Source organism: Scardinius erythrophthalmus (genome assembly GCF_964197995.2).
Source record: "Scardinius erythrophthalmus genome assembly, chromosome: 10".
Classification (NCBI taxonomy): Eukaryota; Metazoa; Chordata; class Actinopteri; order Cypriniformes; family Leuciscidae; genus Scardinius; species Scardinius erythrophthalmus.
This window is the reverse complement of record NC_138230.1, coordinates 30,855,564-30,927,652: the sequence shown is the minus strand read 5'-3', so window position 1 is coordinate 30,927,652 and position 72,089 is coordinate 30,855,564. Positions and strand designations below refer to the sequence as shown.

The 72,089-nt window shown below is 38.3% G+C and overlaps 3 protein-coding genes across 4 annotated transcripts in view; 1 reads left to right on the top strand and 2 right to left on the bottom strand.

The window, feature by feature from the left end:
- Positions 1 to 3,698, bottom strand: part of LOC308697365 (uncharacterized protein) — a gene marked incomplete at its 5' end in the record, with an annotated part of 5,623 nt that extends 1,925 nt beyond the window's left edge. Inside the window, 9 exons of the mRNA XM_081376544.1 lie at positions 47 to 164; positions 639 to 737; positions 839 to 932; positions 1,059 to 1,237; positions 1,361 to 1,593; positions 1,810 to 1,911; positions 2,049 to 2,435; positions 2,699 to 2,779; positions 3,461 to 3,698. Coding sequence (XP_081232670.1) covers positions 47 to 164; positions 639 to 737; positions 839 to 932; positions 1,059 to 1,237; positions 1,361 to 1,593; positions 1,810 to 1,911; positions 2,049 to 2,435; positions 2,699 to 2,779; positions 3,461 to 3,698 — 1,531 coding nt within the window. The remainder of the gene's footprint in view (positions 1 to 46; positions 165 to 638; positions 738 to 838; positions 933 to 1,058; positions 1,238 to 1,360; positions 1,594 to 1,809; positions 1,912 to 2,048; positions 2,436 to 2,698; positions 2,780 to 3,460) is intronic.
- Positions 3,699 to 19,229: 15,531 nt separating this feature from the next.
- On the bottom strand, positions 19,230 to 57,008 carry sema4ab (sema domain, immunoglobulin domain (Ig), transmembrane domain (TM) and short cytoplasmic domain, (semaphorin) 4Ab). Of its 2 annotated transcripts, none has more exons than XM_081376344.1 (15): positions 56,698 to 57,008; positions 43,207 to 43,454; positions 30,701 to 30,861; positions 30,161 to 30,220; positions 29,950 to 30,048; positions 28,898 to 29,003; positions 26,591 to 26,713; positions 26,346 to 26,473; positions 26,004 to 26,185; positions 25,731 to 25,875; positions 24,888 to 25,077; positions 24,180 to 24,295; positions 23,155 to 23,315; positions 22,897 to 22,985; positions 19,230 to 21,883 (listed from the first exon to the last, which is right to left on the bottom strand). In XM_081376344.1, exons 2-15 carry the CDS (start codon positions 43,298 to 43,300, stop codon positions 21,018 to 21,020), a joined length of 2,520 nt encoding a protein of 839 aa, XP_081232470.1. In that variant the 5' UTR covers positions 43,301 to 43,454; positions 56,698 to 57,008; the 3' UTR covers positions 19,230 to 21,017. The 2 variants fall into 2 exon arrangements, with proteins under 2 accessions (XP_081232470.1, XP_081232471.1); XM_081376345.1 differs by having other exon boundaries at positions 19,230 to 21,868.
- A 5,386-nt stretch (positions 57,009 to 62,394) lies between these two features.
- Positions 62,395 to 70,255, top strand: LOC308697295 (uncharacterized protein). Its single transcript, XM_081376478.1, has 10 exons — positions 62,395 to 62,516; positions 66,296 to 66,456; positions 66,572 to 66,889; positions 66,977 to 67,282; positions 67,630 to 67,728; positions 68,268 to 68,295; positions 68,397 to 68,434; positions 68,599 to 68,639; positions 69,310 to 69,368; positions 69,470 to 70,255. The coding sequence occupies exons 2-9, from the start codon at positions 66,399 to 66,401 to the stop codon at positions 69,364 to 69,366; spliced, it is 945 nt and encodes a 314-aa protein (XP_081232604.1). The 5' UTR covers positions 62,395 to 62,516; positions 66,296 to 66,398; the 3' UTR covers positions 69,367 to 69,368; positions 69,470 to 70,255.
- Positions 70,256 to 72,089: the final 1,834 nt, after the last annotated feature.

Sequence of the window (72,089 nt, the reverse complement as noted above, 5' to 3'; positions counted from 1 at the left end):
ACTTATTATGCAAGGATGTAACTAGTGCAGTATGTGGTCATCTTACCTGCTTTTGACATATGCTTAGTGGTTACTGCAATCCTAGAGAGGAAGGCATTGCACTGTTCCACCTCCTCCCCTAGAGTTAAACCAGCACCGTCCTGATAAGCCCCACTCCATTTCACCTGGTTAAGAATAAAATGAAAATGTCCATGAGCAAGACACCTAACCCCAGCTGCTCCCGACAAGCTGGACGGCGCCTTGCATGGCTGACACCGCCGTCGGTGTATGAATGAGTGAGTGAATGGGTGAATGTGAGGCAATATGTAAAGCACTTTGGTGGCCATGGGTCTGTTAAAACGCTATATAAATGCAGTCCGTTTACCATTTATCACATAGCAACATTTCCTTACCTCGCATTTAAAATCATGGGCTTTGGCATGAAATACCGAAAGAAATGGCTTCATGTTAAGAAGATGCTGGAGCTCTGGACAGCTTTTTGCAACTCTTTGGAGGTAAGGCCAATATTTGCAGGTCACATCCATACAAAAAAAAGTGATTTGCCTACTGGCCAGCTTTTCTTGCAGGTACAGGGGATAGGCAAAAATTTCCCCCCTATACATATTTAAGGCAGAGAGCAGGACTCCGTGCCGACACACCGCAAGCTCCAATCCCTCCTCGTCTACCTTGCTGGCAGATCTTTGGGAGGTCTCTCTGGCTGCTGACCACTCCCCTCCACAAACACCTCTTCCACTGACCTACAATATGGAAAATGTTTGATGAAAAAAAGAGTCTCCTAAACAAACTTTTCAGAAAGAGGTTATTAGTGCTGTAGTCTAATTATCATCTAGAATTTTACATGTTTGGTTGTGTTGTGAATGTGGTCCACAAATCTTTTCACGTCTTCGTCCTTGGCTATGAAGACGCCTTCAAAGATGGCCTGTTCCTCAGATCTAAAAAACAACAAAAAACAACAATTGATGATTGACAACAATTTATGATAATTTATAATCTGAGATTACTTGGTTCACAGCTATGTTTTCTTATTAATACAAACACTGTGATACAGTTTGGTGTACCTAGCAGCATTCTTGAAACGGTAATGCTTGCGGTTTCCATCAACTGAAACTGCAAGCATATCTGGGGTGCATGCAGGACAGTTGAAGGGCTCTTCCTTGCATATATTGTCCACCTCAAATCGCACAGCCTCCCACTCAAAAAAACTTTTCTGAAAACTGTCTGCTGAGATCTTGCCAGTCTATTAAAAGTAAGGAAACCAACAGCTATTAATGTACAACAAATACATAAGCATCAAACAGCTTATCAGCCCACAACTCAAAGATATCAACAACACTGCAGGATAGATAAATTCAATACTCACACGACCAAAGCGGACAGTTCGCTGATTCATCATTCTTAGAAATGCTTGGCAGGACAGTCCTGGTGCCGCCATCTTCATTTCTTCAAATGAAAAAAAGACATCTGTGGCATAAACTGTGGCAAACTGAAGGGTTGCAGGCCAGTAGTCACTTCGGTTTAGGTCAGTGACTCCAGCAGTCCAAGTGGCTTGGCATGCCTCACAAATTAACTCGGGCATGCTTAGATCATGTCGTCCTGGAAATATCAAAAACACATCCACTGTAATGTAAACCTTAGCTGATTAATCAGGGTTTGGGTTCTTTGTACAATTTATACATTACTTTGTATACTTCATATATATATATTTAAGTTTTATATCTATGTGAAACGTGTAGGGAGTCGCGTATGGATAGATATTTATTTTTAAGATGCTTCTCACACAGGACAAAATAAAGTTCTTCACATTCTTACCATTCATTGTGACCACAGCAACAATCTTTCCTGGACTAACCCTCAATGACTCTGGAGAACAACCACAGATTTTGTCAGGCATCTCCACAGGTACAAGCCGGACTGAAAACACAGAGTATCCACATACATTCAAGATAAAGCAATAAGAGACAAAAAGGCATAATTTAAATAGTAAAGCTTATGAGCTTAACTTTTCTAAGAATGAGATATATGTTGTACACACACAAACCAGAACTTACCACAATGGGAAAGAGCCTTATCCACCACGAAAGTTGTTGGAGGCAATGGCTGGAAGAATCCAGCAGTCATGGCATCTCTGTTGTGGAGGACATGTCTGGTGTGCATGCTGACGTCACAATCAGCACAGAGGAAGGGACGTGGTCGACAGTCACAACACCGGACAGCCGCTGGATTTCTCCCACACTGTTGGCAGATGCGTGTTGCCACATTTTCTTGTGCCGCAGCAGTGTTCACCAGACGGGGTCTCTCTGCCCTCCACCTCTCTGAAAAGAGACTTTGCCGTGTGCTCCAGTTCGAGGAAGCCAGAAGTTTTGGGGTTTCAAGAGGTGATGCCTCATCACCTGAGGATTCGCTTAGTGAGTGCTGTAGATCTTGTAGAAAACACTCTGTAAATGGTAAGGAATATTAAAAAACAATAATTTCTTTCTATGTACATGTATATTTTTACAATATTAAAGTGTACTCCATTATTTGTCTGCAAAAGGATCAGTATTCTAGCTAATTTTAAAATAGAAACATTTTAAACATAAAATTTACATTCTAACCCACTGTCATATATATATATATATATATATATATATATATATATATACACACACACACACACACACAGATACAAGGGCTAATGGAAACACAATGAAGTACACACCAACAGTCTCTGGAGTAAAGGCCACTTCACAGTTAGTGTCAGGAGCAATGAAGGGAGGATCAGTCTTACGAATGTGATCAGCTGTAGAGGATAAAAACAACACAAATCAACATTTGTTACATTCAAATTTCTAACTTGTCCCAAGGCCTGGTTACCAGCCTAAATTGGTGCAAGGTCACTGTTTAACTTACTGTATAGCTAGAGAGAAATACTAGTACACTTTTTGTTTCCCAAACCCTAACAGAGACAGTCCAATTACTGTCGGTTATCTGCATACAAGGTGTCACTAGATGATGACAGCAAATAGGAATGCTTATATAGAAGGAAGCTGGCTGGCCATTGACAACACACTCTGAATAACAAACTGTTTCAAACACAGCCTTGCCAAGACCAATAACTTGCAAGAGATTTAGTGCAAGCTAGCTCATTTGACATCATAACCATATTGACAAGATTTTCTGACAATGTCAATAAAGCCCACAATAAAACTAATTTTTATGCGCTAACTTGCTAGTTTATACTGCTTTACACAAATATGTAATATTAGCCTTAATCTGTCTCTTGCAATTAATCAAAGACTTGTGACATATTTAATTAATCTACTTTTTATGTAAAAAAATCAAATGATTGGTTCTGGTTTGATTGTTTTCCTGACATATCAAGCTATACATAGGCCTATATTCCTTGATTTTATACACTCATACAGTAAGTGCCTAAACAATGTAAATCTTCAAAATATCTTGAATGAAAAACAATACTGACCCTTATTTGACTGATTCCTGCTTGATCTTGGCCTCGCATAGACAATATTTCCAGTAATGTCTCTTTTTCTCCATTCCACCCTCGGCTCAGGTCTCTTCACTGGTGCTGCTGCCTCCTCTTCTTGCAGCTCACCAAGAAGGTCATCAAGACTTTGGAGCTCATCCTTCAGTTCTTGGTCATCAACCAGGTTATCCAAGATCATGAGGTGTTCTTGGATTTCTGAATCACTCTTGGACATTGTGATGGACAGAAACACAAACAGACAGAAAGACTCACAACGAAGAGATGGACAGATAAAACAAATATAGATGTAAACAGAGAGAGAGAAAAGAAAAAGAGAGAGAGAGAGAGAGAGAGAGAGAGAGAGAGAGAGAGAGAGAGAGAGAGAGAGACTGATGAGTAGTACAGGTTAACAAGACAGACGTGGCTCTTAAAAGTGCCTTTGTTTGTGTGTGTGTGTGTGTGTGTATGTATACTGTATGTGGTGTGGGGTTAGAATAAAATGAAATTGAAGCTGCCAAATTTGAAGGACCTAAAGGAAAAAAACAACAACAGATTTTAACATTTTACACCAGTATTCTCTTCATCTGTGTTGCCAGAATGGGCTAGAGTGTATGTGATATTGATTTTATACAGTTCAATAAACAAGAAGTTAATATTGTTAATTACATTTTATACCAAAAAAATAAATAATGTAAGTTTTGCTCTATTTCGCCAAAAAAAAGCCAAAGCCACAGCTGAACTTATATATATATATATATATATATATATACATATACATATGAATCAGTCAATAAGTTATACTTATTACATTAATTATACACATTGTTTTATTTCATATTGAAAACTTGTGATGAGCCACAAGGTTGTAGTTATGAATTAATCTGTATTGTTTATTATAGATTTATTTGGGTGTTTATTAAATCATTTTGTGTGGATTTTAAACAACAACTGGGCTGTAAAACAAACCAATCTGGCAACACCGTTCTTCATCTGAACATTTATAATGTTGGATAATAGTTGTGGGCTAATGTAATACTGGAAATCTTACTTTCCCCTATAATTGTACCTTGCATGATTAAATGCGACAAAAATTAACTTTCAGTATTTGATTAGCTAACTTTGCTAGCCTGCACATGTGGTGTAGCAAGCTATATGCTTTAATAATGTCTTCATTATCATTGATATCTTCAATATCATTTTCCGTCATAAGAAAAAAAATGACACTTTACACGTCTAAAGGTTCTAAATTTGTTCTTATTGTCCTGATTCAAAAGTTATTGATGTGTACATTTAAGAATAGTATCCATCTCTATTAATTAACTCTTCTACTTACCGAGTGGAAAATCGCAATGGACCTTGGGATCGCCCCATACAGTGACGTCAGCGTTATTAATTAAGAGGATTTAATAAATATAAATAAATAAATAAATAAACTTTGATTAATTGAACACAATCGTAGCGTATTATATATATTTATTAACATCAACAAACCTCCGATAAAAATACGTTATCCAGCATGCTCTAGTTAAAGCAGTGTCACTAAACGTTACCTATGACTAGAAAACGCTTAAATGCTTACTTGAACGCGCCATGGAGTGTTGTTAAACTCACCTCTGAATGCCGTTTTACCTGCAGTTGGGCGTTGTTTTGGTTAAACTCACCTCTGAATGCCGTTATACCTGCGTTGTTAAACTCACCGCTGAATGCTGTTGCTCACCATCTGCGTTGTTAAACTCACCGCTGAATGTTGTTGCTCACCATGTGCGTTGTTAAACTCACCGCTGAATGCTGTTGCTCACCATGTGCGTTGTTAAACTCACCGCTGAATGCTGTTGCCTATGAACGCGCTAAACCTTTGCGCAGAGGGCACTTTGATATCAGATTGCGAGAGGTTTTAAACATCAAAAACTAGTTGAAGGGCCAGATAAAGATGATCTGGGGGCTGCCATTTGACCAGCCCTGGCATAGATCATTTATTGTAGACTATTCCTTTTAATTTTGTATTTATTGTAGTCTCGGCCCATTCACCGCGGACAACGGTTCCCCAAGACGTCAAATTTCAACGCCGCAGGCTCCAGTTCAGAGTTCTATAGAAGTCTATCGGACTACCCTGCACGTTGAAAATTGACGCTAAAGGTATACCCAGATCGTTGAAAAGTGACGCCAGGGGGTCCTGGCCAAGCGTCCATATGTGACGAGTTGGGAGTGAGAATGTGTTGTCCAGAAAACTCACTCGCATCTACACGCGACACAGAACAGGGGTTTGTTACATTGTTTTTTTCTACTGACCAATACAGTAGATTATTTATTTCTTTTTTTTTCTCTTTCTTTTTTTCAAATCAATGTTTCATTCATTTAATTTAGTTATTTAACCCATTTGTGCCCAAATTTTTCTGAATGGTTTCATGCATAAAGTCATGTAAATTGTATCATATGTGAACATGTTGTGCATTTATTTTCCCCAGGTTTTTTTTTTCTTTTCTTTTTTTTTTTTTTTGAAAATCGTATTTGAATGCGCGGTGGGCAAATATGTTGTAAGCACCCCCTCAATGTCAAATATAGGAGGAGAACATTTGACATCTATCTCAAAATAACTGCTTTCAATCTTTATTCATAAACAAATTTATTATGTCGGAGAACATTTGATGTGAACCCCAAAAAGCTGCATCCATGTAACGACACTGACAGTCTATCCGGCCAGATGTTCTGAATTAGCGAATCCTGATGGTTTCTCTCATGCTAAAACACATATGAGCATATACAAGCCCTAAATATAGCTTTCTGACACAATGACTACAAGTGTCTACAAGGAGGGCCTGGTTAATGTTTCACACGACTTAATGAAATCAACGAACAGGCCCCTGTTTGTTTCTCAAACTATCACGTGCTGCGACCACAATTCCCTTACTGTGTCTAACGTTTGTTCTTTGTGTACTGAAGGCACATTACAAGACTTACCCCATTCAGTTGTTTTGGACAACTAGGACTATCTTGCTTCTCTCAGCAAAATTATATGACGCCTCAGGCTAGTCTACCCACAGAACTACCTTTGTTTTGGCCGAGTAACATGTTCCAATCAAACCCCCAACCCCTCACATGGTACGCCACCACAAGATGCAAATGAGGAGACATTCTAACACACACACACACGCACATTGCCATATATGGACTTTCACGTAGTAAAATTTCATTTTACCATTCCTTACAAATTTATAAAGAGTGTTCCGGGTGATTTGCATGTTCCCCAGTGTGATATTAGAGTAGTTGTGTTTTTGAATTACAGTAATGTAATCTTTAAGTGCCTTTGTTCAACAAAAGAATGTATCCCTATGTGTCTATCTGTGTCACTACTCGTTCTTGGTATGGTTTTGATCCCCTTTGCACGACGAAGAAGATTTTTGATAAGAGACTGCGATAAACGTTATGGTTCCATGCGTTTTTAATTCCCTGAGCATAATATCATACTTTGCCCCCTCGTGGTTCCACACGAGGGTCGGGCTGCATTAACACACAAAGAAAATCTTCCGCTCGGAATGCTCTAAGAGGATTTTTTCCAGTAAAAAAATCCAGTAAATCCAGTAAATCCAGTAAATCGAGAGCTTCGCCTTGCAGCTCAGCTCCTTCTTCACCACGACAGTCCGGTACAGCGACCGCATTACTGCAGAAGCTGCACCGATCCGTCTGTCAATCTCCCGTTCCATCCTTCCCTCACTCGTGAACAAGACCCCAAGATACTTGAACTCCTCCACTTGAGGCAGGAGCTCTCCACCAACCTGAAGCGGGCAAACCACCCTGTTCCGACTGAGAATCATGGCCTCGGATTTGGAGGTGCTGATTCTCATCCCAGCCGCTTCACACTCGGCTGCAAACCGTCAGTGCATGCTAGAGGTCCTGGTTTGATAAGGCCAGCACGACAACATCATCCGCAAAGAGCAGAGATGAAATCGAGTGGTCCCCAAACCCGACCCCCTCTGGCCCCTGGCTGCGCCTAGAAATTATGTCCATAAAAATTATGAACAGAACCGGCGACAAAGGGCAGCCCTGCCGGAGTCCAACACGCACTGGGAACAAGTCTGACTTACTGCCGGCAATGCAAACCAAGCTTCTGCTCCGGTCGTACATGGACCAGATATAGCCCCTAGCAAAGGACCCCAAACCCCATACTCCCAGAGCACCCTCAACAAGATGCCGCGAGGGACATAGTCGAATGCATTCTCCAAATCCACAAAGCACATGTGGATTGGTTGGGCAAACTCCCATGAACCCTCCAGCACCCTGTAGAGGGTATAGAGCTGGTCCAGTTTTCCACGACCGGGATGAAAACCACACTGTTCCTCCTGAATCCGAGGTTCTACTATCAGCCAGATTCTCCTCTCCAGTACCCTGGCATTGACTCTACCGGGGAGGCTGAGAAGTGCGATGCCCCTATAGTTGGAGCACACCCTCCGGTCCCCCTTCTTTTTTTTTATAATTAGTATTTTATTAAGTTTTTAAACATCACTATTACAATAAAATCAACATTGTTAGTCAACTTCACAACTGACATCTTAACATGTATCCCATAGTGATGATACATTTTAAATATACACAAATAAATAAAAAGAATAAACAAAAGAAATAATAAAAATCATATAAAACTAAAAAAAAAAAAAAAAAAAAAGAACAAATCAAATATAATTTTTTCAATAAGCGCCACATTCTCATCTAGTAGCAATATATTGCACATATTTTCCCCATTTCGCCACATATTTTTCTGTCCTGTCATTAATATTGAAAGAATTTTTTTTGTATGATGCCACGTTTGCCAATTCCATACTCCACTCCTGGAAAGAGGGCTCCCCTGGGTTCTTCCAGTTTCTCATTTGTTTTCCTACCATTATACTAGTCTGAATAAAGTCTGCTGCTCCACAGTTCAATGTCATCTGTGGATCATTTAAAGGACAAGTTTTGTATTTTACACTTAAAGCCCTGTTTACAGATCGTTTCTGATGAAATAGAACGGTTAAGAGTTAAATTTGGACACATGCTGCTGTCCCGAGAATTTTAGGTTTCTTTCGCTTTCCCCAAAACCTCTAGAATGGGTGTATAGGTGCACTGGAACAATCCTTCATAAAACGCATTAAACTTTCGTTTACAAAGACGTGAAACTCACCGAGTGGTCAGGGGTGTTCACTGATATGCTCACACAAAAATCGCTGCAAAAGATGCTTTCCATCAGGTTTTATCGTAGTTTTTGTCCAAGCATCTTTTGCAGCGATTTTTGTGTGAGCATATCAGTGAACACCCCTGACCACTCGGTGAGTTTCACGTCTTTGTAAACGAAAGTTTAATGCGTTTTATGAAGGATTGTTCCAGTGCACCTTTACACCCTTTCTAGAGGTTTTTGGGAAAGCGAAAGAAACCTAAAATTCACGGGACAGCATAGCATGTGTCCAAATTTTAAAACCTCGGACAGAACTCCAGACTAGTCCGGGTAATATTTCCAATGTGGTCATGAATCTTTAGCCAAAAATTCTGAATCATGGGACATTCCCAGAGCAAATGAAAAAGAGACCCTTCTGAACTACAGCACTTCCAGCAGTCTGCATTATCTCTCAGCTTCAGCCTAAACAGCCGAGTCGGAGTCCAGTAAAATCGATTAAGAATCTTAAACTGGATTAGTCTAATCTTAATGTCTCTTGAAACCCTCTTAATAATTTCACAGATACGATCCCATTCTGTATGTGTAACATCAATGTTCAAATCTGCCGCCCAAGTTAACATTGTTGCATAAGATATGGTAACTGTCTGTTGAAATAACATTGCATAAAAGATAGCAGCTTCATGCCCCAAACCCATTATTCTCATAGTCTGAGAAAAAAGGTTTGACTGCTGAGGTTCTACTCCTTTCCCTATATGACAGCAATTAGCAGGTGACGCGTTTGAAGATACTTCCAGAAATTATTTCTGGGCAAATTGTATTCACCTGCTAACCTTTCAAATGATTTTATATTATCCCTCTCATACAGGTTTGCAAGTGTAATAATTCCTTTTTCTACCCAATCTTTCCATAGAAGAGAATGTTTATTAATACGTAAGGTTGGATTATTCCAAATACAGGATTCAGAATTAAGATAAACATTAATATTAAAAGCTTTAGAAAACTTCTTCCACACATTACAGAGGTTGGATATGATGGGGTGAGATTTTAATTTGGAGGGTATATATAGAAAGTGGTGAGAATAATCTCTGTTCAATCTCAAACCAGGGAGGAGCTCTCTCAGGTGGCAGTGTCCACTGAGCTATTTGTCTCAAGCAGAAGGCATAATGATACAGGGCTAGTTTGGGGAGGCCCATGCCATCCTTATTGATTGGCACCTGTAGCCTTTCTAATTTTATCCTTGCGCGTTTACCATTCCAGAAGAACTTTTTGCAAATTTGGTCGAATCTTTTAAAGTATTTTTGGGGTATTGTAATAGGCAGGCATTGCAGCAAATAATTCAACCTTGGGATACAATTCATCTTCAGGACGTTGACCTTTCCCCATAATGATAAAAATAGTGGTGACCATCTATCTGTATCTAATGAAATTTTATTAAAGAGTGGATTCAAATTCTTTTCGATTATTTTATCAATTTGGTGAGGGAAGAGAATACCAGGATATTTTATGCCTTCACTAGGCCACTGAAACAGCCCCGCCTGAAATAAAGTTCTTGGACAGTATAAAGTCAATGGAAGGGCCTCTGACTTGGACCAGTTGACTTTATACCCTGATATCTTGGAGAACAATTCAATAACGTCCAATAATGCTGGGACTGATTTGGCTGGGTCCGAAGCAAGCCACAAGATGTCGTCCGCGTAAAGCAGAAGCTTATGTGTAGACTCATTCATTTTAAAGATGAATTAAAATGCCACATCTGTGATCTTTCTCTTTCCTGATATGGGGTCATTTGTAGTCTGACCATGGCATGGTCTGTCAGCAGAATGCTAACAATTAAACAGGATAGTGTCGCAGGTAGCAAGGAGCTGGAAATTAGAAAAAAATCTATTCTTGAATAAACTTTATGGGCTCCTGAATAAAAAGTATAGTCTCTGTCCGTTGGGTGGTTCAACCTCCACACATCTATTAGGCCCATAGATGAACACATTCTCTTAACCAGTAAGGCAGAATCAGGCATTCTACTTAATGTTGGTTTACTTCTATCAAGGAATTGATCTAAGACAAAATTGAAGTCTCCTCCCAGAATTATGGGGTACTGTCCAATATCATGCAACTTACTTTCTAAGTCTATGAAAAAATTAGGGTGATCAACATTGTGTGCATATATATTGGCGAGTATCAGAGCATGTCCTTGTATCTCTGCTAGTATTATAATTATTCTGCCTTCCTCATCTTTAACCTCCCTCCTGAGCCTGAACTGTAGGCTTTTGTTAATCAATATAGCTACTCCTCGACTTTTAGATGATCCAGCGCTAAAGGAAATATGTCCTACCCAGTCCCTGCATAATTTAACTGATTCTTGTGGACAACAATGTGTTTCCTGCAAGAATACTACATCTTGTTTTTTAGTTTTCAGATGTCCCAATATGTTCTTCCTTTTAATTGGACACCCTAGGCCATTCACATTCCAAGTTGAATAATATAATGTCCTCCCACTTGTCATGAGCAATCTTAATATATTTTAGAATAGGATAGGTGGCCATTCTATTATAACATAAGATCCATGGTGCAACATAAATTATACACATTAACAAGAAAGAAAAAAGAAAAGAAAAAAACCCCTTAATATCAACCAGTAACGATATCACTAACCAGCAGACTGCAAACCAGTCTGACACAAAGAACAATAGAACAAGGAACATTGTTGAAATAAAACAAAAAGGTGAATCTCTTAGGTCCATGACTTAAGGCAGTGGTTCCCAAACCTGTCCTGCCGGCACCCCAACACTGCTCATTTTCTTTGTCTCCCTAATCAAACACACCTGATTCAACTCATCATCTCATTAACCCATGTGATAATGAGCTGATGAGTTGAATCAGGTGTGTTTAATTAGGGAGACAAAGAAAATGTGCAGTGTTGGGGTGCCGGCAGGACAGGCTTGGGAACCACTGACTTAAGGAACAGGGGCAGCCCGGAGACCCACCGTCCTGAGTATCATATACAAAATTGTGTTCAGGTATTAGATTAAGGAGAACATAAGGATTTCTATACAAAAATAAAAAGTTGTTGGCCTTACATGCCCCGGCTATAAAAAACAAAACAAAAAAACAAACAAAAAAAACCCCTCAAAAATCAGCCTCTAAATGATTTATGAAATGCATAGCCGGTAATTTGACCTGATCTGTCCATGTCCAAAAAACAAAACAGAGGTCTGCCAGTTCGCATATCACACCCACTACCTCACATACCGTTACTTTCCCGAGCGTACGGACATAGCAAGATCTTGTAGTTTTCAAGGCACATCCATAACGTGCCCGGATCGCATATGATGTACTAACAGAGTGTCAGACATGTACCTCAGCGTCTCTCGATGTATTCCATTGCTTTATCTGGGTCATCAAACACCCGTGGACTCTGTCCATTGATGAAAATCTTCAGAAGTGCAGGGTAGAGCATGCCAAACTTTATCTTGCGCTCATGGAGGGCTTTCTTGCAGCGGGAGAATGCTTCTCGCTTCCTTTACGTCTCCCTCAAATAATCCGAGAAAATCATAACTTGTTTGCCGTTCCACGTCAAGCGTTTCTTTTCCCGTGCTGCTTCCAGGATGGCTTGGCAGTCTTTGTATCATAGCAAGCGCGCCACAATCGTTCGACCATAGTTCGTATCTCCCGCTTCCAGCCGTTTCCCAATCCTATGAGCGCGGTCCATCTCGATTCCTCCCGGTGCTGGATCAATGCCAAGGGTCGCTGAGATAAACTCATTCAGGAACGCGGTAACATTGCTCTTTTCAGCCCCCTCCAGTATCCCCACGAATCTGAGGTTGTTGCGTCGAGATCTGTCTTCAGCTGTGGCCAACCTATCTGTCAATAGTTGTATGTCCTCTTTAGTGGCGCCCATCGGTCTAGCGTTTATGTTAGCTTGCTCGTCCTCTAGCTGACTCACTCGGTCTTCCACTTCTGTGATACGGGAAATGAGGGAGGAAAGCTTTGTATCCACAGAGCTCAGAGACCGACGAATTTCTTTCAAATCCGCCGTTTCCTCTAATATCTTGCTCAGCATCCCGTGAATCTGAGCCATGTCAGGCTGGTCAGGCTCCGTGTCAGTACTAGCTGAGGCTTCTTTGCTAGCTGTTACTCCCCTCGTGCACATGTTGAGCTGAGTCTGTGCGGCTGAGCGAAGTTTTCTTTGTTCAGTGTTACAGCCAGAAGACGAACATTTGTTTGGAGCATACGTTTCAAGCTGCCATCACTTATCCCTGCGTCACGTGACTTCCGGTCCCCCTTCCTAAAAAGAGGGACCACCACCCCGGTCTGCCAGTCCAAAGGCACTGTCCCCGACCGCCACGCGATGCTGCAGAGGCGTGTCAGCCAAGACAGCCTCACAACATCCAGAGACTTGAGGTACTCAGGGCGGATCTCATCCACCCCCGGTGCCTTTCCACCGATGAGTTTCTTGACTACCTCGGTGACTTCAGCTCGGGTGATGGACGAGTCCGCCTCCGAGCCCTCAGCCTCTGCTTCCTCAATGGAAGACGTGGCGGCGGGATTGAGGAGATTCTCGAAGTATTCCTTCCACCGTCCGGTGACATCACCAGTCGAGGTCAACAGCTGCCCACCTCCACTGTAAACTGTGTTGGTAGGGCACTGCTTCCCCTTCCTGAGGCGCCAGACGGTTTGCCAGAATCTCTTCGAGGCTGACCGATAGTCCTTCTCCATGGCCTCACCGAACTCCTCCCAGGCCCAAGTTTTTTCCTCCACAACCACCCGGGCTGCAGTCCGCTTGGCCCGTCGGTACCCGTCAGCTGCCTCAGGAGTCCCACAAGCCAACCAGGCCCGATAGGACTCCTTCTTCAGCTTGACGGCATCCCTTACTTCTGGTGTCCACCACCGGGTTCGGGGATTGCTGCCTCGACAGGCACTGGAGACCTTACAGCCACAGCTCAGAGTGGCCGCGTTGACAATGGAGGTGGAGAACATGGTCCACTTGGACTCAATATCTCCAGACTCCCTGGGGATCTGGTCGAAGCTCTTTCGGAGGTGGGAGTTGAAGATCTCTCTGACAGGGTATTCAGCCAAACGTTCCCAACAGACCCTCACAGAACGTTTGGGTCTGCCGAGTCTGTCCAGCTTCCTCTCCCGCCATCGGATCCAACTCACCACCAGGTGGTGATCAGTTGACAGCTCCGCCCCTCTCTTCACCCGAGTGTCCAATACATACGGCCGGAGGTCGGATGAAACGACCACAAAGTCGATCATCGACCTCCGGCCTAGGGTGTCCTGGTGCCATGTGCACTGATGGACACCCTTATGCTTGAACATGGTGTTTGTTATGGACAAGCTGTAACTAGCACAGAAGTCCAATAACAGAACACCACTCGGGTTCAGATCAGGGGGGCCGTTCCTCCCAATCACGCCCCTCCAGGTGTCACTGTCAATACTACGCATGTTCTAAAGAGAGAAACCCGTAAACCCGAAAGAACGTAAATGGAAAAAAACTAACTTAGAGGTCTTTAGAATCGCATGGAAAGACAGTATGTCACGTTATAAAAAGGCCCTAAAAGAGGCCAGGGCTGAGCACCTCCGCAAACTAATAGAAAACAACCAAAACAATCCTAGGTTCTTATTTAACACCGTGGCTAGACTAACAAATAAACAGATGTCTCCTGAACAAAATATTCCGTTACAGTTTAGTAGTAATGATTTCATGAAGTTCTTCACTGAGAAAATAGAAAACATCAGAACCACAATTGTAAACGTTCAATCCTCAATCGCGCCTTATAATTCAGCCTCAATTATCACCCCGCAAGAACAATTACAGTGCTTTACAACTATAGAACAAAAAGAGTTCAATAAACTTATCACTTCATCTAAAACAACAACATGTTTACTAGATCCTATACCAACTAAACTATTGAAAGAAGTGTTACCTATAGTGGAAGAGCCTCTCCTCAATATTATTAACTCGTCTTTATCTTTAGGTTATGTTCCAAGAACATTTAAACTGGCCGTTATAAAACCTCTCATTAAGAAACCACAATTAGATCCACATAATCTAGCAAATTATAGACCCATTTCAAATCTACCTTTTATGTCTAAAATACTAGAAAAAGTTGTGTCCGCTCAACTGGGCTCTTTCTTGCAAGAAAATGACACCTATGAAAAGTTTCAGTCTGGATTCAGGCCGCACCATAGCACTGAAACTGCGCTCGTTAAAATCACAAATGATTTACTTTTAGCTTCAGACCAAGGCTGTATCTCAATATTAGTTTTACTTGATCTTAGTGCTGCGTTCGATACTATAGATCATACAATACTCTTAGATCGACTACTAAATTATACTGGTGTTCAAGGACAAGCATTAAGCTGGTTTAAATCGTATTTATCTGACCGCTACCATTTTGTTTATTTAAATGGAGAAAAATCGATCATAACTCCAGTAAACTATGGAGTGCCGCAGGGATCTGTGTTAGGCCCTCTGTTATTTTCAATATATATGCTGCCACTTGGAAATATTATAAGGAAACATGGAATTAGTTTCCATTGTTATGCTGATGACACTCAAATCTATTTTTCATCACGACCAGATGAAAACGCTAAATTATCCAAATTGACAGAGTGTGTTAAAGATACAAAAGATTGGATGACGCGCAATTTTCTTTTATTAAATCCAGACAAGACAGAGGTACTAATCATCGGTTAAAAAAAAAAACCCACAAAACCTCTCACAATACAACTTTAACATAGTAACATAAAGTAACATACTTTAACATGTTCAACCTGTATATGCTCCCAATGAGCCAAATAATGAGAAAGAACCAAATTGCTTACCACAGCTATGCAGACGACACACAGCTCTACCTAGCCCTATTGCCTAACGATTACAGCCCCATTGACTCCCTGTGCCAATGCATTGACGAAGTCAACAGTTGGATGTGTCAAAACTTTCTTCAGTTAAACAAAGACAAAACTGAAGTCATTGCGTTTGGAAACAAAGATGAAGTTCTCAAGGTGAACGCATACCTTCACTCTAGGGGTCAAACAACTAAAAATCAAGTCAGGAATCTTGGTGTGACACTAGAGTCAGACCTTAGTTTCAGTAGTCATGTCAAAGCAATAACTAAATCAGCATACTATCATCTGAAAAATATTGAAAGAATTAGATGCTTTGTTTCCAGACAAGACTTAGAGAAACTTGTGCATGCTTTCATCACCAGCAGGGTGGATTATTGTAATGGACTCCTCACTGGCCTTCCCAAAAATACCATAAGACAGTTGCAGCTCATACAGAACGCTGCCGCCAGGATTCTGAGCAGAACCAGAAAATATGAACACATCACACCAGTCCTCAGGTCTTTACACTGGCTCCCAGTTAAATTTAGGATTGATTTTAAAGTATTATTACTGGTATATAAATCATTCAATGGCCTAGGACCTCAATACATTGCAGATATGCTCACTGAATATAAACCCAACAGATCACTCAGATCACTAGGATCATATCAGCTAGAAATACCAAGGGTTCACTCTAAGCATGGCGAGTCCGCTTTTAGCTACTATGCCAGCCGCAGCTGGAACCAGCTTCCAGAGGAGATCAGACGTGCTCCTACTGTAGTCACTTTCAAATCCAGACTCAAAACACATCTGTTTAGCTATGCATTTAATGAATGAGCACTGTGCCGATGCTCGTCCGACTATCTGTACTGTACTGTATTTTATTTTTTATTTTTCTAAACTGTTTTAATTATTCTTATTTCTTTTTATTATTTAAATTTATTCTATGTAAAGCACTTTGAATTGCCATTGTGTATGAAATGTGCTATATAAATAAACTTGCCTTGCCTAGTAGGATGTCCTGTTACTTCATCCTCTACAGTAAAAGACCTGGGTGTTATATTAGACTGCAACCTGTCTTTTGAAAATCATATTTCATATGTTACAAGAACAGCCTTTTTCCACTTTAGAAACATTGCTAAGCTACGTAATATGCTATCTGTTTCTGATGCAGAAAAGTTAGTTCATGCATTCATGACATTGAGACTAGATTACTGTAATGCTTTATTAGCCGGTTGTCCTGCAACCTCAATAAACAAGATACAGTTAGAGTTCAGAGTTCTAACTAGATCAAGAAAATAATGATCATATAACACCAATTTTATCATCACTACATTGGTTACCTATAAAGTTCCATATTAATTACAAGGTATTGCTACTGACTTATAAAGCCCTAAACGGCTTAGCTCCAGTCTTTTTAACCGATCTTCTATCGCCCTATAATCCATCGCGCTCTTTAAGATCACTAAATTCGAGGCTTTTGGTCATACCTAGGATATCCAGATCCACCAAAGGAGGGAGAGCATTTTCACATTTAGCTCCAAAACTCTTAAAATAGCCTTCCTGATACTGTTCGTTGCTCAGACTCGCTCTCCCAGTCGGAGCACTTTCCAGCATCCCTCCCAGAGACTCCAAGAAGGCTGGGTACTCTGCACTGCCGTTTGGCCCATAGGCACAAACGACAGTGAGAGACCTACCCCCGACCCGAAGGCGCAGGGAAGCGACCCTCTCGTTCACCGGGGTGAACTCCAACACATGCCGGCTGAGCTGGGGGGCTGTAAGCAAACCCACACGAGCCCGCCGCCTCTCACCAAGGGCAACTCCAGAGTGGTGAAGAGTCCATCCTCTCTCGAGGAGTGTGGTTCCAGAGCCCAAGCCGTGCGTAGAGGTGATCCCAATTATCTCTAGTCGGAATCTCTGAACCTCACGCACAGTCTCAGGCTCCTTCCCCGCCAGAGAGGTGACGTTCCATGTCCCTAGAGCTAGATTCCGCGTCCAGGGATCGGGTTGTCTAGGCCCCCGGCTTCGACTGCCGCCCGATCCACTTAGCACCGGCCCCTTACGGTCCCTCCTGCAGGTGGTGGGTCAACGGGAGGGTGGCCCCACGTCGCTCCTTCGGGCTGAGCCCGGCCGGACCCTATGGGGGGAGGCCCGACCACCAGGCGCTCGCATACGAGCCCTAACCCCGGGCCTGGCTCCAGGGTGGGGCCCTGGCTGCGCCATGTCGGGCGACATCACGGTCCTTGAATTTATATGCATCATAAGGGTTTTTGAACCGCTCTTAGTCTGACCCATCACCTAGGACCTGTTTGCCTTGGGAGACCCTACCAGGGGCATATAGCCCCAGACAACATAGCTCCTAGGGTCATTCGGGTACTCAAACCCCTCCACCACGGTAAGGTGGCAGTTCAAGGAGCCTTAAATTGGATCTTTTTCAATAATGTTATATTATAATTAGAACCAAATGAATTTTGTCAATGGACAGCACAGAACACATAGACAACACAGAACAACACAGGACACATAGACTCGAAAATTGAGCAAATTATGTTAGCATTAGTGGAATTGCATTAGCATGGTTTAAATTATACTTATCTGACCGTTATCAGTTTGTAGCAGTAAATGAAGTGATGTCTTATCGATCACAAGTTCAGTATGGAGTACCACAAGGCTCAGTATACTAGGACCTACTTCCTACTTACCACCTAAACTCTGGAAGTCTTCCTAACATTGTCCGGGAAGCAGACGCACTCTGTCAGTTTAAATCTAGACTAAAAACACACCTCTTTAACCTGGCATACACATAGAAAATTATACATTCCTATTATTCAAATCAGTTAAATGATTATTAGGCTACATCAATTAGGTCAGCTGGAACCGGGAACACTTCCTATAACACCCGATGGGGGAAACCGGGGATGGTTGCAACACTTTTTGCATTTCTCTCAGTTACTCAGAGACTATTTGGACTAGACCAACCAAATTTGTATATATTAAACTTGAATCTGTCTGCTAATTACCCATACCATTTAAAGATGATTACATATGACATATCGTTCACAGTATTTATTTGAACGGAAGAAGCCACAAGCCAGATGTTGTAACTGACCCCAACCCAGGGGACAGTTGCAACACAACCCAGGGACGGTTGCAACATGTTAAAAAATACCTTAAATTTCATTAATTAACTAGCTTTTTGTCTCAATGAGCATAAAATTCTGAAAATATTAACTGTTTTAGGCCCACTATAATAGTACAGTATTATTTATCAAATAACAGTTATTGAGTTTTGTTTGTTTATGTGTAGAATATAGGCCTACATAGATTCAGTGTGCAGGTGTTACAGATGCTATTCAATCTCTCCATATTTCAGTGTCAGACAGGAATAATTGAACAATTTATAATGCAACAAACTTTTATTTTATTTTATTCTTATTTAAACATGCAGTTTATAACTTGTTGCAACCGTCCCCAACCCTATCAGCCATGACAGAACATCATGTGTGATTATGTATGTGTAACTGTGTATGTGCAGTATGAGTGTCATCACTCTGGCTTGTTTCTGATTGGAGAAAAATGACATGTTGCAACAATCCACTGTTGCAACTGTCCCCGGTCTCCCCTACTCGTTACATCATAAGAAGAATGGCATCTACGCTAATGTTAGTCGTTCTGCTTATCCCAAGATTTACGAGCACTTGAAAGTTCATTTATGGTCTATAGATTTTCACTTTTTGTCTTCTGATGCCACCTAGTGGCAAAAAAGCATTTTTTAAGGAAAGTTGAAGTAAACACTTTAAATCAATATCTTTTATTTTCAAAACAGCCTGCTTTTGGAGGCTATACAAAAATAAACAGAATCTTTCAATAACAGTGGCATGCAGGGGAATGCATCTAGTCCTTGTGACTTCACATATTGGACTTCGATTGGGACTCAGTTATCCAGCTAAAAACAAACAGAAAATGAAACTGTTCTTTGAACTACAAGAAAGAACATGTTCTTCATTCTCTGATTATAAAACACAGATTTGGCAATATCACAATTTACAAGGGATTTCCCCAGAATGAAGACTTCAATTTCATACCGTTCAGTGACAAATCACAGGCTGGGAAAGAAAACAACAAACAAAAGATTGGTTTAGGTCACTCCCACCTAGAAGTAGCAATCAGGCCCAATATACTGATGTGCAAAGGCAAAACACAGCAACTACCAATTTAAAAAAAAAAAAAAAAACTTCTTAAGACAAGACCGAAATCAGGTTTCTTTGTCTACAATTTGTAAAGAATTCAGTTTACCTCAACTATGCTCTGATTCTGAAAATGTAACAAAATGTGCGTAGTTCCAGTGTTGAGCAGTTACTGTGATTTGCCATTAGATTATAGTGAAGTGGTCAATAATGAACGAGGTACTGACATAACACTTTTGAGTATTATTTTTTACATGGAGTTATTCTTGTTGAAATATAAATGATATAAATACAACTACCCGTACTTACACATGACCGATCAGCACAACTTTTTTATGCGTTACACAAAATACTTAAAAATAAAACACTTGAAAAGCATCTTTGAAAGCTTCATTTTTGCATTGGTGCAAAGTTAAAGGTATAGTCCATCCAAAAATGAAAATTCTGTCAGCATTTACATACCCTCGTGTTGTTTCAACCTTTTTGACCTTCTTTGTTCTGTGGAGCTTTAAAGATATTTTGAAGAATGTAGCCAAACAGTTTTGGTTCCCATTGACTTCTATTATATATAAGTGGAAGTCAATGCGAAGTAAAACTTCAAAGTTCTCAACATTCTTCAAAGTAACTTCTTTTGTGTTCCACAGAAGGAATTAAGTCATACAGGTTTGGAAAGAGAGGAGGATGAATAAATTATGACATACATTTCTTTTTTGGGTGTCCCTTTAAGACTATAAAAATGAAAAAATGAAAACATACCTCGTCTTGACATTTAAAATGTGAAATCAGAGAAGAATAAAGAACATAGGCAAAGACTAAAAAAGATGTGCGATATAGCGATATAGAACAAGGTAGACAGAGTACTGGAAACTGAATATTTTATGCGAATGGAAAATATGAAATTTCAAAAAGTTGTTTTTGAATTTAAAATTTCTAAGCCTCTCTTATGAAATGTTAGTAATTAAAACATTTAAGGTCCATTAAAATTTTTATTATACGATTTTTTTAAACTGAGCTGAATTGACTTTCTAATATCAATTAAAAAGGTTGAAGAGATCAATGAAAATCTTAAACCGTCCATCTATATATTTCACTTATGTTTGCCTGAAAGTGATTTAAGAGAGGCATAAAATCTGATACACTTTAGACTGAAACAAACAGTTGTCACATAAATTACAGCTTAAGTATTAACAAACTGAAAATGCACTAGTACCTAGAGTTCAAGATCTTTGAGATCTTTCAAAAAGTTTGTTAAAGGTCCAATGTGCCATTTGTACTTTTTTTTTTTTACCAGTTGATCCTGCACAAGTGGTTCAGTGAAAGGGCTTGATACAGCAGAAGCCCAGTTTGGCTCAGAAAAGAGGTTTACAGTGAGAGGGTACCATCACAGCGTCCACCCTCAGATGGGTGTGTTGGGTAGGTGACCGTTAGAGGCGTTCAGCATACTGTTGCTCAGTGTGATGGGAGATTTGCCGTTATGTGCCTGACCATTGTGGGACTGTCCGTTAGGAGCTTGTCCATTCCGCTTTTCCAAACGTGGCGAATGCCCTCTGAGAGACTCTCTCTCCTGGGGCGTCGCACTTCCTCCCTTTTCGGCGTCCCTGCGAAGAGTCATCTGTGGTTCCGTCCTGCTGTGACAAAGATGCCTGAACCTGTTAACCGCGATGGTTAGCAAGAGACTGATGCACAGAGCTAACAGAACGGACACCACCACTAGCTCCTGCAAGTAGGTCGGTGTGTTCACTTGCTGGAAGTTTCCACCAGGCTCAATCATTTGTGAGTTTTCCTCGTTCGTCCCAGACAAGCGGGTGAAATTTCTACTTTTGCGCATCGTGATCGCCAGCGAATCTTTGTGTGTGACAGTAGGATCCACATCTTCTGGTTTAGGCCTCGGCTCCGTCTGCTTGGGTGTCATCCACCTGGGAGTGGAAATGGGGGTTTTATTTCCCGTTTCGGCAGTCGGGGTGCTCTGCGGGCGGCTCGGGGAAGCAGCTAGGATGGTGGGGTTGCTCTTCTGTTTAACATGGTAGACGATCAGCGTTTGGGTGTAGCCATTCTCCACAGCCTGACACAGGTAGTGTCCCAGGGTGGACGGGGTCGCCACAAAGCTGAGGCTGCCGTTGTCTAGCTGAATGTAGATTTTGGGCGAGAGTTGGCTGTTAAGACGCTCCCAGTGGCGTTTGGCGAGGTGTGACGCTTCCGTGCACTGCAGGTGCACTACCTCGTTTAGAGACACGGACACCACTTCACCTGGAGGACACACAGCTGAGGAGGTCAGGGGTCAAGGGTCAGCATATACACAAAACCACGATGGCAACACAGGCATGGAGTTAAACCAATACTCTGTATGGCACTTTTACATGAGCAAGTACAAATCAGGGCTTGAAAAGAAGGTGCTTAACCTTCAGAAAAAGTTTCATGTCAAAAGGTCAAATTAAATATGCAATTAAATATACAATTAATATAATTAAATATATGATGTATTTTGATTTGCTTTCTATTTCACTTCACATTTTGCTATTCAATCTACTATTCTATTCTATTCAATCTACTATTCTATTCTACTATTCACACTTAAATAGTTTAAAACCATCATTTTTGTGAATATTTTCTAGAATTTCTATTACAAAAACACAAAAATTACAATTCAATTTAAATGGATTTACAAGGTTACAAATTTATTGAAGATTATGTTATGCTAAATTAGGTTATTATTAACAGTTACATAAATACTACTATATAATACTACTAAGGTTATTATTAACAGTTACATAATACTGGAAATACTACAATACTACAATTTGTGAGAAAATTACAGGCTTTCATAAACAGCTTTCATGCCAAATGATGTTACTTCCTGGATGTCACACGTTTATGATTTTTTTTTTCTTTCTTAATAGAGGAAAAATCATGTGGTAACAGGGTTGTATGTAAAACGTGTGACAGCTAAATATTACGTTTTTGGTTATGTTTTTTCCCCTTAAAAGAAATCAATTTCAATATTGTGCCAAGATTTTGACATTGTTGTATGATATTATTGTTCATTTTGGAATGCAGAAATTTCATGGAAAATTCAATAAATGGTAAAGAACACACTCAAAGATCTAAATAAAAATGAGACAATCAAGAATATTTGTACCACATTTGCAACTGCAATAAATGAAATTGAAAATGGTACACAATTAAAAAGGATAGAATTTGGGACTCTTGGAATAAAAAACAGCATTTATACACTGATATCTAAACATTATGAAGATGTACACATTAACTGTACTCACTTGAAGGCGTTCGGGGCTGGCCAGAGCGTGACCTGGGGGTCACATTTTTACACTGCTCTGACACATTACCCTCATCTACATCCTGGACACTGTGAAAAGCAGTGAAAGGAGAGATTAAAAACAAAGGACAGGGATATGCTGAAGTAACCTAATCAATGTGTATGCTGAAATCTGCAATAAAAGCGCATTAAACCAACTGCATATTTAATTAGGGAGTATTTGTTAGGTTTGAAAACACTTGGCTGCAAAGATACTCACAGCTTGTCCTGACTAGTTATGTCTGTGCAGACTTTCATCACAGGGTCCCAGCCACAGAAGGGGTCTCTGGCTAGAATACACTCAGCACAGCTCCAGTAGTAAGAACAGTTGGACACTGGTACTGACACCACTCCTTCTGAAGAGCCTATCAGCACTGCACCCTGGGGAAGACAAACATTTACATTTAATTCTTCAGACTCTTTCTTGCTCCAAAAAATACATTTTTGTTCAGTAAATTTGCAGTGCCATGATTAAATAAATACTATAAAAGAATGAAGCTGTGACTATGCACACTTTTGACATTTCCTTTTTCTTTCCTTCATAAAATCAATATTAAATATATGAATACATTTCAAATTTAAACAAAAATTTAAACTTTTCAAAAGTTGGTGTTAAGGAACCCTGTAAAATTCATTTAACTCATGTACGCTTCAACAGGGTAACCAACAGATATTAATTTAAGTAAGATTTAATATTAAATAAACTTAACTTGAATTGTATTATGCCATAGATGTTTATTTTAAGTCAGTGAAAGGGTATATAGCATACAGCTCTCAGAAAAGCCACATGTCTAAACAGAACTGTTATCTGTCTTCTATATTTATTACGGATGACATGTGACTGCTGAGGTCAGTACATACAGACTCATAGACTTGTGGGACGGTGACACAATCCATTTGAACACTTTTACACAGTTTTTGTATAACAAACAATTCTCAGAATTAAATATTGAATAAGGACAGAAAATAAAGTCTGCCATGAGCAACTGGGCTCTAATTGGCTGAGCAGCGTGATGGGAGTGGTATAACCCAGCATGTGTGTCTTACAGCTGGGACACCAGTCACTGGAAACAGTAGCACAACAGGGGTTATAACCAAGGAATCTGATTTAATGGCTCAAAGAGTATGATATTGTGCATGTTGTGACTTTTATTGTGTCAGAGGATTACATAGATTAAATACAGGCACGCATAGATGTTTGTTCCCCGAGTAAAGCTAATAAATGACACTTGACGTGATGGGTACCTTAGAGACTGAAAGCAGGACGTTTTTGACCAGCTGCGGTTGATGAAACACTTGGATCTCTTCAATGATATGAGCTCCGTTCTCCAAGATTACAGATTTGTGCAGGTAGCCAGACTCTACAGGGAACACGGTTAAAGTGATATTAAGATCATTTTAAAATGACTCGTAAGGGGAAAACGATTATAAGAAACAGTAATAAAGTCACAAAAAAAGAAAACACTATATGCATTTCTTTGATGTCTGGAAAAATATGTGTTATTCTATAGTCTTACACAACAATCCAACCAATGCATTGAATCTTTTAGGAGTATAGGAATACTCATATTACAACTGTCATTAGTTCTTTTTACTCTCATTAAATATAGCACATTTTATTCTTGTCATTAATTGTTATTGTGTTAAGGAATATTATTTTTCTATATGGAATAATATCTCCAAAACAGCATTATTGTTTTTTTTAATTAGTTTTTACTTTTTTTTTATTTTCAGGTTTCATTTCAATTTTACTTTAAGTTTTAGTCATTTTTAAATTTAAAACAGAAATTAAAGATTGCTTCAGCTTTTATTTATCTTAATCCTTGAAAAACATTGCATTATGGTACTTACAATAATTTAAGCAATCATTTAAACTACTGACAAAGAATAACGTCTCCACTATCAGTCTAATAGTGATTTTTGATGGTGACACTGAAATTGACCAATATTTACCCGTGAGCAAGTAAAGCACAGTGTAATCTCTGCCGCGTGCTCCGCGCACTCTCTGAGCTGCGATGTTGCTGTAGCTCTTATCAGGTGACACCATTGTAAGGCCCTGATTGACCGGTGCAACACTTTTATCAGTCAGGAAGTTGTCCTTAACAAAGCGCAGAGTGTTGTCCGATGCATTATGGAGGCCACACTGCAGAGATAAACAGCAGAAATTTCAATGGCTTCATTTAAGGGCATAAGAAAACAGATGAAGAGAATTTGATTAGTAAAATAAAATAAAATAAAATAAAATACAATACAGTTTGTGCTCAGTAAGATTTTTAATGTTTTTGAAAAAAGTCTTTATTTGATGAAAAATACAGTAAAGAACAAAATATTGTGAAATACTATTACAAATTAAAATAACTGTTTCTATTTGAATATATTTTAAAATTGTATTTATTCCTGTGATGGCCAAGCTGAATATTTAGCATCATAACTCCAGTCTTCAGTATCACATGATCCTTCAGAAACCATTCTAGTATGCTGATTTGCTGCTCAAGAAACATTTCTTATTATTATCAACTTTGAGAAACAGCTGTGCTGCTGAATCTTTTTGAGGAAACTGGACATTTTTGTGGAAACTACTTTTTTTCAGGGTTCTTTGATTGAACGTTGATTAAAGAACAGCATTTATTTGAAATATAAATCTTTTGTAACATTATAAATGTTGTTACTCTCACTTTTTCTCAAATGAATGCATCCATCCATTGATTTCTTACTGCCCCTAAACTTCTGGACGGTGTAAACCAAATTAAAACAATAAAATAAAGGGGCCTTTCAGGGCACTCTTATGACACTAACCTCTCCAGGGTTTGCCATTGGCTCCTGTACCCGTGTGCTCCATTTCAAAGTGTCCCGATTCAGAACCTTGTAATGTCCTGTAAACACTTTTTTAATGTCTTTGAGGCTGAACGCACACACGGCTGAGCGACCCAAGTTTACTCGCCTAAAAAAAACACAAAAACTGAGGTAAGTATTTTAAGCAAAATGGCAAATTATAAAATAAATCCTCACTACTTTCAAATATAGGGGAAAAAATGTAAAAACTCAGAATAATAAAGCATATTTCCTCACCACTGAGAACTGAAAATCCCATAGAATAGAGTTTCGTCCTGAGACGCGCCCTCCGGTGGTGGAAGGCTAACAATGTCCTGTAGGACGTTGTATGGCAGCTCTTGGGCAGCTTGACATAGTAGCTGAGCCTTGGCAAAGGTGGTCCAGCGTTTCTGAAGAGTACGCTGCCCACCCACATCACTCTAAAGAGAGATTAACACCTACTGAGAATGACATTTTCAATAAAACCCACCTCAAATGAAACTAATCTTTCATAAGCGTTTGATGAATCTGTAAACATGCTAGCTAAAACGCTATGTTATAAACATGCTCACAAGAAATACATCAACAATTAACACTTACTGTGCAAACTTGAGCAATGCGAGACACTGTAAACTTCTCAATGAAGTCGTACTCTTTTCCAGTCTCACTAAAGAAGAAATAAACCTTCTCCTCACTGGGAGCATACGTGGAGCTGATGAAAGTAGGATCTGGAATTGTGTAGTGACAAAGAAAGCAGTGTAGTTATAAAGCGAAGCAAAGCGGAATCAGTTAAATCTCTTCCTCTCTTTGCTTTTGTGGCAGCATTAAAAACAAAGTTATCTTACCTTCTAACCAGCCAAGCGTATCATCCAGTTTCAGATCAACATGGCTGCCCTCGCTCAAGTGGCGTGAAATGACAGGTCGAGTTCCCCTGAAGTCTGCCACTGTTCCGGTGTACAGTTCTCCATCTGAAACATGAAGAACCATTATATTGTGTACCATTGACATTATATACCACATACACATAAACATATTTATCTCACCTAAGCATTCATAACTTCAGTCATTAACATCAAGCTAAATTTATTAGCTTAAAAATACAAGATCTCATTTGTGGTTTTGGATAGTTGTATGGACTACTTTTATGATGCTTTTTGGATAGGGGTGTTCTTCCACTTTCCTTGTGTGGAAAACAACTGCTTGAATATTCTGCCTAACATCTCTTCTTTAGTTTCAATACAGGTTTGGCAAAATTACAATTTTTGAGTTCATTCTTTTAAAATGTTGTAGCACCTACAGCCTCACATTTACAAATAGAAAAGTCAGAGATAAAATAGATAAAACAAGAGAGACATCACAAATTAAATAAACTTCAATTTCCATAGTTAAAGGTTCTAAGCGTGTGGTTTTATAGTGATGCCATAGAAGAAACCATTTTGGCTTCCACAATGAACCTTTCACTGAATAGTTCCTGAATGATTTTTTATTATTATGAAGAACATTTTGATAATCAGAAGGACATTTTTGTACTATAAAGAACCTTTAGTGTTATGGATGTTAAAAGTTCTTCATGGAACTATAGATGACAGTAAATAAACTATTTTTAACAGTATACTGTATATGCACACAACAAACAACAGAGTGTCTGCCAACTGGGGTTCATGCATGGCTTTAAACAGGCTGTAGGCCTGTCCGATTGATGATGAGGTAAAAGTGAAGTGAACATTCTCAGGTCATTCTCATGTCTTAAGTCACATGTCAGCCACCCAAAATAAGTAGATCAGGTCTAGGATTTAAGAGCAAGAGGATTAACAGTGTGTTCACTGAGAGAAATCTGCCTCTCTCTCTCGTTCAATCTATTCTTCATTACGACAAGGCCAATTTCACACCACACACTTAAGTAACATGAAGGAGAAGCATCAGCAATAACTACAATAGTTGTGTTGTACTTTCACACAGACATTGTTTTTAACATAAGGGAACTGATACTCTATTATGGAAAATAAAGTATTTTCTGGGTTGCTACTTTAAAGGTGCAGTGTGTACATTTTAGCGGCATCTAGTGGTGAGGTTGTGAATCGCAACCAACAGAAGTTACAGTGGTCGACAGGAAAAGATGTCGTCGTCTGAGACAGCAGAGAGTGGCCAGTTAAGCAATGAGGTTTCTTTACAAAGATAAATGAAGAAATTATGTTTAATTAATTATTCAGTAAAACAATATGTTATTGCGAATATTATTGTTACTTGTTCATCGTGTCAATGTTTTATTCGCTGACTTGAGCTAGCTTCTTTGAACGGAGAACAACATAGTGACGAAACGCCCTGTAGTAGTTTAGGGCTTCTGTAGAAACATGTCAGCGCAAAATGGTGACTTAACGTCTAATGGGACACACAGTGTATGTAGATAGAAATGCCTCACTCTAAGGTAATAAAAACATAACGGTTCATTATGTAATGTCTTTATACACCACTGAAAACATAGTTATCAATATAATATTGGGTTTCTGTCAACAGATCCTCCTAAATATTACACAATGCACCTTTAAGTATTTCCTTTAACAACATCCATAAAATATTAAATGATTATCAGGAGTTTTAAATATGTTTAATAATTTATTAATTAATACACAAAGTGTCAGACCAAACAAGTCAAGTATGGAGTGCCACAGGGCTAAGTATTTGGTCCTTTACTTTTCTCCTTTTATATGATCCCCTTGGGGACATAATCAGGAAACAAGGCATTAGTTACCACTGTTATGCAGCTGAAACTCAGCTTTATATTTCCTTGTTGTTTTAGTTCTATCAAAGACTGGATGATTTCCTTTTCTCAATTCTGACAAAACAATAATAGAGATATTAGTTATTGGACCAAAACGTTAGAGAATAAGATGATAGTTTATAATATAATCGAGTTTGCTGACTATCATACAAGTCTATTGCAAAACCACAAAAGTCTGTTTAGTCATGAAACTGTAGATGGCACAGGCAATCACATCGTTTACCACACGGCACAAGCTGATTGGCTTCTCCTGATTATGCATCCAATGAGCATGTTTGCTCAACATTTAAATCATCTCTTAGGCATGCTGTGTGAAACAAGCCAGATAACCTATGCCAGCTCTTTATGCTCATGGCAGTGGAGGAATTCTTACCCACTGTTATGGCAGTGTTCCTCTGGTACGGGTCGTAAGGACAACGACCTCTGCCTTCTTCAGGCTTACCACTGGGGATTGTAGCTATGGTGAATGTCTTTGAATCCTGTGGAGGTGAGCACATAAAGAATACGTGTATTAATACACTGATAAACTTGAGGAAATTAGATTAGGACAATCTGTACACCACACTTGCTGATTCTGTTTAAATTTGATATGAAAAGACATTGACAACATTAATAATTCACAAGCTGTGGTGCTTTCATTCAGGAGGCTTGCTATTTGCCATGCATATCTCCCCTGATACACGCACACACACAGATCTTCTTCCTCTCACACTCATGAAAGCACAGAGTGAGGAAGAAGCACTGAGACCACTGTGTTTGCATGACAGGATCGAAGAATGCTCAATGGTATGTGAAGGACAGTCACGCAAGGTTCCATCTTAAAGGTTTATAATACCATAAAAGCCCCAAACATGTAAATTAATAAAATCTTTAACTATAAAGCAAGGAGTAATTTACATACACAGTGACAGCAGGGTTATGCAATATCCTAATGCCATGTGACTGATGCTGAGGCTAAGGCTGTAGATTGACGCTTTACTCAATAGAGGTCAGTGCACAGACATTGATGTGACTCATATGAAAGGATACTACATAATCATGGCTCTTCAGACAGTAAACTGAAGACAGTAAACAGACGACTGTTGCATTTTGGCCCTTGTGACAGTCGCACAGAACTTTCAAAATGGTTGTGAAGTTACCATGGTAAAATAAATGAATAATGAATGTATGATTATATTGACACGAAACAGATGACCGCTGATACATCAGAAAGAAAAAAAGGCTTTCTAGGGCTAATAAACGTAAATAATTATGGAACAATTATTTTATATATATTACATAATTATTTACATTTCTTAGCCCTAGAAAGCTTTTTTTCCCCTTTCAGACATATCAGCGGTCATCTGTTTTGTGTTTACATTATGCTTACAAGAAGTAAACAGAGGACAAAATAAACTGTGAAAAGACGGATGCGGTCTGACTTACGATGTAGATGCAGCGGGGGCTGAAGGCAAACGTTCCACAGGCGTACATATGGGTGGAGTTCAGCTCTTGCAAAACCCTCACAAAGTTATGACAATCCATCTGAGGGTGAATGGGGGAATTAAGTTAAAGGCCAGCTTAAGAAGACCGATATTTGCCCAGTTTAACAAAAAGGTTGGACTATTTAGCACTTAAAGTGATTGGTTTCCCATACCTTCATTTTGCCTTTCATGGAACAATCATCGAGGTCTTTTTCTGAGGGAGACCAGTCCAGCTGAAATGTGAGTGTAAAAACAAGGTCAGATTCATCACATGCTTGTTAGGGAAAAAGCTCATATTTATTTTGTGATAAGCTATAAGGACATACATTTGAATTAAATCACTGAAGCCCCTGACATAACAAAAGGTTGCTATGCAACATAATCATCGGCTATGGGAGCTGTTCCTTTATCTTGAAATATAAGGGAAATGGTATGCTGTATATTGACCAATCAGCTTCCAGGGAAGATCCATTTATGATATATTTATATATATATATATATATATATATATATATATATATATATATATATATATATATATATATATATATATATATATATATATATATATATATATATATATATATATATATATATATATATATATATATAATTATTAATTTTTTATGTTTCTATAAGTCTGATTTGTTGTGCTGACATAGTGATCCTTCAATTCTTCAGCTCGCCGTGTACTAAATCAAAATCACACTGACCTTCTCCTTTATGGTCATACTGTCAGTCTGACTGAGATCAATTGAGAGAATGGCATCACGTGCTCCGACGAATAAAGTGCCCTCATCGTTGCTAAGCAACAGTGTGGTGGTGTTATAAACATCAGGGTTTGTGAAGACAGTGAGGGAACGACCTGGACTACCTGTGACACAGCAGAAAAGAGAAACAGTAATGAAAAAGCAGAAACATAAATGGAAAAATAATTAATCACAGTTTACAGTTTTACAGTAGAGTTCCAAATAATAACCACTATTTTTATTTCAATTGATGGATGAATGAAAGGGTTGTATTGCCCAGAACAATCAGAAGATGGCCAGAAGATCATTACACTACACATTTAAGATTGTGACATTAATTCCATATTCCATTAATGAGCATGTGATGAAAATATATAATAATAATAATCATTTTATCCTAATTACAGTAACTGTTCTGGAATAAAACTAAAATAAAATCACTGACAGCAGGGGGCACCCAAACCTTCAGAAAAATATTAAGGAAATCTAAAAGTGCTTAATTGTGGCCAAAGAAAATAAACAGCTCTCACGACATGTTTTGGTGAGAATTTGACAGCAGGTATTTTTGATGGAGAGATTATTAGTTGAATAAATCACAAATAACATGACAATGTATCAAGTGGGGATCAAATACATGTTGGGGTTTAAATTTTAGAATTTGATTAGAAGTTTGTTCTATGAGCAGCAACAGTAATAGTGATTGCCTACATACAAGATGTGAAAGACAAAATTAAAGAAATCTTGATTACTTTTTTGTTTCAGCTACTGTTTCTGAAACACCTGAGTAATGAACAGTCATGTCTGACACTAAAAAGAGTATCTTACTTTAAATTTCATGTTAAAATTCAACATGTTGTGGAAGCACTGAAGCATAAAGTCAATCTACCCAGAGGAAAGGCTGTAATTTCCAAGAAGCAGATTTTTGTAACGCGAAGACAACAGGAACTTCCTGTGCTTTTTTTATGCAGTACAGACTCTGAAGTGAATACCTGCCACGCTTTCTCTTGACTTTTATTAGACTTACACAGATGCAGTGGTTTCTTCACCAGATGGATGGTTCGCCTCAAGTTTTATGTATGTGTGAATTTTTGAGAGTAAATTTGAATGTGGTTGACATTTTATCAAAGCAAAGCTGCTATTGCAGCCGATAACTGGTTTCTGTACTGTGAACTTCACCCCAAAAAAAACCCACACTAGATACATCTCAGCTCAAACAGGTTCAGTCTAGACTGGTGAAAAGACGTGTCTGCAGACATCCACTTATCATTCAGCCTTGCGTGACTTTATGTAACCGATCTCTTAAACACATACAAACACTGTAAAGATGATAAAGCACAACACACCGTTATCAACAAAACAATGAGAACGAGGACCAAAAATGAAGGCTGTATGAATTATTGATTGATACAAAAATAAACAGAGAACAGTTAGTGAATACTAATTTACCTGACGTACAGTATCCATATAAGATTTCATGCAAATTTTACACCTGTGCGCAGCTTAATTATTAAAAATATTTCTTGTTTAACAAGTTTTTATTCAAAACAGCAACTCTGGCTCTCAATTTGGCTTAATTTTTAACTGTTTACATGAAACTTTGTTAATATTTAAATCAAGATAACTGTTATGTTGATGACGAGCCAAAATAAACACACAGTGGTTTGTGAAGACTATACAGGCCTCAGAAAAGCAATGCGTTATGTCATTCTCAAGAAAAGTAGTAAGTGGAAAACTTTAAGTGGTTTAGTAAACAACGAGTACCATGTCTAAAAATGATGTCTCAAAAGCGTATCTTATTCTGAGAGCATATCTATGGTCTTGTCTACATCTACAAAAACAGCCACATGAAATGATAAAGATAAACAAGAAACTGTGTCTCTGTTCTCGCTCTTACAGGAAACTTGCTCGGGTCAAATTGGAACATGACAATACCTGAACTGAGAACATCAAACCACTGACTTGAAAAAACACAAACTACTTTAGAAATTGTTTTTATTCCAATCCATTAATATAAATGCATTACATAAATTAATAAGCAACAAAATGTAAGATAATAATAATGCAAAAAAAAATAAAAATTCACAAATTCAAAAACTACACTCTCCACTTTCCATAAAATAGGCTATATATTTTTTTTAAATAACACTTTATTCTTGAAAGGTAACTTGAGAATTTATATTTAATAGATAGAGTTCAACAAAGTATAACAAATGCGATCCATGTATTACCTCCTTTCACCTGAAAGTTCTTAAAGTTATAAAGTATGTACCTGATACTGCACATACTTCTGTTTCAATCATTCTTATACTACTTAATTCTTGGTTGAACAAAGGTATGCAATCTTTAAGAGCAAAAATTAAGAAAAAATATGTCAAAACTGTGTATATGGATCCAATAAACTCCTTTCATTGACATTCTTCCTTACATAAAGAAGGAGTGAAGTGGTGTTACGCAACTATTTCAGATCTGAAAAACTTTGGCCAATGCTTGCAGAAACACACCGCTATCTGGGCCTTCGCTGAATGTTTGGAAAAGCGCCGACAGCAAGGATAGTGATGTCATAAAGGAAGTTCTAAGACAAAGAAAGCTTGTCAACTTCTAAGTCACATTAACACATTGAAATCAACACATTTTTGCCCTAGGTGCAGTTATTCTGCTGAGAACACGTGAACAACTTCTCTGTTAGCTGTCATGAGCCTGGGAAGAAAACACTCAGCTCTGTGGGGAGGCTAATCCTAAAGCTGAGCCGCAGCATACCAGCTGTCTTCTCCCAGCAGCCCGCTGAGCTAGAAGAACGTCAGCACTACATTTCCTCCTCCTCCACCCTTTTCCACTATATATCATTCACATGACACATGACAACTTCTGTGTAACCATAGCTTTTCTCAAGAATAAATAGCCCAACGTGCACTCGCAGATCTTCACAGATCTTTAACGGATATATCTGCAGACTTCCACAGAATTCAAACCTCCTGGCCCTGGGTGTCAAATATTTTGTTCATGTGATAAAATGACATAATTAGCTGTTTTGTACCATGTTTAAATCTACAGATCTCAGACAGAGTTTTACCAAAATTAGTCCTGGAAATGCAGAAAATGTCTGCATATCTGCTCAAAAACAAATAAGCTGATAAACAAACAAAGTCATAAAACAGGTATAACGTCTTTGAAAAAGCTGTTCTAGCAAAAAGGGGGAAGGAAGAGGAATTTCCAAGATAATCTTGGATTATTAGCAGCACTTAATGGTGATTTTGGTCTTATGACCATTTCACTAAACTAAAGTCCTATAATTCCTCATATGAGCTGCTCTCTTGTCTGTGAGGCCTGTAAAGAATGTGGATCTGACAGTCAGCACACGGCTGTGAAATTATGCAACCCCAGGGTACATACTCTCTGTCCAGGCCAGAGAAACCAAAACATGTCAGTTCATTTGTAAAGATCCAAAAGCTACCTCCTTGAATAAGTTTTATATAGAAGTATGTGAAAAAGTAATGTCTTGTAACAGTACATTTTCCCCAGAAACTAAAAAGAATGTGACAAAAACGAGGTGCAGACTGCTAATGAAGTTTGCTTGACTAACAGCCCATGCTTCCTTCTTCATGATTAGGTAAAGTTAAAATACAGACACTCCGTCTGGTTTTGTCAAATCCGTGTGTAACTCCTATTGGTGTCTGTTGTCGTTGGTCTGTGCATGTCACTGACAGAATATTATACTTAATATTATTGATCTGCCTGCCTGCTTTTACAACATTGTATGAGACCTGAACTGAGCTGGACAATGACATCCCTGTTTTCTCCAGGGCTGCTGTATAGATAAACTAAAGGTGCGTTTACACGACAACAATGTACTAAAAACTGAAAAGTTTTTTTCCCCTCTGTACAGATGACAATATTATCAAATTGACCCCCATCCACATGGATCCGCCAAAACGACTTAAAACACTGTATATGCATGCCAGACAAGTAGTTGGCAATGTCACTTTGTAAAGAAAGACTACGCGACTGTGCACATACGCATTTAAACGTGCACGCCTATAGACTAAACACATACTACACGTGTGCATGCCGTCATCGTTTCCAGTAGTTTTCAAAAACTTGTACTTTGAAACCCGTTTCAAAGTTTGCGTTCTCAGGCCACAACAATGACGTTGTTGTGTAAATGAATGGTCAGAACGCACTAAAAGTAATTGGTTTTCAGATGAAAACGGTGTTGTGAAAACAGAGTCTAAATTAATAGCTAATGATTTTTACAAAGGAAATATATCAATGCTGAACTTACTAAAACTGAGCAATGACTTTCCTCTGCTGCTGTACAGCCAAAACAATCTTTGTTGCATTCATTTCCTGTTATCACTGTAAAGCTGCTTTGAAACAATCTGTATTGTAAAAAGAGCTATATACAGTGCTATGTAGAAGTTTAGACACCCATACTAAAGTTGACTAAAAAGAGGAATAAAAAATTCATCTTTTGGAAATTGAACTTAATGCCTTAATTTAAAAAAATTAGGAAAAATCCAACCTTTAAGGACGACAATTTTCTTTGTGAATGAATAATGTATCGTAAATAAATAAATGTTCTTCCTTAAAATACAGGGTGCATAAGTCTGGACACCCCTATGTTAAATTCCCATAGAGGCAGGCAGATTTTTATTTTTAAAGGCCAGTTACTTCATGGATCCAGGATACTATACATCCTGATAAAGTTCCCTTGGCCTTTGGAATTAAAATAGCCCCACATCATCACATAGCCTTCACCATACCTAGAGATTGGCATGGAGTACTTTCCATAAGATCATCTCTCAATGCAAATCAAACCAGCTATTAGGCTAACTGAAATAAAACCATATTTTACCTTATTGTAAAGTGTTTCACAACCTCCAGAACTTAAAAAGTTGATAATCTCCCATAAAAAAGACAATTTATTGAAACTAAGCAGCCAAAACATCTGGTTCTGAACTTAATAGACAGAGTATGAAAAACTTGGCAAAAAACTAAACTATGGGGACTTGGTGAGAAAAACAAAACAAAAAAACATTTAATAGAAAATAAATTAAACAAATAAATTACCTCTAAAATATCCACAACTTTCCAATTTGCTTTGTTTACAAGGACTAGATTTTTCAATCCCTAATGATTCAGCTCAGCACAGGACTGGACTTGAAAGATTCAGCACTACCACAGTCCATGTTGAAGGAGTCGTCTTAGGTGGGTCTTCGCACCAATACATCAGTAGTTGTGTACCGCCACCTCACTGGATGTTTTAGCCTTTTATCACAAGACATCCTCAGCAGAGGCAAGCCCAGTACAAGCTGATAAGACCTGGGTGTGTTTTGCATGGTGACTATATAGGTAATTTGGCGGCCCACACTGTCTCCTATCCTTTCAGCCACAGCCAGTGACTACTTCCTTCGGCGACAGTGGGAAGTTCCTCAAGTACTTTCCACTGGGCCAGGCATCTGATACCCACTTCCTTCAGCAGCCTTATGGTGGAACTGGCTATGCACCCCTGCAGCCCACCTCCACTAGATTCACCTTCACCTTCCAGCCCTGCTTCTCTGCTTCAGCTGCCAACTAGGCATACCGCAGCTTCTTCCTTTCATAAGCTGCCTCGATTCCCTCCTCCCAAGGGACTGTCAGTACCACAATGAAGACACAATGGCAGGAGTTAGACCAGAAAACCAGGTCTGGGCGCAGGTTGGTCATCCCGATTTCGGGTGGAAAAGTAAATTACTAAATAATTAGTATAATCACTTTTAAATAAAAGTACACTATGTAACATTTGGCACTCTAGCGGTTAAAAAAACAAAACCATGTATTTTGTGGAAGAGCAATGTGCTTTGGCTCTGCCTAACTGGGCGTAGGCGGATAAATATGGTTATCCTACTACTCATAAAACATTTAATACTAGGCTTAAGAGATATAATCAGTTTAGATGGAAAGGACCTCAAGCTGACTAGCTGAAGACGTTACTGAGGCTATACCCATTAATAGACATGGTACTTCCTTAAAAATAAATTCCAGCAGAGTGCTACAACAACTTGAAATGACCCTTTACATTTGAAATGACCCTTCACATTTGTAATGAACTCTGTCAAGAGTGCTACCTATGGCAATTTATCTGATCAATAAAATACCTAATTCACCTGGTTGAGCAATAAAAACACCATCTCTGCTCTTTTATAACATTTCAAATCTCTGAAAAGCCAAGACAGTGTTTATCCTCCTTTTATTACAAGCTCTGTTGCATTCTCTTTTTGTCAGCAGACTGTAATGACTGGACCGATCAAACATCACTTAGGCTGCGTCTCATTTCACTGTCTTACCCCTTACTCTTACCCCTTCCCCTCGGTTTTGCGCGTTCATGTGAGGGGAAGTGGTGTCCCAATTCTCATTTTGACTAAGGGCTAGGGCCAAGGCGTAGGGCTACATAGCCCTTGAAACGAAGTCTGCGGAGGACCACACTTGAAAGAGAGGGGTAGGAATTTCCCAGAAGTGAGTCGCACAAATGTATGTATTTTCAGCAGTTCAATGACACTCGTGTTTTATGATACCTTTAATAAAACGTTCAAGCGGTTTTAATTGTAATGTTTTTGTTTTGAATCACTAGTTAACCGCTAGCTAGCAGCTATGCGCTGTTTGCCGTTTGCTAATGTTTTGCTTATGGTGTCGCCGGCGCCGCCGTTAAATACAATGAAACAATTGACTGATGGCACACAAGTGTGCAAAGATAAAGGGAGACCAGGCAATCGATATCACAACCCGAGACGACGGCATCTTCGTTTGTTTATGTCAACGCGTATCGCCTCTGTTGACGTAGCAGCCAGCAGCCAGCTAGCGGAAAGGGAAGATGACGCAAACGGTAATCGAGTGGTGTCTCATTTCTTAGAGAAACGTTCTTCCCCCTACCCCACTTCACTCGGTATCGAAGGGCAAGGGGAAGACGCAGACGAAGGGGTAGGGGAAGGGGAAGGGGTAAGACAGAGAAATGAGATTGGCCCAGAAATCTTCATAACCCCTCACCCAGGCAGACTCAGTGATGTCTGGTTTCCCCACTGAGAATTACCCCCTTTTGGTCACCTCACTTCAAAAACACTCCATTGGGAGATAGTGCCTGCACAGAACAGTACAGGCTACAATAAACAGACATGTAGTCCCATAGAAATGGAATTCTCTCCACTAATTCATTGACAAACCTGTCTAATGGATGAACATGCATTTTCCCCAGTACATTTTGTGTATCATTACTGTTTGTATTGTCTTTTTATATTGTATAGTGTTATGCATGCCTGATGATAGAACTACTAGTTAACAGGGGCTTTCGCACCAGGTAGTTCTAGGAACTTAGTTCTAGGAACTAGCCACCAGGGTGGATCCCCGAGAACTAATGGTTCCCGTAGGAAAATTTTCCTGGTTGCATTCGCACCGCCAGTAGGAACTCTGAAGTGACGTAAGCCGTGCTTGTTGTTGTGACTTTTATTTTGATGGTGCTGGGAACGCCAGAGCCAGAGCTCACAGTGCTCGCATTCTCCATGTTCATTAATTTACGATCTGTCTAAAAGTCCTGTCTACTACAATATTAAATAGAACGGTTATACATAGAAAGTAGACAGTCTATGAAAAAGGTATTAGCGGAGCAGAAATACATAATCATGCTTCGCTTGGTCCCATCAAAGTTGCATTGGATTTTCTTCTCAGCGAAAAGTTTTAGAGGCTGTTTTCTGTTTTCCAAGTTCGTAGATCAAGTTTCTGGAGTAAATATAGGCTATGATCTGTGTGTTTACACAGCTTTTTTAAAACTGCGGGAGCTGGTGTTTCGTGTGCGTTCGGCCAATCAGCGTACACTTATGTCACTGGTAGTTCAGAAGGGTTTAGACCCTTCTCTGAATTAGGAGCTAAATTAGTTCCTAAAAGGAGTTCCTATAACTACAATTGTTCCTAGTTCCTGCGGTGTGAAAAAATCCAGGTACTTCCACCAATAGTTCTAGGAACTATGAAAAGGTTCCTCTGGTGCAAAAGCCCCATATTGGTCAAGCCAAAACTCAAAGGTGTGACCTCCACACAACACACAATATGGTGGAATAAGTCCCATCTTCTAAATAAAAGAGCCAATTGCCAATCAGTAAAGTCATCAGTAAAATCACTGCAGCTGCCGTTAGAAGCTCCGGTTTTCAGTAAAAAACAGTGTATGAGATAGTTGTTGTCAGATTTCATTGGTGATTTCAAATATGAATGATAGAAGCTGTACTTGCATGACTGAATTAGCTGCCCGAGAGGTGTTTCAAAGATGGCCGCCGAGTGAAATAACTTGCTTTAAAGGGACTTTGACCATACAGGTATCAAAGTAGCCTGAGCAACTTTTCTCTATTTACGGATATGACTAGACACACAGAGGTGACGTATGTACGCAAATGCCAGCGAAAACCATTCCAATATGTCTAAAATATAAACATTTAGGCATAGGCTTACCATAGTGAATCAGATTAAGATAAAAACATGTTTTGGAAGAAGGATTGAAGCTGTATTGACTCATTACTTACATTTTGTTAATTTTGAACAAAGAAAAGTTAGGCTACATAGTGTACCATAGAAGAAATTCTTAAAATATAAGAATACAGAAAACATTTATTGATGCACCATATTACTTATATTATCAAGTCTGGTTTTCATGTTTCTGCAGCTGTCAATAACAATGACAGCAGCAATTATAAGTTTGCAGATGTCATCATCAAATCATGCTCAAACACCTGCATAGGTGTGACCAGAGCATTCTGGCATCGGCTGTAATTGGTACTGCTGGGAAACAGGGACTCAGAGTCTGAATTAAGCCCTGTAATCTTCACAAACTCATGTCTAGTCATTTACAGGGTCAGATGACTGATCCTGAATCAGCAAAAGTGATGTATCTGCATGTCTAAGCACCTGTAGCACAGTCTCTCAATTGTTCTGATAAACAAAGAGAATCTCCTTTTAACTGATTTGTGAGACTCTCATAGAAAATATTAAATAGAACGGTTATACATAGAAAGTAGACAGTCTATAAAAAAGGTAGGCTATTAGTGGAGCAGAAATACATAATCATGCTTCGCTTGGTCCCATCAAAGTTGCATTGGATTTTCTAAAGTTTTGAGGTTGAAGTTTTAAATGAAGTTTTAGAGGCTCATCTATCACTGTTTTCCAAGTTCGTAGATCAAGTTTCTGGAGTAAATATATAGGCTATGATCTGTGTGTTTACACAGCTTTTTTAAAAATGATGTGAAGTGATGTATCTGCATGTCTAAGCACCTGTAGCACAGTCTCTCAATTGTTCTGATAAACAAAGAGAATCTCCTTTTAACTGATTTGTGAGACTCATAGAAAAGCCATTTGCCAGGTCAGCCTGATTCTGCCCTGCTTTGCCAACTCATGGACTGGCCTCCTCTTAACAAATAACTGTTGTTCAGAGAACAAGGGCCTCCATTCATTAAAAAATAAAAACAACAAAGCCACTTTCAATTACATCAGCGGATTTATCTGCTTACTTTCTTGTTTCTCAAAAGTAGATCATTTTAACTTCCTTGTCTGTGACCCAAATTTATAACCCTAAAATCACGTCTTATAGTATTTTTTAATGTTATTTTATTGCATTATATTTTTAATACACATATAATATACAAATATTTTTTAAAGAAATTAATACTTCAGCAAGGACGCTTTTTTTGATGTCTTGGTTTTTTGTCGTTGTTGTTTTTGTTTGCCTTAATCTTTAAGCTGATACTGTGACAATGTTGTATATTTCACAAAATCCAATAAAGAATTTGAAATTTAAAATGCAAAACAGTAATGTACGGCAATGCAAACAAATGCAAACAATATTACTCAAAAGTATCATGTCAATGACAGCTTTATATGGCAATAAAGTGTGCTACAAGTTCCTAGATTTTAGGAACCTGAGAGAAGAACTTTAAGTTTGTGAGAGGTCACAGGAGAAACGAAACCTAATCTAGACGTTTCAGAAACATATCAAGAAGCCATTATAAGAGTTTTGTATCAAAGCTCCCATTAAGGTGAATGACAGATGTTTCTTCTTAAGAGAATCTGGGCAGGATCTTTCATTCCTCTTACATCCAAAGCTTCCTAATAATGCAGGGCAATAAACATGATCTACATGGAAAGATATTTCTTGTAATGATCTATCTTTTGCTTCCTGCTTGTTATCTTTTCTTGTTAGTAAAATGAAATTTGAAGCCCTGCTGGTATTTTAACATACAAATGATTAAAGTAGACAAACATTCTGTACAAATTGATTGTCAAACAGAATCTGTGCAGACTCCAAAAGTAGTAAGAAAAAGTGACTCATGTCTGCAAAATCTCAATATTCTTGATAGTATAAGCATTCTTTATCTACTCAAATAATAATTAACTACTTGCTCTAATGGAATTAATAAGACGATGATTATGACGACGTTATGATAGTCACATAATGACTACAGCAGTATATTATGCATATTATATCTATATATATATATTTTTTATAATAGCATTTCTTAAACAATGAACTTGTATATCGCATATATGTGAAAAGTAAAAATTCTAGCCATGTTCTTACACGTCTTTGGGATAATCACAGCTAAACATCTCATCCAATCAAAGTCTTTCAATAAGTACTTGTACCAGTTACTGCAGTGCACAGCTAAACCAAGTGAAACAGTCATTCGGCAACTGTTTAGGCCATTTCATTGGTCTTGCTTTTCATTTTAAACAAGATCACGCTTAATTTCAAATACTTTGTCACATATAATTAAACGGTAATAATTAGCAACACTGACAGTGTCACACCAATTTCATGATTCAACATGAAAAAAATGCTAGCATTCAGATAGCTCCCAACTTAGTATTTTATTGAATAAAAAAGATATTATAATTTGATTGCATTTAAAAAAAGCCCCCTCCATTTAGTGCTTCATGTTTTGAAAATATTCGTATTAAGTCCATTTATAAATTTTTTTGAAGCATTGTTATTAACTAAAACTGAATCTAATTGAAATTTATTTGAAATTAAGCTGAAATAAAACAAATATTACATGAAAAACGTAAAATATTTTTTTATTTTCTACACAATACATTTAAGTTGAAGTACTAAAATTACTAAAAGTGAAATAATCAAGCCAAATAATAATATAAATTTTCGTTTAAGCTTTAGTATGGCCTTTTTATGGGCTTTTGTCATTTATATTTGTGTCAAAATACAAGAACTGCCCCTGACTAAAGATTTTTAGTTGACTAATCACACATGTGTATTAATAAGCCATATAAATCACAATAATAAGCCTTAATAATAATAATAAGCCTTAAATCTTAATTGCCTATAATACATAGCCTAATCAGCGCTGAAGCGCACGCTTAAAGCTTGACACAGCGCACCGACAGAAGAAATTATTTGAATGTGTTGTGAAAAAACAGCAAGGAGACTAAACATTTGAATAATTTATTGATAATGTTTTCTGTGTTTTCGGCTGCAGAGATTAAGTCGACGATGCTGACTCGTCAACTCTGCAGTAATGCCTATATGCATGTTTTATACATGTTACATAATCTGAGAATATTAGTTTTTTGCTTAAATTGGTCGCTTGATATTTCAAGCTCTCTATAGATATATTTCTCATGTCTGTGAGGCAAGTATATGAGTTTTGGTTTTGAGTTTTAATTTTTTGACGCGCTTAAGTTCAGAGAAACCGAGACTGTTTTTTTTACAAAAGCACAATGTTTTCTTGTTATTGTGAGTGCACACAATTAAAAGTATGTTTGGAATGGCGTATTACTCTTATCTGTATGAACAAAAATGCAAGAGATCGCGCCGGCACCTCCATGTCATGCAGTAAGTGCACTATTCTTTAGCTTCCACACTTTGCACAAACACTTGGATATGCGCCTTATAATAGCACACATTTATAACAGAGTGTGCAGCCATGTACAGTAAGTCTGTCACGGACTTAGTGACTTCGCCACAAGTTTTTTTTCTTTCTTTCTGCGACTAACCGACTAATAAAATGTTTGGTCGACTAAGCCTTTCTAGTCATCCAATGATTAGTCGAATATTAGGGGGCATCTCTACAAAATACTAATAAATACTATAATAGTAAATTAACACTGATTTGAGGGACATTCATATATTCATGCTATTACAAGATATTTACAGAATAAAATTATAACAATTTACAATGTTGCTATGAATATATCAACAGTACAGTACAATATTTCAAGTATGTTTAACTCAAGTGGCACAGAAGCTAATCTCACTAGACTGTATTATGTAATTCAACTTTATTCACCTTCTGGTTTTCTATAAAACCACTGCAGGGCAAAGGTAAAGAGAACAACAACAGCTCACAAGTTTCATAAGCTATTCAAATATCTAATGGCATTTGAAAAACAACTTGTTGCCCTAAATTCAGGTCATAAATCTTAAAAAAAAGTTTAAAAATAAGACTTACCTATGGGAAAAGAGAGACGGGGGAGGACATGAGAATGACAGCTGAGGACAGTCAGAAGAGACAGACAGGCACGAAGTGACGTTGAATGCACCATCCTGTTTGAAAACCAGGAGGCCACTGAGCACAACAGATGAGCTAAATCCAAAGACTCGTATATCTGTCGCTGTCAGGTTCTGCGTTTGTCCTTTCAGCACTGAGTAGCCCACAAGGACACTTCAAACTGCCAAAAGAGTCTGCCGTCATCTCATCTGTGCAGAAAAAAAGTATGTGTTAGAGATGTAGGCGAGTTCTTTAAGTCATCACTTCCTCTGAAGTCGCCTCTTCCTCTTCTACAATTCTTAACAAGCTTAAGAAACAGCCAAGGGATGACATATATCAGCACATGACATGTCTTCATCTCTGATTGGTGGAGGGGGATTTAAATTACATTTTTACATTAGAAGACAAGAGACTGACCATCATCCAGAGAAAGTCTGTGAGCAAAGACAATGCAATCTGATAAAGACTATCAGCGGTGTAGAGTGGAAACAGAGCAATATTCTTTTCGCCAAGTACTGTTCATTTTTTCATTTAATATAGCCACATCTTATGGCTTAATTATTCAAAATATTTTATTTTAATTACCGTGGTTTAACTAGATGCAAATTAAGCTTTGGATCAAACATGGAGTTGTTTCTCTCATCAGTGAGTGTGGAGCAGGAAATGGAAAACTCAATGAGATGGAGTGGATATATATATATATTTTTTTTATAAATCACATTGAATCATGTCTAATGAATATATGATGAAAATCCCCGTGACCCAAAAACAGAAACATGGTGACTAGTGTCTTGTGCTTTGGCTACCATGATTTACTAAACACTTGTAAACATGTGGAGTGCTCTGCTGACCATCAGAAAAAAAAAAAAAAAAAGTAAGGGTGCCCCGATCAGAATTTTTGGGGCAGATCAGAGCATCACCCGATGCCGATCATGGGGTCTATTTGAAGCCTTCTATTTATCATGTAGCATTATTTATAATGATGCCCTGGTCAGGAATTTACAGACATTAATTCAGGGACTGAATTTTGTTTTGGGAAATTCCACCCTTAAGTGACATTTTTTTTTTAAATGGGGCAATTTTGTTGCACAAAAGCTTACAAATTGCACAAGCCTGATTTCAAACTTTGAATTGTATTTACAAAAAAGACAAAAAAAAAAAGTCAGTAATAAAATAAGAACAAATAAACAAATTACAAGCAGCAGCACAAATAAATGCAATAATAAAGGTACAAATGAAAAGCAGTTTTCAGTTCGATTTACATAAAAACAATGCCTTGCATAAATCTCAAAGGTAACAGTATTGTCTAAAAGAAACTTTTTAATTTCTGAAAAAAAAAAAAAAAACAAGTGGTGTTTACCCAAGCAAAACTCACTAAAATGATGCAGGGAAGTTTACCTTAATGTTGTTGTTTTTTAGCATGTTATGTTATGTAGTTGTTGGTGTTATGGTCTCTATAATATTTAGATTTTTAGATAAAGCCTGGGTACATCCTATTTTTTTCTCCCATTTTATAATCTGCCTGATGAAAATTACAAGTCTGTACATGTAACACACAAGTCACTTACATAAATTACAAACCTCTCCAAAACCAGCAGCACAAACTGAGGTATTATTCATGTTCGCGCTACACAGCACAAATGTTGAGTTACATGAAAAAGTGTGCAAGTCAAGAAGTTCCATGAACGCAAACATTCAAAGCGCGGGCCCAAAAAAAAAACAGCGTCTCAGCGCTGCGAATACTGAATTGAATTGTCTTTCACGTCTCTTGCTTGTACTGACGAATTCAAGTGAACACAGACAGTATATTTAAATGGGGTCTGTGGGTCTTATAAACCTGCTGCTGTGTTTTAATGTTAATCAAACAAAGGACAAATAAATTACTCACTGCTCTTGACTAAATAAAATTGGAAAATTGAAAATTGGAATAAAGAATTGATATTTCACTGGTGTCTAAACATTTGTACCACTGACCCAATCCTCAGCACTGAGCCCCTCTGGAGCTGCTCTAAATATGTGATGTACTATTAAATGAAAGATAAAATATGATAGAGCAACAGAATGAAGAGTGAACATACCAGAAGCTCATACAACACATTTTAGCAGGCTTAATTAAGCATGAAATAGCTGAAGGAAATATTTATTTGATGAACAAATTAAGCCAACTAATTTGATTTATATTATTTTGGTTTCTCTACCAATACATTTAAAAATTAAAAATGCAGTGAAAATACAGGTATCGGTTATACAGTATCAGTATCAGCGAGTACCAAAAAAGAAAGTATTGGTATTGGACTTGTTCTGGAAAAAGTGGTATCAGTGCATCCCTAGTTTATAATATACACAGAACTAACCTTGTAACAAGTAACAAGCCTTGAGGGATGTTTGTTTCACCTGAACAACACAATACACAGGTCAACCTTATTTCCTACACACTACTCCACAGGTCATCAATATATAAACCCAAATTACTCATTCATAATTTCACGAGTTCGCACTTTCGTATAACCAGATCATGGGCATTTCCTCCGAGTAGGCAAGGAAGGCAGTGTCTCCTCAAAGAAATTGGATGAGAACAGATAAAACAGCGCAAATATTACAAAATGTTACACTAAAAAGTGTATGAATAACTCGCAGTCCGAGGGGAGGGCTCCTCCTGAACTTTGTTAATAAATTATATATACTTTGTTAATAATATAGTTTGTGAGATAATAGAGATTTGTATTTTCATCCTTTTATGTCCGGCCAGTTGCATTAACCGGAACAACCATATGAGAATTGCCCAAGAATTAGTTCCTTAAAAAGACCAATGATGTATTACCATTAATTTCAGTTAGTCACTTCCAGCATGATTCATGTCACGGCACCGGATCATAAGAAAACAGTGACAGCCTTATAACACAGGATTTAAAAAAAATGTTGGTTGTAAAGGACACCCTAACATAAAGATAGCCTTACAGGAGACCCCCTTCCTAAAACGTAAAATTTAACTAAATGTACGTATTTTGATTTTGATATTGTTTATTGTCACTGTATTGGAGCCAAAGCAAATTATCATTTTCTTCCCACTGTTAAGGTGACACTGGAATATAAAAATTTTCAATGCAATTCAAATGTATTTTTAGCACTGCGCTTGCTGTGATAGTCTGTGTTACCGGTGTTCAGACACCGATTACATAACTTGCCCACCGCCCCACCGCCCCCAGAACAGAACAGACACTACAATAAATAAAACAAAGAACACGGTCTGATCAATTCAGTGTGAGCCGAACGAGAGTCGCAGCTCAGATCAGCAGCAGGAGTCAGACTTCATTTATCACATGACGAGAGTGAGGCAAGCTGACTGACAAGATGATGGCAGAAGATTTTGTTACAGAGAGAAATGTAAAAGCGTCTATTTGGCAATATTTTGGATTTAAACCCAATGGCACGTCGGTAAATTAGGGAATGAACTTGTGCTCCCGGGGGGTGGTTCAGCGAAAAGAGGAGGCGTGCTCTGGCGCAAACGTTCCCTGGTGCCATTTTGCAGTTTCAGAAAACAATTCCACCACAGACCAGGAAAAACCTAGTCTAAAGTCAGTGGCGCATTATTCAGATGGTATTTTAAGGGCGCATGCTTGGCCATAATGTAGCGTGTGCTCAACGCACATACACTTTGCTTCTCTCATCTACACAGACGCAGCAATTCCCATTTTTGCCAACCATACATAATTACAAGGAAAAATATTACCACACAAGGGAAATCATTGTGGTGTCCATGAAGATGTGAAAAAAATTACCCAAATTATTGGGTAATTAAATTAATTAATTAAATAAATTATATTCATTAAATTACCCAAATTATTGGGTACCCAAATTATTGGCCCTGACGAGAACGTTGGCCTCCTCGGCTGTGAACTGCTCCTGGCGTGCGCCTGGCAAATCCGCCATTATAATAGCAAACCGCCATGGAACAAGCACGCCTGCTTTTAAAGGGAATGTGAGATGACGCTCTGATTGGTTTATTGCACGTTGCGCCCAAACCACACCTATGAGTAATGTAGCTACTTCAGACCAACCCTTTTTAGATTTGCGTCAGGCGCAAAAGTCATTTATCCCGCCGGTATAATAGCAACAGCGCCCGAGGTCCGGCCACAAAGTTACTTGCGTTTTGCGTTTGATATTTATCTTATTACTAGTCTTCTCCACTAGATGTCATCATCTTATTTACCTAGCATGTTGTTACAGTGGGGATCCTGTCATTCATTCAGTGCTGAACAGTGAGAGGTGAAACGCATGCACTGATGCAGTGACCAAATACAGTATATCTTCAAAGAAATGTTTAACCACACTCGACAGCCAGTATGAATTGTCAGGGCATGAATATCTCTCCAAAACAGCAGTCGCACACACCCATTCAACCAATTACCGCTCCCAAATTGCCGCTAATTCGAAAAGCGGAAGTAAAATGCACACGGGCATTCATAAGTGATTAAAAAGCAAGGTGAAAACGAGGGGAAAACTCCAACACCCACAAATTAAAAATTACATTTAGTAAAATCTTCTTCTATAAGACATACAATCCAAGCCAAAATCTATCTTCTTTAAGTTAATAGTAAATTGAAACCCTAATGCTGTAAACCAGACTAGATCTTCAACGCAATACTTTTCAACTTGGATGGAATTTAAGACTAAAAAGAAGTGTTGGATACTCCAGTGTTGATCCACCACATATGTGACCCTAGACCACAAAACCAGTCACATGGGTCAATTTTGAAAATGCTGAATAAATAGGCTAAGCTTTCCATTGATGTATGGTTTGTTAGGATAGGACAATATTAGGCCGATATACAACTATTTGAAAATCTGGAATCTGAGGGTGCAAAAAAAAATCGAACTGAGAAAATCACCTTTAAAGTTGTCAATTTATGTTCACGATTGTGCTGCATTCACTCACAAAAACAAATGTTTTTTACAAAATATCTTCATGGAACATGATCTTTACTTAATATCCTAATGATTTTGGGCACAAAAGAAAAATCGATAATTTTGACCCATACAATGTATTGTTGGCTATTGCCACAAATATACCCATGTGACTGGTTTTGTGATCCAGGGTCACATATGTAACTCAGATGTCTGACAAAGCAATGGAATTTCAACTGAGTCATAATCTTGACTTCTATCATGTGACAACAAACGCTAAATATTACAACAGAGCCAGTCACATCTGATTAAGCATAGTGGTAGATCAAAACAGATAGTGATTAGTGTGTGAGAACAGGTCAGATGAGTGTTTCACAATCAACTGATGAGTGTGAAATTACAGTAAGGGCTCTAGAAGTTTATAATAGCCAGAGAGTGCTATCTGCTAGCATTCCATTCATCTCAATGGCAGTTGTTTGGCAGGCACAGGATTTGAAATTCTACCATCTTTACTCATTGGTGCTTAATTTTGCCCAGGTTTTGGGGATCAATCATCTGAGCCGTTAATCACATGCGATTCATTATTTTAGAGCCAGAGGAAATTCCGTCATGACAACACTAACCAGCTTCATAAGAACTCGCACAAAGTCTGTCACTACCAGGTAGAAAGTATTCTTAGCTTTGATGTGATAGGCGGTAGAAAGTAGTTAATTTTGTCAGCTATTTTGCAATTTAGTCTTAGTCCTAACCTTTTTAGTTTTTTATCATTTTTAGAAAAAAATTTGTTTTGTTTTTTGTTTAGTCAAGTTTTAGTCAACTAATCCGTTTTTTCAAGGCTTGAGCCTAGTCCTAAACTAAAATCAAAAAACAATAGTCGAGGTCCATGTCCAAATCCATGTTTGGATTTAATACAGTTCATCACTGGGAAGGTTTGATCACAGATTTAGTGCACCAAACAGCACAAGCGGCTCATGAACAGAACACAGACTGACTAAATTACACTTTCATTTAAGAAGAGTATCTCAAATGGAGATTGCTGAACTCCCTTAAGTAAAGCACCGGGCAGAAAATGTATCCTTTTAACAGAAAAGCTCTGCTTGAGGGATTTAAAGTAACTACGTCTGGCAACCGCAAGCATGAAAGCTCTTAGATGCTCGATCAAAACAGCCTGTAATATTTTGTCTCCTATTTTTATTCGACAAAAACAGAGATTTTGGTCAAGTTATTTATTTATTAACTAAATTTTAGTCTCATCATTTTAGTCAACAATATTGCATGTTGACAGTCACAGTTATTGTTAAATGACGTTGGTATCGTCTCGTCATTGGAAAAAAGGTGGTCAACGAACATTGTTATTAATGGACCCCATTGACTTCCATAGTATGAAAAAAAATGCTATGGAAGTCAATGGGACCCATCAACTGTTTAGTTTATGACATTCTTCAAAATATCTTCTTTTAAAGTTCATCACATCAGGTCACCATGACCAATGTACACAATGTCAAAGTGCAGAACAAACTAACTGATGAACTATTGTGCTTTTGATATCTTTAACAAGTAATCACTATCTCTACTGAGGTAGTAGCCTGGAAATCCAGACCTAAATCTGAAAGATTAATGGTCTGGCATCGTCTAATGAAAATCGGTCAGCTCGAGGGGCAGCACCAAGCATGCATTTGAAAATCTCATTGCACGCAATAACACTACGACCAAACATAAAAAGCCCCATACGCTTAGCTACCAGCGGAGCTAACTGGTAGATTAGACTCTTGCCGTATCCGGTCAACGAAACAGCAAAAACGCCCTTCATGCAAAGAAACGATTCGAGCGCCGTCTTCTGTTCCTCTTTTAGAAAAAGCCAAGTCGAACTCGTTCATTGTAGCGGCCGAAGCCGTTTGAAACAACTGGTGTTCATCCATAGCCATCTTGTATTGTTTACTAATGACTTTGACGTCACAGCGCTGTCGTCTTCTGTTTTTCATAACAAATAGGCCTACCAAATAAACAAAACTGTATGTTGTGGTTAACATAATTCAAATACTATGAAAGACAATTTTACCCTGTAAAACTTTACATCATAATGAGGTTGTCAATTTTTTCAACAACTTTCAATCAGGAGAAAAAATCTGCCTTTAAACTTGAAACAAATGTAGGCTAGATTTGCTAATACTCAGTTAATATCTAATTAATTGACCTAATATCAGTTAATATAATCATGATAATTATCGACTGATATGAACATTATCATGATCATTTTTTTTTTCCATATCGACGTCCGGCCCTACTCACACTTTTTTTTTTTTTTTTTTTTTTTTTTTTTAAATGACCAGCGCTAAAACAGGGGGTTTCATGACACTTTAAGACAGATTGTTTGTTGAGCCAAGAGCAGGATCAAACTGGTACACTACAAAAATATCCAAACCACAGTCAAATTAGGGACAGTTGTGTGGCATGTTTTTTTTTTCTGGTAACAACATTGTAGGAATGTCCTTACAAGCAGTACATTTTTAAATTTCAGCTATTATGGTCCCACAAGTTCTTTACTTCCTAATTTTAACCCCTAAATTTGCCAATCATTTATGCTGACATCTATTCTGTTGCCCACTATACTGGGCCTCATATTTTCTAAGAATTGCAATAGGAACAAGTCTTAGAAAACATGGGATGTAATCATAAGGTAGTCATCTTAATATAAAACGCATATTCATTAGAGAATTTAAGTCAGCTGCCAATGAGAAAAAATGCCCTGCAGCTACTTGATAAATAATACACAACCTCTGCGTCAAAATGTTCGTGTCAGGACTGTCTGAAAGGTGACACCTCTAGTGTAGGAAGTCACGCAAGTCTGATATAAACACAACAAACATTACATCACAACCTGCCAGCATTTTCCATACCTACCTTCGGATGAGGTCCGAGGTCCTGACTCTCTGTGGTCATTAAAAAATCTCATGGAACTAAAGAGTAGGGGTGTAACCCCGGTGTCCTGGCCACATTCCCACCAATGGCCCTTGCCAATCATGGCGTACTAATAATCCCCATCCATTGAATTGGCTCTATCACTCTCTCTCCTCTCCACCTATAGCTGGTGTGTTGTGAGCGCACCGGCACCGTTGTACTGTGGCTGCCATCATGCAAGTGGATGCTGCACACTGGTGGTGGTTGAGGAGAGACCCTGACATGATTGTAAAGCGCTTTGGGTGTACAGTAACACGAAAAGCGCTATATAAATGCCTCATTCATTCATACCTAGCCATAAACACTCAGAGACATGTTTGTCATACTATACAGATTCTAAATTACAAGCTTCAGGTGCAGAAACGCACACATGTACCAGTGAAACTGCAGTGGCCCCTATGCACTATTTGAGTCAGACTGAAAACTACTGAGACAAAGACTCTCAAGATAACAGTTCATTTAACTGAGAGAGTTCCTCTTATTGTTTACCGTAAGATCATTTGCCACTTTTCATATCCGTATGTGTTATTTAAAAAAAGGAGATGTAGACTGTACCGCCTTTCACCCATCACTTTGTTTCACATTTTGTAAACTTATTTCCCATATAGGTCCCTTAAAGACACAGTTTTGAAATCTAGCCAACTGATATTTATAAATCAACATAATTGCCAATCTAATGTGATATTTTTCTGTAATTAGCCTACATTTAATTCTGCCCCAAGAAACAAACAGCCTTTTTCATATATATGTTTACAATAAGGTCTCAATTGTTAACATTAGTTAATTAGTTAGACTTATTAAATTAGGAATCCTGGCAATATTTAAAATGAGATCCAATCAGGGGCATTTTTCACTGGAAATGTAAGGGCAAAAACCTTTTTAAAAAACATGATGATCAAAGCAGGTCTGACAGTTTAGGGAGAATCTGAACTTTTGAAGATGAGCAAAGAGCTAGTGTCAAAACATGAGGAAGCAGACTTCTGAAGCTGCCCATGCATGGGGCAAAAAAAAGGTTCCCTTTTCCACCAAATCTCAGTCGCATGTAGGCAGAAGACAGAAAGGCAATATAGAAAAAGAGAACTGAAGGGAGGGCGGGTCATAACTAATGGGGTGAAGACAAAAATATCTCTCCGTTTCACACAAATGCATGAAGCTTAAAGGAATAGTTCACCCAAAAATGAAAATTCTGTCATCATTTACTCTCCCTCAAGTTGTTCCAAACCTGTATGACTTTCTTTCTTCTGCTGAACACAAAAGAAGCTATTTTGAAGAAAGTCGGTAACCAAACGACTGATGGACCCCATTGACTTCCATAGTTGGAAAAAAAAATACTATGACAGAATTTTCATTTTTGGGTGAACTATCCCTTTAAAGGGGTAAAAGTTCCCGTAATTATCCCCATCCACACAGATCTGCGGAAAATTAAAAAAACGCTGTATTATGCTTAGGGTTGGGTATCGTTTTTGTTTTTTTTTGTTTTTTACAATACCAGTGCCAAATCGATACTTTTAAAACTGTACCTTGTTCCTGTTTTACACTATAATGATAACAAGATTGTGTTTATCATGGCTCCGTGGATTTGCACTTAACAAGCCTAATGAGAGAGAGAGAGATCGACTTAGCGCATGCGGTTACCTGTGTCTGATCTTCAGGTCAAGTCATATGCCTATATTCATTTAAAAAAAAAAAAAAAAAAAAGGGTGCCACGTCCAAGGAATGTGAAATCTTTGTCTTATCATCATCATTTTAACATTTAAGGGTATTTCCTGGTGTCAGCGCTGGTCAATGCATTAAATCAATGCCATCGGTCTCAATGAAGTGAAGAATCAGTTTCACCTCGTTTCATTATATCTATCTTTGAATAAATGTACGTTTTAGAACGTGTTCTTTGAATGAACGGTTTAATGACTCACATTCAATTGATTGACTCAAAGTCAATCCCTTGCCGCCACCTCGACAGCTCAGGCATTTAAGTGGCACCGAAATCTGTGTTCTGATTCGGTCCGGTATACCAGTCATATAGATGGCACCAGGTTTCGGTACCCAACCCTAATTATGCTACCCTGCCCATAGTTGGCAATGTCACTTTGTAAAGACACACTATACGCACCTTCAGACTGAACAAGTAATACGCATGACGTCCCAGTTTTCACAAATTTGCGTTTTTGTTGTTTACATGGAGATGATAACGGTATTGTTTTTTATTTGAAGCTAATATTTCAATAATATGACCATGTATTCACATGTTTAATGGTCATACTTGCACTCATGCAGGTAAACAATTTTTTTTTTTAATAATGAATTTATTATTAGCTTTTAATCAACTCTCAAACCCCAATTTGGGAAAGACTGATCAACCCAATGTCTAGGAGGGATCTCATGAAATCAAAAAGAAAATACATTTTACATAAAAAAAAAAGGGAAACCTATTTTTTAGATTACTGTTTGCACTCTGACATTTTAGGACAGTTTATTCACAATTATTATCACTGATTATTCATTACTCTAATACAGTAGTTTTACTGTATTAGAGTAAAAAAGGTAATGTTATAATATGTTATTTATATTATATAATGTTAAAGGGGGGGTGAAATGCTATTTCATGCATACTGAGTTTTTTACACTGTTAAAGAGTTGGATTCCCATGCTAAACATGGACAAAGTTTCAAAAATTAAATTGTACGTTTGAAGGAGTATTTCTGTGCCAAAAATTGTCCTTCCGGTTTGTCACAAGTTTCGGAAAGTTTTTTTCGAGTATGGGTATGTCTGACGTCAGATGTAGCGGAATTTCCTTATATGGGTCCTAAGGGCACTTCTCCGGTAAGATCGCGGGCGCGCGTGCACTCGTAGACCAGAGCAAAAGAGCGAAAGCAGTTCACCATCATAGCGCCCTGCCCGGCTTTTGGGAAGCCAATGTCACCAAAGAAGTGTGTTTTTGGTTGCCAGGGCAAGACAACCCTGCACAGATTCCCAAAGAACCCGGCGTTAAGGCACCAGTGGATGGAGTTTGTTTTTCCTGAGCATAAATGGAGTTGTGTAGACTGTTTGTTCCCTGCATTTTGACAATGATTGTTTTATAAACAAAGCCCAGATCGACGGATTTGCAGATCGTCTAATGCTTAAGGATCGACCAGTCACAATGATTAAGGTTCGGTGAGTAAAACTGCTTCTATTGTCTCTGTGTGTTGTTACTAGCTCGGTGCGTTAGCACAGCTTTAGCTCCGCCCACAAGGCCCGCCTCCAGCCGCTCGTTTTTTTCCGGAAAGACTCGGTACAGCCTATCTTTCTTTATAAATATAATAAAACTAAAGACTTTTTGGAGATATGAAGGATGCAATACTACTCTATAGGTACTCAAGATTAACAGGAGATTGAGTGAAAATGAGCATTTCTTACTCGTGTTCACTCTGAAGGAATCACTCACATGACCTGTGCACTTGTAATGACACATCAAGGATGTTAAGAGGCTAAAAGCAGGTTTAAATATTGCCCATTGAAGTCAACAGGGTGCAAATTTTAAAAAGAGGATAACACAGTGTAGGCAACACCGATTTTTGTCGTTGTTCTCTGTACTGACAGCACTCCAAATTGAAAAAAAAAATTAGCTCAATGTTAAAATTGACCGGAGTTCTCCTTTAATCACAAACTGTGGACAGCATAAGCCTTGCGTGAAGGGGAAGCATTAAAAAAAAATCTGCCTCTGGAAGAACATTAAGTATTAAGGAAAAACGGTGGCGGCATTTGCGTGCAAGCAGGTAACACATCTTGGTCCATGGAGGAAAAGCGGTGAGTCAGTGAAGGAGAAGAAAATTGCTCTCCTAGTGAAAGCTTTCATTCCCATGTGCAGTTGCCATGACTACAGCTGATGTGATTACAGTGGAGTTATGAGGTGCGTGTCAGCCAGTGTGCTGATGCACTATAGTAAAATGCTGTGAAGGAATAGTGTGAGAATGCCACATATTATTTTAAGTGTGTTTGTTGAATCCAGCAAATAAAAAAAAAACAGCCGGTGATACTACGCCATGCAGGCTGTGATGTAAGGTTTGTTTTGAGAGAGGAATGAAAACTCCTGAAAAAAAAAAAAGGACAAATCCCATTACAATCTGCACAGTACAGGTGATTTGAGTCTCTGGATAATGTTGTGAGGACAGACAGATCTGGCAACGCTCAGATTAATTTCATTGCACTATGGAAAAATACACAGCTGGAGCTACCTCGGACAAAACACCACTTTTTCTGAACCATTTTTACAATGACTTATAACCAACTGATCCCAAGGTAGTGGATGGATGAAGTCAGTGTCTTAAAGGGATAGTTCACCCAAAAATAAAAGTTTTAATGGGAAAAACAAACACAATGGAAGTCAATGTCATCAACTGTTTGTTAACAACATTCTTTCAGCAGAAGAATGAAATTCACAAAGGTTTAAAACAACGTGTGGGTGAGTAAATCAAGACAGATTTTTCATTTTTGGGTGAACCATCCCTTTAACATCACCACAGGTGTAGTTAATTACATAATTACAACGACAACAATAAAAATACTAATAACAATAATTAGGCTATAGAATTATATAATATGTATTTTAATGTTTTTTATATTTGAAGAGTTCAGATGCAAAAGCCTCTAAGTGCCATCTGAAATTTTCTTCTAGAATGTTCATTTTTATCAAGCTTGTATATTTAAGTTCAGTTAAATGGCAAATGGCATTCACTTAAATGGCAATTAATAGGTAATTTTCATTGCCATTTAAGTGAAATTACTGAACTTAAATATGAGCTTGATAAAAATGAACATTCTAGAAGAAAATTTCAGATGGCACTTAAGAGGCTTTTGCATCTGAACTCTTCATTTTGTAAAATTCTGGATCAGAGCTGTCTTTCAATGACTGGTAATTCAACACTGACGGCCTGTACCAGTATAAACTGCATACTGAACTGAATTTCTATACAAGTGTGTATTACTGCACTTCACTGCAGGTCCAGACTCCAGATAACAGATGTGCACGAAAACACCGGCTTGATTTTCAGAAGTAGATTAGATCACAAGCAACTGATAAAGGGTTCTAAAGTAGAAACGTAAACTAAACTTTTAAGTGATGCCTTCTAAAAACAAGCATGATGTGCTGTTGATGTGCTATTTGATGTGCCTTTAAACTAGACTTTGCAATCATATAAATGTTCAACGTTACAACAGATCAACCAAATTACACAGGCAAGACTGAAAAACACGTCCTGCTGACCACCATACAGACATGCAGGGTGAAAAGCACGTGTTTCTTTCTCGGTCTCTCTCGCTCTCTCTCTTTTTTTTTGGTGCAAAGTTTCTACACTGTTACTAAACTAAACAAACCTCATTCAACCCATCGCAACAGTCAATGTTCGTTTCACGCAAAAGTTTTCACCATAGGCTACAACTCAAATCTGTATTTGCATTTATTTGGATGCAGGCTCAGCAGAAACATACTATCAATTATCGCCCACAGTTTTGGGATTTGCCCGTGTCCTTTCCATACTATCGTCAAATACACTGAACGACGCATTTACTTCACTTCATAAGGCTCTGCAACAATTCAACGGTTGTACTCACATCAAAATGTGCTTCTCTGTGATCTGTTATGCTGCGCTCCAGTGTTGATATGATAGTCCTCAGTCCGTGTATATTACCGTTTCTGAATTAAGAACAACCCCCAAACTAACGTTACTACTCGAAGTAATCGAAAATCTGAAGCATAGTCCGTTTACTGACAGAATTCTCTATCTTTGTTCAAAAGTAGCTCGCTCGTCTCTCCCTATCTATTGTGCGCACACGCTGTACTGTTGTGTTGATAAGTAAACGCCGTTTTGCCCAAGGGGAAGACAGGTCAACGACATTACACCGCTACACTAAACAACAGCGCCATCTGGCCGTAAGACACGGAACAACATAAAACATTAAACAATCAAGGTTACAAAAAGGGGTTTGCGCATGAATGTCATAGAAGAAACATTTTGATGCTTTCTTATTGTGAGCAACGTTTTAAAAATGAAAGAATTATTTTCCACTCACTCCTAAAAATAAAGATTGGAGAGGAAATGGAACAACTGCAAATGGATTTTTGCAATAATTCCAAAGAAGAACCATTTTGGGTTCCTCAAAGAACCTTTCAGTGAACTGTTGTTAAAATAACCTTTTTTTTTCAGTGAGGAATATTTGAATCATCTAAAGAACCCTTTTCACTATAAAGAACTATTTGTGCAATGGAAAGTTTTCAAAGATGTACCAGAGATGCCAATAAACACTGTAAAAAGTGAACAGTTGGATCAACTTAATAAAATTACTTCAATTGGTAACACCTAAAGAATTAAATTACGTTTTACGTGATAATTTAAGTTGAGAAAACTTAATTTCTTTAGGTGTTACCAATTGAAGTCATTTTTTTAAGTTGATCCAACTGTTCACTTTTTACAGTGAAGACCTTTATAAGACAGCTTGCTGCAGACAGACTGGTTCCTTCATAGACTTTAAACTGCATATTTCAATGTCAGATTATTCACTTTAAAGAATTATATCAAGCTTTGTGGAAAAGTACACTTAACAAAAGTACACTGTTTTTGGCTAACAGTTTGGAGTCAGATTAATCTTAATCCCATAGTTGTATTTTGTACTCTACACACTATAAACTTACAGTTCCTTAGTAAAAATCAAATGCTATTTTATCAAAGGCAAGGGTTTTGAGGGAGGGATTTTCAGTCAGTCATGGGGGTTGAGTCACCTGTTCTTCTTTTTCAATGTAGACGCATGGCTGTCACAGTTTCACCATTTTGGAACATTCTGAACAGGAATATGTCACGTATTAGCCAAAACAGTAAGGTCTCCGTGACAAGCTAGTTTACAAAGGCTTTGTTATTAATGCTGTGGATAATTGCCTAGGCCGGGCATTGTGCAATGAGCTATGCTGTCAAACTACTAAATAGCCTAACAACAACATGCATGCATTATGAATTGGCTGTACAAAAATGTCCAATGTGATTGATGCAAAATCTGAGTCAACATGTATGGCCTAGAATAGAATTAGAATCTTACTTGGCCTATAAATGTAGCCTACACAAAACAAGTATGATCATTAAGTTGTGACAACATGTTTTACATTTTGATTTAACTTAAAAAAAGTTAAGAAATGTTCAACTTTTTTTTTTTTGTTATATACAAGATTCAACTCATTTTTTAAAGTCAGTTTAATGTAGGCCTAATTAAAGTTGTAGCTAAAGGCATATTTAGCCAATATAAAGGCTAAAAATAAAAATAAAAATCTGCACTTACCTGACTTTTTCAAGACAGCAAGTTTGCTGTTCGACATTTATTGGTCTCCGTTTCTCTTCTACTTATAAAGGGACATCCAAGGGGTTGAAACCTCAGTTTAGCGTTCGCAGTAATCTAAACTAAAATATATAGGCCCATAAAGCCGCGTGTTATCTCGGAGCAACACTAAAACTCACCAAATCCGTGATAGCGAATGTTTAACAAATCTGCCCAATACAACGCAGCAATATTCGTCCGTCAAGGGAACGGAACGGTGAGAGTTGTCCTGTCATCGCACCTGTCCCATCTGTGCATTCAGTGTGGATTTAAGCAGCCTAAATGTAGATCTCATTATTCACTTGAGAACCAAGTGATTACTTTTACTGCTCTCTGAAATTCTGTCCCGACTAGGCCTATAGCTATCCTATTCAAACAACATTCGCAGAACAATTTATTAAAGCAATATGTTCAATAATCACCAAGACTGTCGTCTCAGGCTTTCACTGATATAGGCTAATAGGTAGGTCAGGATCGAGCACGACAGGGGAGCGGGTAGTAAGATTAGTTAGCAAAGAAGATTTGAGGCTTAGCGCCGACCTCAAAACTGGCTTTTGCGCGCAAATGGTTCCTTGCGCTTATCAACGCGAACGTGGTTTGTTGTGTAGTCTATTAATGGCTGTAATAAATGTGCTCGAATAAAACCTGTTTATTTAGGCTACATTATTTCAGTGTCTGGTGATGTTCACTCTGAAGTTCTGGATAATCGAACAGAGCGCGGTTGGCAAGTGTGATAAAAGACATTCTTCCAAAATTCTTTGGAGTTGTAATTGTGACATTCATTATCAGAGGTAGGACTAGTGAGAACGTCTTTTTATTCGTGTCTTTCTTTAGCCTAAACACTTATAGTTCAGACTCAGATTCATTGTGCGCATCGTGCCGGGGAGTCGCACATGGCATGCCTTCCCATAAGAAATTTTACCATGGTATTTGTACCATGGTACAAATACCATGGTACTAGTACCCCGGTATTTTTGACAGTACCATGGTACATGTACCATGGTATATTGATGGTACCATGGTACACATATGATATGCACCATGGTACATAAACCATGGTATTTTTAATAGTACAATGGGACGTGTACCATGGTATGTACCATGGTATTTGTACCATACCTACAACTGTCAAATGTACATGAATTTAAATATTTAGCTCAGGCAAATAAAAAGACAGTAAACTAAAAAATATTTTTCTCATTTTATTTGATTTTTTTCCATAGATTTAGCATGATTGTCTTTTTATGATCTTGGCCGCATTTGACAACTTCTGGCGAATGAATCCCTCAATTTCAGCATCCGACTTTTCTGGGAAGACAGATTTAACTTCACCTAAAGAGAGAAAAGAAGGGAAGAAAAGAAAAAGGAGAACAGACACGTTACAGATAGATACATTGACATTAAGTACAAACAGGTACATATACATACATACACAGATATTACAGATACAATGACAAACTATTGAGAGTGAAAGAGTAACAGTAAGGGCAACACATACCCACGCCTGCTTTGCAAAATACCTGGTTACCTTAATTTCTTAAGTCTGTATGGCTCACTCAATGTTTTCTAATGTTGTGAAATGATACAACACTACACTACACAGTGCGGCAGGCATTTGTCACTCTTTACGGATGGTACATTACTGACTGTCAAGAAAAAAATACTTACCAACAATCTTTTTAACATCTTCACTGGGGAGTGATGGTCGTGTCTCCCCCTTGCATGATGACCCAAGCCCAGTCACACTGTGAGATGCCATGAATGCAGTGGTGTATAGGCCATGCATCAGATCGTTTGTATATTTGCCTGCTGTGACCTTGTTGCAGCGGTCCCTGATTGCCTGTGGAATATCCTAAGAACATAAATTGGTATCACATTGGGTCATATTACCAAAAGCTTGTTATGAAATAGTCGTGTTGGGGTTCAAAGGGGACAACTAAAATAATTTTGTTATCTTCCTATTTATCTCAGATTTCTATTTGCAGAAGTTCCCTGGTCCCACTTTATAGTATACTTCTGTTATTAGTGAATATAACTTACCAGACAGACAGAACGGTCATCCACAGGCAGCTGTGTTCTGGAAGACTGCATACAGCATTTAAAAAGCACAGAAGAATGTATGTTAGCCTACTCACAAGAAACCAACAAGAAGACAGACAGACAAAACAGTAGGGCTGTAATCAACAAAAGAAAATCTTGGTCGACTGAAGTCCTGAAATTTCTGACAGCGTTGCATCACGTGCACCTGCGCAATATCATATCAAATATAAATTTGCATTTGACTTTTTCCCCGTTAAATGCTCTGACAATTAAATAAATAGTATACAGTGTCGTGTGTGATTCAAAACATAGCTAACTATCAATTATTGTGCCAAGGTACTTGTATTCTTGTACTATCTCAATAGGTCGGCCATCAATGATAGTGAGGGGAAGAGGGGCTCTGTTTCCTAAAATCAATAATTAATTCGTTAGTTTTGGATTTCCTACCTGTATTTCCTACTTCTCCGGCAGCAGCTTTCTTCAGAAATAATTATTGCGGACGTGAACAGAAATTTAGTTTGGAAAAGGTACGCGTGTCGTTCTTCAATTTCTCAATTATTTAACCTATTTAATACATTCAAATATATTTACATTTCTTACAGAGTGGAATTATTGGTGAATTCATTCATGAAAGCGTTTATTCTGAAAGGCTGCGAATTAGCCAACAACAGTTTGAAATTAAGTTTAGTTAAATTACATTTCAGCTGCCATTTTGGCGTTAAAATATGAGAACGACAGAATGCAACCAGAATTAGATGAAAGACTACATTTAAACTTTGTTTAAGTTGGCTTATGCTGGGTACACACCAAAAGATTTTTTACATCTTATAAGATTTTCAAAATGTGATAGACCACAAACATGAGAACAAAAAATCCTAGATTTAAGCGTTTTGTTCCTATAGTGTGTGGTGTGCCATGATGTGACAAAGACAGCACACCACACACAAACAGATTTTCAACCAGATTCTCGACTGTGAACACAGGAAATCTCGCAAAATCTCGCGAGACTTCAGAATAAGCATGGCGGATGATATGCAGCAAGAGATTATGATGATAGTGTTTGGAATGATTTTCACAGAACATTCACAAAAAAAAAAAAAAAAAAAAACATTGTACCCACCATTATATATAGCCTTTTATACAGAAATATATTCATTCTTTATTGTCTTTATTTATTCTTTATTGGAATTATTGTCTCTTTAGAAAAAGTTATTTAATCCCTCTATAGAACCTCACTGAACCCTTGTAACACTCAGCTTCCTGCATGTGTGTGTGTGTGTGCGTGAGAGAGAATGACCGTTGCTGCGTTCCAGTCCACAATTGTCATGCACTTCACTTGCTAACTTCCCTTCGTCTCGTTCACTCGGATGTACGTCATTGCGAGTGCCCACTACTGGCGGAAACTGCAATGGGCTGAACTGGAACGTCCTAAGCCCTTGATCACTTGGAATCAGCTGTGGAGTTGATTTATTATTTACATTTTTTTTCCCTTTAAGAATTTGTTTAATGCAGCATCCAAATGTTTATAGGTGTGTTTGGGTTGTTTTAAATTAAAAAAAAATTATAATTAATATATCATAGAGTTGTTTGTGTGGTGGTGATTAGACGAGATATGCGGTGACGTCACAATCGTGTTGCATTGTGGAACATATAGGTGCCTGAAGTGTACATTTGAAGCAGACTCGCTCCCTCGGTCAAAATCGAGGGAACGAGGGTCTGTCCATATAAACTTCCCTCGTCCACTTCACGAAGTGGAACGCACTTCAAAATGGCGGCAGGGATTCCCCCGAGGGGAAGTGCTTAGGGAAGTTCGCAAGTGCGTGTCTAAAAGTGGACTGGAACGCAGCACGTGTCTTCCATCATCTCGCTTTCTGATTGGATATAGTTTACTTTCACGTGATAATCTCCAGAGCGTGCGCGCGTTTGTCCTCGGGGTCCCCCCCACACATCAGGATTTCTGATCGTAAATATTAAACATGTTGAATATTTACGATTCGCGATCGGGGCGGCTCCGACGTTCTCCCGAGCAGGTTTGGACACTCTTAACACACCTCACACCAAGGGAAAATCTGATAAGACAATCTGTTGAACCATCAAGATAATCGGGACATAGCTAGGATTGTCGGAAGGGGGGAAATCGGCCCAAAATCAGCCCGATTATCTTTTGGTGTGTAGGCCTACCCAGCATAAGGTTTGCAGAGTTCATGTTGCACTCTTAAAGAGAGAGTAAAACAAATGATATAAACTATTTTGATCTGAATCAAAATAATGCCTGCACTATCCGATGTGTGTGAAGCAGTGTCAAGAAACAGGCTGAAAAAAAAAATCAACAATAACCCCTAAACATATTTCACTTTTTCTTTCTTTCTTTCTTTCTTTCTTTCTTTCTTTCTTTCTTTCTTTCTTTCTTTCTTTCTTTCTTTCTTTCTTTCTTTCTTTCTTTCTTTCTTTCTTTCTTTCTTTCTTAACAACAAAAACAGTTGTTAAAACAAGCTGTTAACAATGTTAACACTTATTAATCAAAAAAAGATATCTGAGATTTTATGTTTGAGATTTTGTGAGTATGCTATACTTTTGTGAGGGGTTGAAAAACCACACTGCATGCCAACAAGACAATGCGTGGGCCTTCTGCTGTAGCCTTTCTGCTGTCATCTGAACACGTGTGGTTAGACCAAAGTAAAGAGGTGCTGTACACAGCAGGATGTTACACGAGGGTCTCATGAAACTGAACCTGCTTACTTTCACATATGGCTGTCCATTCACAATGACCCAATGGCATTACAACAACACTGATATAAAATATTTAACCCAAATAAAATGGAGCAAAAATAATCACTTTAAACTTGAACGTTTCGAATTGTTTAATTTTTTTGCTTCATCGGATGGGGGTGAAACTTGGTGACTTTTGTTTTATTAGCCAACCTATATGAACACACACAAAAACCAAGGAGATGATTCTGATATGTTAAAGGGTCGTAAAAAAAAGAGTCACACTTAGCTTCCTCCCGCCCGAAAACGGGCGACATAGGAAATGAATGAAAAAAAGTGTACAGCAATGAAGGGGTGACACTCTAGAGCATCAAGAGTGCAAATAAGACACCCTCCTCCCCCACACACACACCTACACACACAAACACACACACAGAGAGAGAAATGAACTGGTAAGACTGAAACAGCAAATTTTGCCCCAAACTATATAAAAATGATATAATCATAATAACTCCAAAACTATAGCAAGGAGAGTCAAAAGGTAGGTATCGTTTGAAAGAACTCTTTTTAAATTTTTTGAAAATATAAATTACATTACATTTGGACATTGTCCTGCCAAGAAACAGCGGATAAAAGACAATATATATATAATTTTTATTATGATTTTGCATATCTTTCTTATTTGTCATGGAATAACTCAGGAAGGAAATAAGGTAGGAGGAAAATTATTTTTTAGTGAAGTCCCCCTACATGTTAGCTGCATCTGGATAAAAAAATAATAATTTTTGGATAAAGGAATCAAAAGTTACAGCATTTGGAAAAGAGATAGCCTTTTTGTACAGTCTTTGACACCCCCTCATGGGCAATTTTTTCTTCATGAAGAATATCTTGTCATAAAAGCAATAGATTATGTTAATTTTGGGCTCATTTTAATTGTAATAATATGCTGTAAAAAATGAAGTGCCATTTTCAATTATCTGAGAATGTTTCATGAGCTGTATGATGTTTTTGACACATTGCAGTACATTATTTTATAGATTATGAAAAAAAAAAGAAATTCTATTTATCAGCAAATAACTCAGCAATACTTAAGAGTTTTTCAAAGTGGATACATTCACTGTAAAGTTCAGACTCTAAGCTTTCAAATGACATCAACTTTGTGTTAATCAAGGCAAGATTTTTTTAAAATATGGTAAAGAATATTTTCGCAGCTAGGTGGCGCCTGCTGGCGGTACACTCGGTTTTAGAGGGATTACTCAGCACTCGTTAGGAGTTAATAAATGTAATTATATGCATTAAAAAGCTGAGATCCTAAGCTTTAAAATGAGATATAATTTGTGTTGTTCCATTCAGTGGTTGCTTAGTAATATTTTTTTTTCTTTCCGAATGGGAATAAATCAAATAAATAAATAAAAAAAGCTATAGGCCGCCTATAGGCGGTTATAGGACATGACACAAATTAATACATTTTGAAGCCACTAGAGGGCGCTCTTCTCAATTGAATTTTTTTTTTTTTTTAGGCCTGCACTCGCATTTATTGAAAAATAAAAAAAAAATAAAAAATAATATATTAATTCTAATGGAAAAAAAATAGCTCATAAAAATTATATAATTAATGCAAAATATCATAAAAAATTCCAAAAATTCTAAATAATAATCAGAAAACATTATAGAACAAAAATATATTTGATTGGTTATCCTGGGAAAAAGTAAAGTAAGATTTTAAGGCTTCGCCCGTTTTCAGGCGGGAGGAAGCTAAGTGTGACTATAATACGAAGAAGCCCAGAGGGTTAATACATGTACTCCCCATCCCTATAAATTCTGATGTTATGAACATGCATTTTTGACTATAAGTAGACACAGAATTAATACATGCTGTGATATATGGATCCATTTTTTTATATGTATATTTACTCATTTATAGACTTAAATTACTTAACAAGCTGGTTTGTAAAAATCTGTATATTTTAATGATTTGCTTATCATTGAAAAAATCAACATTCAGAAAGTTTCTCCCTGACAAATGTTTTTTTTTTCATATCACAAAACTCTTAATACTCAGGAGGACACAAGCAATAATAATAAAATGATTTGTTTTATAATTTAATGATTTTTTTTTCTATGTAAAGAAATATATTTGATATTTATAGAATGGAATTTTAACATGACGTTGCACATATGACATAGGTATTTGAAGTGCAGTGTGGGGAAATGTTTTAGACTCAGTTTGCGAGAGAAGGCGTGGGCGTTCAGCATTGGTCGTTGTTCTCTCGCCATACTGCTCTTTTCATCTCAAACCCGTGAGGTTAGATCAAAACAAGTAACAGCATCCAGAATAACAGCAGACTGTCAGACACAGTAGAGTCAACCAACAAAAAGAACACCTGCTCATTCTGTTGACCTTTCAGGATAAAAATCTGTAGATTTGAGCAATACAGACTAAGCCACACCAAGATGCAAGAAATCCATGAGCTCTTGTCTATGTGTCTATGTTAGCAATACCACATCAGCGCAACTTCCTTTTAGGCCTCATGTATTGGCATCTAAAACATCAGGAATGAATAGTGGCAGGCCTCTGTGGACTGACACATTGACTAAGTTTATTTCCAAGTTATTAACCAAGAACTGCATTAAGCAGTCATTCTAGGACAGTACTTCTCAAACCTGTCCTGAGGACCCCCCACCACTACACATTTTGTATGTCTATCTCATCTAACACAGCTAATTCAACTCATCAGCTTTACTTGGGTGTGTCTGATAAGGGAGACTTCCCAAATGTGCAAAGGTGGGGACCCCAACAGGTTTGAGAAGCTCTGTTCCAGGAGGCCTAAGAAAAGTGATATGGTCCCATGGCCCTATTTCCTGAAACACCAAAGTAAATGCAAGAAGTAAAATGCTATTTTATCTTGGCAACATGTTTTCTAACTAGTTGACTGATTATTTAGCACCTTTGAGGGATGCAGACCACTGGGAAAACTGTAATGCACAATGTAAACATGTCTTTCCATCTACAGTCTCGGTGTATCTCGGTGTATAGGCTAAGCAATAAAGGTCCACCCACTGAGGACTTCTTTCTTTCTTCTTTTGTTTCTCCTTGCAGGCCATTTTCCGTCAAACTGGGTGGCGTTTGATTGTAAGATTGCCGTATTTAGGCTAAAAGTGGTATACATCTAACATTCTTTCAGATCTTTGGAACTGCAGACATGAGCACCTCGACACATTGTTGGATACTGTCATGTTTCTGCATGTTCGCTTCACACAGTAAGTTATTTGACATTTTTGCCTGAAATTTCAGTTGAGAACATTCTGTTTTAAGTATCTCACCTCATTCATTTTAAATAGTAAAAAAGTGATTTTTGTATTCTCTCGTTTTCAGCTACTTACTCATTCCTCCTGGCTCAGTCACCGGACCTCACACACGTCTCAGTTGGTGACACTGTACAATTAAGATGTACATTTGAGCGTAGTGTTTCTTACTGCTATAGTGCTGTAACATGGCAAAAGCTGAACCTACGGACTGGTAAACTCACACCGGCGAGGTCTGGCTCTCAGTCCGATTTACTTCAACATGATGAAAAAACTTGCGTTTTTACTTTAACAGATGTAACAAAGAATGATTCAGGTTTGTACTACTGTATTAGCCAGTTTAACTCAATGGCTATTATCGGCAGTGGAAGCAGAGTGATCGTAACAGGTAAATCTGGGGTTAAATTCATCAGCTTTTCTATGGGTCACGGTCACTATAACAGATAACATTTTAACGTGATGATATGTGTTGTAGATCGCTCTGTTGTGGAACCAGAACTATCCATCTTCTACTCACCACCAGAAACTGGCTCATCATCGGTACCGCTGCAGTGTCTGGTGACCAGAGTTGTCCCGTCTCAAGTGCAGGTGTTCTGGAGGATTGGAGAGGAAATGCATGTTGGATGGACCGAATCCGCCTGGACAGACTCCACTGATTCAGCCACAGAATTCACGCGTGCTCATCTCTCTATTTCTGCAGATGAGTGGGCAGAAACCGATGAAATCCAATGCATTGCTGAATATAATGGCAAGAACATGTCCACAACTCTGAAGCGATACGGTGCGTATAGCCCAAATGATGAAAGTCTCAGAGAAACATATCAGGAAAAATAACAGGTCTACACTTATTATTGTCCAGCCATTTTTTTTATGTTTAAAAATGTCAACTGACTAAATTGATTTTATTCAAGTTCATTTTTTAAATGTAATTACTGTAGAAGAAAGTTGTATTGGAACTCCGAAAATCCATGAAATCGAGTAAAAGTGAAAAACTGAATGTAAACAAATGATGATAACTGTTTACTGTAGATACAGAACACTGCACACTGCATTTTGCTTCTAGTTATTAATTAACCTTTAGGCATATCTATATCTAGTTTAATTACTCTGCTCATTGCTATTTTTTAGGAACCCAACCAATCTACTCCTGGCTTCTGTACACCGGCTGCGTGGCAGCGCTGCTTACCATACTTCTAACAGTCATTATGTCTGTAGGATTGTACCGAGGTGAGAATTTGGTGCTTCTGATTTAGAGGATGTTTAAATACATATGTCCTAAATAGTTGGGACTTGCACTGATTAAGTTGTGAATTTGCAAAATTAACAAATGCCTAAAAATGAGTTTTGTTTTGCTGGCTGGGCCTTTTTCAGGTTTGTTTGATTGGACTTTAATGAGTAAAGTTGTCTGACTAACAATCCAACATAACCTTGTATGTTCACAATGCTGATTCATTTATGTTGATGAATACAGTATGACAGTCTTATTGAAATAAGCCTGTGTAAGTCTTCAGAATTTCCATATTAGTAGCCTTTTACTTATAAGAAATCATTCAGAATATTCATGTAGTTAAATATTTTGGAGGAAATATGTGTAAATGTGCATAAACAAATGCCGAACCAAAATTATTAGGATATATATTTTAAAACGATAATTTTGCATGCATTAAAAGGCACAGGCTTTGGTAAAATTGTTCAGCCGATATATGAGACATTGTGGCATGTTTTTTTATAATATATTCATATTTTTTTTTCCATTAAATTCTCAGATATGTCGGCGAACAAAAAAAACAGAGGGTCAGTATTTTAACTTCTACCCTATAAACTTCAAAAAGTTTATTTTATAAATGTAATTGAAGCAACTGAACCAAACAGTTTTTTTTTTAATTGTATTTTAGGCTCACAAGAAAAGATGCCCACCGCAAACTTTCATATGGTAATGTTTCCTTTCCAACCTACAACTATGATGTGGTATGCTGTACTCTAATATATAATATATGCAATAATAACTGTAAAGTAATAAGAGTCAAGACAAAAAAACCTGCAAACACAAAATGTTTATTTTTGTTTATCACAAAAAATGTATTAACCCTTTAACAGGCAAACAGAACACACTGAGAGAAGAGAGTTCATCTGTTATGGTAAGAGACACAGAAATCTGTGAAGACTAAATTAAACTTTTTACTGCATGTGTGTCTTCTGAAAACGACTATTTTTGCTGGTTCATGTTGCATAAATGCACTTTTTTTAAATCAATAGACACAATTCTATATGTATTCTACAATATGAACAAGGCTTGTGATAATAAATGAATATGAAATTTAAAAAAAAAATATTTGGTGGTTTTTGAAATTTGATCAAAATAGTTTTGCCAAACTCCTTTGAGTTTGCGTATTTGTTTTATTGGTAAGTTTTATTGGAGCTTGGCAGATGTGGTCATGAATGTCGTGGAATGGAAAATAGCTGTGTGCAGCAGATTCTTTAAAAATGTTTTTTTTATTTTTTTTTTTTTATGTATTACATGATTAGACTGATCAATTGTGGCATTGAGCAGTTAAACATGTATGTTTAATGACCAAACTTTAATCAATAAGAAAGAAAGGTTGTGATGGAACTTTATTAAGTCTTTTTAGTGTCTTCAGTTTCTACTCCTTTTTGTACATAGGATTTATTTTGTGTTTTTTTGACCAGTAAACCACGTAACCTTGAACAGCTAAATATTTTACTTGTATGCTTTTGCAAACTTTTTACCAAACAAAATTTGTACTAACTTTAAATAACTAAATTTTATGATCTTAACATTTTGTCCAGTGTTTCTCTGGGGATCTCATCAGTCACGGACAGGACACGAGTCCATCAAAAGAATAAAGGTAAAGCAAATTTTATTTGAATTATGTGCAACAGCAAATAGTAACCCTTGGATCATTCTCACGTGGCCTTGGATTTTCTTTCTTTCTTTTTTGTTGTTTAGGGTGCTATAGTGGAGAAGGACATGTTGGAGTATGTAAAAAATGACTGACATAAAAGTTAGAAAATAAAACATATTTCTTAATACAATCAGATGACCTGTTCTTGTTAAATAATCATGAATATTTATTAGTTAGGAAATGTAGATTTCCCTGTATGTATTTCTGTTATTTAAAAAAAAAAATCCCTAATAAAAATCTGTCCTCTTGAAATTGGGTTAAATCATGCCTCTTTGTAGACCATCACACTATCTAGACCACTTTCCAGAGTAGTTCATATGATGTAAAATGTTATGCGAGTTCTATTTGTCCTAAAGGAAAATAGGCTCAAAATACAACCTTAATGGCATCCTGCTATTAAAAATAAGGACATGAAAATTAGTGGCACCAATTCTATATTCTTTTGTAATTCTATAGCTTTTTTTGTAAAGTAAAACATGAGCCCGTGAGATTGTGTTCATGTATGCATATTTTCCTGTGATGGTTTGAAAAACCACACTGCATGTAAAAAGACAATTGTATGGCCTCTTGTTGTAGCCTTCATACTCTCAGTCAAGTGCTTGTGGTTAGACATAAGCTGCATAACAGGATGTTAGATGAGATGAACTGCACACCTGCTTTTACTGTCCATTTTTGCAGCAACTCCACTGACATAACTTATGCCTTGATTTGAAACTGTTTATGTTGGACCTTACACCTTTGTATTTATACATAATGTTCTCATTTGTCATCTGACCTAAATTACCATATTAACTTGGTCTGAGGATAAATAAAATTAGACTGCAAATCTGTATTAAATCACTGTGAATATATTTTGGAATATAATACTTAATGATAACAGATTAGAGAGCAAAGTTGTGAATATTACATCAGCAACATTTGTTTTCCTCTTTTGCATTATGCAGTTCTCTTACGAGAGGTCTCTCGTATTGCGTAAGGTTAGCTTACGCATCGGGAAAGTCTTCTTTCTTCGAGATCTGAAGCCAAAAAAATATCCTTAATTTTGTATACATTGTCAACGCAGTGCAGCAGCCGACAGACCTAGGCAGGCTGTATAAGCGGGCTCATTGGCTGCTCGGCGGCAACTGCTTAAGCCTATCGGTGAGCGCTCTGAACGCGGCAACCAATGAGGGCGCTTCGCGCCCTCCACACCCTTCTAACCGTCAGAATGGGTGTGGCCAGCGTGTATATATTCAGCGCTCATAGACTAAAATTCCGATTTTCTTGTCTTCAGCGACGCTCTTCGCATCGCTGGATCTTGAGAGCCGGCACCGTTGAAACCAGCGACCAGCAAGCTTAGGACAGCGCCTGAGGAAGCCGGCCGTCTTCGCCGCCTTCAGCCATCCGTGCCTGCTACGCTATCCGGCGACATATCCTTTACATTATTACTGTTTCTGTGTGTACTCTAAAAGAGCACGAGGCGTTTTTGTAAAAACGCCTCGTTTTTGCGGCTCGTGCCGCGCCCCGCTCAGCAACGGAGACCGCCTCTCTGCGCTCTCCGCCTGGGCCGCGGGCACGCCGCCACCGCACTCTCTGAGTGCGAAGAGCTTTCAATGTCGACCCTGCGGGCTCGACTTGAAGCTTTCGACCAAGCTGTCGCTCCGCCTGTCCCTGCCGGGCCGCGCAATAAGAAGCGCCGCTCGCAGCGACCACCGGAGACTGTTGTGACTGAGGAGCTCGCCGGAACCTCTCCCTCGAGCTCTCTCTCGCCCTCTCCCTCCCGGCCGCTCAACCGCCGGCTCTGCCCGCGCCGCCGCCGCGTCAGGAGATGAGGCAAATGTGATAGATACCCGTACTCTCCCTCTGTTCGAGTTGTGCAATACGGCGCTCACAAGGGATGGCAGAAGCGGACGGTCTCGGAGCGAGTTTCCTCTCCCTCTGTTCGAGCCGCGCAAACTGACCCGCTCACGTGGGATGGCAGAAGCGGACGGTCTCGGAGCGAGTTTCCTCTCCCTCTGTTCGAGCCGTGCAATACGCCGCTCACGAGGGATGGCAGGAGCGGACGGTCTCGGAGCGAGTTTCCTCTCCCTCTGTTCGAGCCGCGCAAACTGCGCCGCTCACAAGGGATGGCAGGAGCGGACGGTCTGAGCTCTCTTTACGTTACAAGAAAGCTACTCCGTCCTCGCGCGTCACCGGTTAAAGGGGAACAGAGTGTTTTCGTCCCGCCGTGGCCTGGACTATAACCTCCATTCTCACACATTTCTCAGTCCCCTCTTAAGTTCAGGCGACTGGAATTGTTACTATTGCAGTATACGAGCCTGTTATAAATACACGCTCGCCTGCAAACAAACGCCGTCACAAGACATGATACTAATGTATTCTCCCCTGTGGCTCAGTGGCGGAATCCTAGACTGTCAAGCTAGAGACCGGGGTTCGGTCCCCGCTCTCGCGGCAGTTAAAGTTTATGCTGTTCGCTTCTCCGAGCTCGCGGCCAGTTTTTCTTACATACAGAAAACAAGCCCGCTCTCTCCCTCGTTGGGCCGCGCAGATTGCGCCGTTCAAGGGATGACAAAGCGGACGGTCACGAGCAGCGTTCAGCGTGCGCGCCTCACTCACCGGCGAAAAGAGAAGAGAGTGTGTTAGTCTCGCTACGGCTGGACAACCGCCAATTCTCACACATTTCTC

Bases quoted from the DNA above. Each gene is read 5' to 3' on its own strand.
- sema4ab (XM_081376344.1), bottom strand. From the start codon at position 43,300: ATGGTGCATTCAACGTCACTTCGTGCCTGTCTGTCTCTTCTGACTGTC. The intron at 26,714-28,897 runs GTAAGAATTCCT...TTCATGTTTCAG, and splicing joins GAACACTGCCATAACAGTGG to ATGGAGAACTGTACACCGGA. The intron at 26,186-26,345 runs GTAAGTGTTAAT...ATCTCTCTTTAG, and splicing joins GCATTGCTCAAGTTTGCACA to AGTGATGTGGGTGGGCAGCG.
- LOC308697295 (XM_081376478.1), top strand. From the start codon at position 66,399: ATGAGCACCTCGACACATTGTTGGATACTGTCATGTTTCTGCATGTTC. The intron at 66,457-66,571 runs GTAAGTTATTTG...TCTCGTTTTCAG, and splicing joins CTGCATGTTCGCTTCACACA to CTACTTACTCATTCCTCCTG. The intron at 68,435-68,598 runs GTAATGTTTCCT...ACCCTTTAACAG, and splicing joins CCACCGCAAACTTTCATATG to GCAAACAGAACACACTGAGA.